Here is a 72,089-nt window from a genome sequence, read left to right on the forward strand (position 1 = left end):
TTCGTCGCTTTACAGCAAATCTAAATGAGTCTTTTGGTCGGGTTGTTGAGATTCCGTGTGTGTTTGTGTGTGTGTGTGTGGGCGCGCACACAAAAACCCGTGCACACCTCCAGAGAGTTAGGAGGAGGAGGAGACATGGGAGTGGCCCAGGTAAACTGGATATTCTCGACGGGTTTGTGGAGGGAGGTGGTGAGGACCAGAATGCTATGGGACGGCATGGCAACGCATAGCTTGTAAAGACGGAGGCACACCCAGCAGAAGACCCGAGATCAGACCACTCCAGACGGCGGCGGCGGCAGCCTCAGCCATGTTGAGCCTCATAAAATTACCGCAGGTCTTCACCATCAATCAAGTTCCCAAAGTAAGTCGAGATTAAGCGTGTCTTCAGCGGACGAGCTGGACCTTTCGGTGTAACTAAGCCTCGCCCAAACAGATCGGACAGACTCCAGGGCGGAGGGTCTTCATCTTCCAGAGTGGACTTTCGGTCGATAATCCTGCTCGTCTTTGCCGCCGGCTTTCACATTTCACCACGTGACGCCGCTCGGGTGAATCGCTCGTGTCTGCGAGCGCCGAACCGAGACCGCAGAAGACTTTGGAAGTGAACTTTGTTCCGGAGATGTTCCCCTCGCGTTACGGAGGTTTCTTTCTGGATTTACCAAGCGGCAAGATCAACCTGCCGAGTGACATTTCCTGATTTGAGTCGGAGGATTCCTCAGGCTCGGAGGCATCAATATATTGAAGTCTCTGTCAAGAACCGGTGTTTCTTCTACTCCGAATGTGCTCGAATGTGAACGGTTCGGTAGATATCGCGCATCTGTGAAAACGCCGCGTACAGATGATTGAGAAAACTCTCTTTTATTGCTTTTCCTACAATTTTTAGGTTTTCCACGAGGACAGCATCATCTCCGGCTACCGCCATCCCCGCAGCTCTGCTACCGACTGCATCCTCAGCCTCTTCCAGCTGACCAACGAGACCCTCAACATCTGGACCCACTTTCTACCAACATGGTAAGACGGGCGAAAAAAAAAACCCGGAGAATTCTCTCCGGTGTGTGATACGTCATGCAGACGCACCAACGGCACGTTTGTTTCTGTCGCTGGCATTCGGCTGCGCTTTTGTTTGAAAACCAGTTTTGCGTGATTAGAACGGCATCAGTCACAGCGTTGATTTAAATCAACAAACCGAGCACAGAAGAGTTAGCAGAGGAAAAGTCGAGAGACGCCATTATCCTTTATCGTCATCCTTCACTCTGATGCATGGGGAGCTCAGGGCACATTTTTAATGACATGTTTATTACTGGTTAAGTTTGGGGTTTTCTTTGTAAAAACCATTAACAACATTCATAGAAAAGAAATGTCAGTAGTTGCTGTGCCGCGGGAGTGGAATGTTTTCGACAAATAACTGCTTTGTTTCAGAACAAACGAAATGAGTTAGAAGATATATCGAGATGGAAACCATTTCGACGGCAATCTCTTGTTATAAGATACATGGGGAAAAAATGAAAATGGGGGGCAACTTTTGTGGTTACTCAGCAAAAAAAAATGTACAAACAAAAGATATAACTTCGACCAAGCACTGAAATTCAGTATACAAGTCCTTTTATGAGGATATCGGGTTTGTAATATCCAGAAATGATATAAAAAAAAAATTATGCTATTGCCCAGGTTTTGTTTGCAGCGAGTCAAAAAAAATGTTTTCAATCAAAATAATGAAAAGCTAAGATTAGCACCAAACTAAACTCCGAATATTATTCCTCAATTGCTCTCTTACTTCGAAATGATTGATAATCCACTTGATAGCAGCTCCGTACAGACGATATCAACTCCGCTTGGTTAGAGATATAAAAACACGCTAAATGCAGCAGTTTTACATTCGAAGTGAAAGAAATAGCGATGGGGAGGCGCAGCAGCTGCTACTTGCCTTCCCAAATGCGCATGATATTATCGGATGCCAAATGCCGGATGTGCGGTTGGACTTTGGGCGTCACTTTCGGAAGATTTTGACAGAAATCACAGCGGCGGCGTGGACGGGGTGCAACTGCATGGGCGAAGGGGTTTGTTTTAAACGTAAGTCCCTGCAGCCGTGAAAGCAAGAGTCTCAGAGAGCCCATCCTGAAATTAGGAGGGAAAAAACTAACAATGTAGTGATTTTGATTTAGTATTGTTCATCATTCATTAGCTATATTACTTATCCTGCGCTCATCCTGGCTGGTGAGGCACCGACTTCATCACAATCATATTTTACAAATATACGAACACTACAGAGTAGCTTATCCACAGAATAAGCCGAGGAGCTGGAAGAGGAATCACCCCTACCATGAGGCAGGAGAGCTGCGTGCCTCACTTGGTGGGAGTTCGCAGCCATTTTATGATCGCTCAGCACAAGAAACTAGTAACACACGTACAGTTGTTGACTGTACATTGGAAATGTAGTTCATATAGCAAAAGTGTTTCAACATTTTAATAGTGACAGCAATGAGGTCTTTGTGCAGAGCATGCCAGCAGTCAGCCGTCATTGCACAATCTACGTTGAGGCTCAACAGTCCGCAGCCTCAGCGCACGTCTCATCTCAGTATTTGATCGGTAAATGTGAAAATCCAGCGATTTTGATCCCAAACTAGTGAAGCGAAATGAGAAATAACCTTTATCGTGCAAATCGTTGCTAAATATTTACTTCTTTATTTGATTTTGCATATTTTTCTTTCTAAGATTGACAAGTGAGGCACGGCCTCTCCTGCCTCCCCTGACTGCATGTCACTGCTGGAGCCTCTCCCAGCTGTCATTAGGCAAGAGGCCTGGTTCATCCCAGATGGGACGCCAATAAATCACAGGGCCACATGCAGAGACATGCAACCAGTCACTCCTTCATTCATGTTACACAGATGTACAACTATTCCCTCTCATTAAAACGCCATATAAGGACATATAACCATTCACCCTCTCATTTACATCATATACAGATTCCATCATTCACCCTCGCACTCGCGGACCATTTAGTGCAGGGATGTCAAAGTCATTTTGGTCCGGGGGTCAAATACGGCCTAATTTGATGTCAAGGGGGCCGGACCAATAAAATCATTACCTAGAAGTAACAGTAAGTCTAAATTTTTCCTTTGTTTTAGTGTTTAAAGAGGTAAACAGGTAAATGATAAAAATATTTATATGTAATGAACTGTTCCTCTAAAAAATACATGATGAATGAAAAGTAAAAATGAATATTAAAAAAGAATTGATCAAATTACACCCTAAAAATATTGTTGACTTAAAAGAGAACATTTTGTCAGGGTGGTAAAATTTGCCACCAGAATTTATTAGAAAATTGATTGGTGGCACAATAAGAGGAGGTATAATGTTTACAAGGCTATTCTGGTTATTAAATCAATCTTTTTAATTGAGCCCATTTTTGTGTTTTTTTATAGAAATAACAAAAGAAAAGATTATTTCAACAATGTCACTAGACGTTTTTTTTTTTTAATCAAAAAATCATTTTGTTTTCAAATTTTGAAGCAAAAAATACATTGCAAAGTTACTTTTTCATTTTTTTCCTTACCTGTTTTTTTTTTTTTTTTTTTTTGAAAACCGCCGTATAAAACCCCCAAATGCATGCTAGAAAAAACACGCGGGCCTCACCAACACAATTTGATTTCAGCCAGGAGGGCACAAAATATTGTTCCAAGGGCCACGAGTCTGAGACCCCTGATTTAGTGAACTTTTCGCATTGTTTTGAACCCGGAAGAAACCAAAACAGAACATGGTGACTCCACAAAGAGAGGTGACCCGGTCGGAATCGAACCGGCAACCTTCTCGCTACGTTGCCGCGTGTCTTCGTAACACGTGACGTAAACATTTGCAAAATAAGTGGCGGCCCAGTTTCAGCACGAGAAGGTTAGTCAGCGCAGAAGATGGACGTGCTCTGAAAATGCTGCTTTCGTGATTCCCGATAAGATAATTAGATCATAAGCGATAGGGTGAAATGTAAAACCTTTGAAAGCTTGCTTGCTATGCGAATGCGTCGCCACCACGTAGACGCACGAATAACGCCGATTCGGCTAATGCGGTGCACTGAGGCGTGGACGCAGTGGCCGCCATACGCGAGGAAAACCCGACCCTCCCGATAAGATTAGGCTTTCTGGAAAGAGCCGTGTTGATGTTTGTTTAGCTTTCAAATGCATGACTTAACAGTCCGGTCAAAATGAACATGTTGGTTAATTATGAACGTCTCGCCACTCCCGGATGTGCAAACCGCCATTTGCATCCCTCTAACGACCTTGCCCTTCGGCGCAAGGTCCAACGGGAAGTTTTTTTAAACGAGTTGTTTGGTGTTTTTTGTCTGTTTTTAACAAACTGAAGCAAAAGAAAGGTGTCCGCTGCTTCGTACCACTGCCAGACGGGCCGAGTTGATATCAAAACCAAGGGTTTAAACATTGATGGACGGTTTTGGCCGGTTGTATGACTGATGGACCAACTGATGGATGGACGTTTACGGTTGGTCCTCACTTAACGACGTCAATGATGACTTTAGCTTTGCGATAATTTTGAAACAAACGCAGAATCCACTGGCAGAGGAGTTGTGAGTTGAGCACCTATTGTAGTGTATTGCTTACAAGTGCTCATAATTGGCCTATATTCATGCAAATATAAACATTAAAATAAAAGAAAAGGACAATAGCAAGGTTCCAAAGGCTGATACGTATGCAAATACTGTACGGTAGAAACGCTGTTTCGCTTAATTACGAGCTCGACCCCTTGGAGCGTAACCCCATTGTTAAGAGAGGACGACCTGCATTTCATAATTACTTATGTACTAAACAATATGTTGAGAATATATAAAAAGCGTAAACGTGCAAAAGTGGCAGCGAAAAACAGCAACACTTGCAGTAGTAGTATCAGTGCACTTCCCCTTTGGCTTAATGTTTTCATAGCCATCAGCGATAAACAACAATATCAAAAGACACTGAAATTATTAACATTATCAATCGAGCGCACTTTAAAATCTCCGTTGGCAGCTGGAACAGGCTGAGGCACCCCGGTGATCCAAAATGCAAAGAAAAAACAGTGCAGATAATGAATGAATGAATAAATACCATATTTTTCCGCACTATAAGGCGCTATAAAAGCCTTTAATTTTCTTAAAAAAACGACAATGCGCCTTATAATCTGAGGAAACAAAGCGAGATGGCCACAGTAAGAGGACAAAGTGGAACTGTGGGTTGTTGAACAGAGAGGAGCAAGTAGAGGCGTCACCACAGTCAATATTCGAATTAAGGCATCAGCACTAGCTAGCGACATGAACGTCAATTAATTTAAAGGCGGTCCTTCTTGGTGCTTTTGTTTTATCAAAAGCTTTGAACTGTGACAAATGGAGTTGGAAAAACATTGTTTTCAAACGAAGGTGGCGCAAATACCGGTAAGAGCTACAGGTACATACGGTACCGTATTGTGAAAGCACTAACTTGTTTTGGGAGTGAACGGAGTTGTCAAAACGTTGGTTTGTATTTTATCAATGAAATTTGACTGACTGACTTATCTGACTATTTTGTTGACATTTCCTTTAGCGCAGCTTCATCTAGTGGATGCATAACACAACCCCAGCCACTACTGTAGTTTCTATTCTTTGCGCCTTATAATGGGGTGCGCCTTTTATGTAAAAAATGTTTTAAAACAAGCCATTCATTGAAGGTGAGCCTTATAATCCAATGCGCCTTATAGTGTGGCAAATACGGTAAAATAAACGGTTGCAGTTGATCTTTTCCAGTGCTTCGTTTGGCATAATCCCAAATTCATGGAGAAGCCTTCCTTTACAATCTTCTGGCTCAGCCAAGGTTTCCGACCCGTCGCGGAAAACGACTTCAGCCACAGCCGTCCGTTTTTCCCATATGTCTTGTCATACCGCGCCAGATTCAGTGTCTCCTCTTCTTGAGATAAAAAAAAAAAAGCCTTGCCTCTTTTCTCCATTGATTAATCACATTTATCAACCGCGTTTGTCACAAAAAACAAGACCATCTCACGTGCTTTTGGCTGATTTAACCCGGCCTGGCCTGTTTATCGTCAGAAATGGGCTTCCACAGGGGTCCGTCGTGGGTCCGACGCAGTTCACATCGATGATTTCGGCCATAACTCTTCCTGATTGGTGCGCTGTAAGTCTAGTTTATAACCTTTATAATTTCCAGTTCGACCAAATGTACGACATTGATCAACCTTATCTTCCACTTCACTATAACTCACTGAACTTCAGGTTGAGGTGTTTTTCCACAACTCACTTGAGACTTTTGTGGTTTCCCGCGGCCTTGCGCTCTGGCGCGTTTGCGTCGTCGCCGCCGAGGGCCGTGAGGGTTTCTCATTCTCGCTATAAATAAAGAAAAATAAATAAAAATCTCCGCGAGATCGCCTGAATGAAATAAAAATTAAATTTTTAGAAATGGAAAGGGGGGGGTGACGGATGGCCTTCATAAAAATTTGAACAGAGAAAAGCAAGGTTCAAAAGAGAGAGCGTGAATTATTCATATTGATTAATGTTGCATTCATACCTGTGAAAAAAAATAGAGCGGCAAATTCTGAATGCATATTCAACATTAGTCGTTTATCTAATATTTAGCTGTCCAGTTTAATGTCGCGCTGAATGTTTCACCGCTTGTGTGATATTACAGCTCGTCCGGCGGTCGCTGACACCGGTCGGGCTCGCTTGAAAGAGGAAGTTTTAAGATTTTTTTAAATGATAACTAAGAGACAAGACAAAACAAAAATCATAACCCATTAAACTGAAACGTGCTGATTTAAGACCTGTGAAATAGCGACTGGGACGCTGGTGTCAACTGATTAACTAGCCACTCGTAAACATGTTTTTTTTTTTTTCTTCTTAAATATTCTTCCAAAAATAATCGTCGAGTTCTAGGAAAAGATTCTAGTAAACAGGAATTTGAATTAACCGCCATATCCGTTCATCTCAAAGAGCCAAGAGGTCCACGTGAAACCGGATCTTCTTCATTTCTGCCGAAGCTGCAGGCTACGCAGACATAACATAGAATTTCATGCCGCTAGGTATTTCCTGTGGAAGCTGGTGATGGTGGTGCTGATGCAGACGGCGTGGCAGGACCCCTTCACTTGGCCCCTGGTGATCTTCCTTGTGTCCTGCTGCGTTTATCCGCTGGCGTCCAGCTGTGCTCACACCTTCAGCAGCATGTCGGAGCGGGCGCGGCACATCTGTTTCTTTTTTGACTATGGCGCTCTCAGTTTCTACAGCCTAGGTAAGCGTTTGTCTGTGTGTGTGTGTGTGATTCTGCCTTGTGCACCCTTTGCGTTTTTTTCATATCATGTCATATCAGTTTTTCTAGGGTTTTGAAATAGCTAAGAATTCATTCAAAAGTTATAATGATGGCATTTTATTTTATTTTATTTTATTTTATTTTATTTTATTTTATTTTATTTTATTTTATCTTATCATATTATATCATATCATATTATATTATATTATATTATATTATACTATATTATATTATATTATATTATATTATATTATATTATATTATATTATATTATTACTACTGTCACTTTAAAAACAAATCAAAATAAAGTTGCACCTTAACCATAACTACCTCAGCATAACTCATTGTTATTTTCTGTGACAAATTATTTATAATTTTTTTGTACTTTTGCATTGTGGGTTTTAGAGTAACACTACTATATTATAGTATTCTATTCTATTCTTGAAAAGTATCATACTAAAATACAATAAAATAAAATAAAATAAAATAAAATAAAATAAAATAAAATAAGATGAAATAAAATAAAATAAAATTTAAAAAAATACCGGTAAGTGGAGTTTATGGAGTTTGCATGTTCTCCCTGCGTCTGGATGGATTTTCTACGGGTTTTCTTCTCACAGTCCAAAAACATGCCGCAGGTTAATTGGAAAAACGCGAGGAAAGATTGCCCCAAATGAGTGAGTGAATGGTTGTCTGTGTGTATATGTGACCAAGCGATTGACTGGCGACTAGTCTCGGGCGTACTCCGCCTTTCGCCAGATGACAGCAAGGATAGACCCCAGCATCCCCCCCCCCCCCCCCCCCCCCGCGACCCTGAAAGCAGGATAAGCGGCAGAAGATGGATGGATAGATAAATATAATATCATATAATCTTGCATCATCTGTCACTGGGATGCGTGGCAGCGCTTCCATCTCACAGCACGACGGACCCTTGTTCAATTCCCTCAGCCTTTCTGTGCAGAGTTTGCATGTTCCCCTTGTGTCTGCATGGGTTTCCATTGGATTCTGTGGTTTCCAAAAAAATTGGAAAAATTTCCCAGATGTGTGTGAATGAGAGGGTGAATTCTTGCAGATGGATGGATGGAATGAAAGGATGGCTTGAGCTGAGCTCAGTTGTGTTTTTCAAGGGTGATCTATGTCGGGGGGGTGGGGTCGCGGGCTCAGCTGAACACAGACCTCAGTACAAAACACACATTGTGAATGTTTTCCATTCGGGATAATCAACACTTGGATGCAACGGGGCTGTTATTCGTTGTCGTGAATTACAACAATCGGTCTCGGCTGTGAAAGGGATCTTTGTTTTTCCTCTAAAGCGTGTTTGGTAAACTGGCGGGCACCCAAAAACACCGATCTGAGTGAAAAATAAAACATCTGTATTGTTGATTTGATGCGTTTCAGGGTCTGCCATTACCTATTCGGCCTACGTTTTCCCCGATAAGTGGACGAACGGCTACTTTCACCGGAGCTACGTGCCCATCGCTGTGCTAAACACGGTCCTGTGCACAGGGCTGGCCTGCTACTCCAGGTAACGCCCGTCCGTCACACACACCCGCCCACCAACGGCGACGTCTCACACGAAAAAGGCGTGTTTTTTCGATCAACGCTATTTACATTCCTTGAAAGGGATCAGGGCATTCGGGCAATGAGGACTTGATTTTCTTTGAGTTGTGTTTTTTCGAACACAAACTTTGAAGGTTGTGTTGCTGCGCAATTTGGGTTGAGTTGGAAAAAAAACCCGCAGCGCACAGAAACCACCCGTGTTTCAATTTACGATGTTTTCATGATAGACGTCCTGGAAAGCGTTCAGACATCACGTCTTCTCAATTTGGTTGTTGACGAAATTGTCGGTTTTTGTAGAAAAAGCACAGAGAGCTCAACAAAGAAGAAAGAAAATTCTGCAAACAACAATTCCCGAAGTGAAGGAGCCTCTGGGTCGAGAGGCGAAACATCTTCAGGGGATCAATTTCAAATCTGTGAAAAGATTAGAGTTTGACGTGAAGTTCCGCACCCCACATCTGAGCAGTTCGGCAAAATAACAATAATAACAAACATTATTTAACCAGATTAGTCTCATTGAGGTTCAAATCTCTTGCAAAGAGACTTGCATGACATTTTAAGTTACAACAAAAACAAGATGAGACACTCATGACATTTAAAATTGCATGTCATCCATAGAGTACAGGTATCTGTTTTGGAAATAACATGAATTTGGATTTGTCTGCATTTAACACCAACTTATGGTAGAACAGTCCAGTTTGAATGACGTCAAATGTAGATTGTGGGTAGTTTGGACCAGCAATGATAATAATCTCGTAAAATCATTGTATCGTCTGCATAGAAATGATCACAATCGAACAAATGATTAATATTAGGTGAGGACAGTAGAGATCCCAATTTGGATCCCAGGGGCAAAAAAAACCTAGCTTGAATCCAGACTGATCGAGTCAATCATTTATGATAGCCCTCCGTTTTTCTTTTGACAAGACTAAATTTATCCCCAGTCGCAGTTGGATTAATAATCTGGTCTGGATACTCGTGCTAGATGGTTTGAATAAAGAATAAAGTCAAAAACCAGCCAGGAATTTTCTTTGACGATGTGGCAGGAACAGGATGCTTTTATATTTTATTATCGACTAAAAGTTTTGTAAGTAATGCTACCAGGCATAACACGGGGTGTTAGCGGTAGCACGGCACGCTAGTAAACCACCACAGTATGTGGGCTTCTTCAAATTAGATTAACCTGATGTCGGATAAATAATCCTGTGAGTCTTTTAGCGACGACTTTTGGTCGCTTTTGGGTTTTTCCTGCAACGAAACCACGTGATCCCGGTCCGTCTTCCTAATTGTCCCTCTCTCGCTGGTCTCTCCCCGAACGCCCGAAAGGCTCGGCTTGCCGTTCCTGCAATACGACCTGGACGTCGCAAAGAGGTAATGACAGCGAGTTCGGCCAAAAACCCAGCGCTTTTCCCCTTCCGCTGCTTTTCCCCTGGTTTTTGCTTATGTGACGGGGTATAAGACACTTTTGCACTCTGTATGAAAGTGTGTGTGTGTGTTTCTATATTGACAAAACAGAATAAATTGGGGTCGGGACTCATAGGTTTGGGTCTTGGTTGTTTTCTTTCTCTCTCTTCTGAATTGACTGTTTTTACATGTTTTCCCCTCTATTTCTGTCTCTCACACACGCACACACACACACACACACCTGCACACATTTTTGTCGTATGTGTTGATTTACGAGGGACACCTTTCAAACACCAGACATTTTTTAATCTCGTTCCCACTTGTAGATTCGTCGATATTTCGCTGTTTGCGCAAACCGAACCACGGAGGCCACGAGTGTGCGTACGTTCTCTCTGTTATTATTTATCCACAACCTTCATCCCACTCATTGCTGCCGGAGAAAAAGAGCCAAACCTTGAACAGTCATTCATTATATTCGGCTGTAGTTTAAGCTGGACAGGCTTGGGGAGCTGACAGACGTGTGCTCGCCATTTAAAATAAAACCCGTCACGCCGCACGACGGCGGAGTTCGTTGAAATTCTGATCCGATGCTCGGAAAGCGGGGAACCTTTTATGAAGACGGCCATATTTGTGCGGGGCGACATTCTTTAAACCATTAACATTAAATACAAAAGATCTATTTCTTGATTTTTTTTTATATTTTTTTTACCATATTCATATTTGAATATGTCATAAAATAAGGAAAACATATCTAGGTTCATGTGAAATGTTATATATTATTCACTGTTAAATGCTCACTATGAACTTCTAAATTCAAAACATGATATTATTCAGAAGTACAAAATATCGAAGGCCATGTGAATCGTTACTTCTTATCGAAAAAATTGAGTTATTTCAATTTTAGAATCAGATCAAAATGCGACATAGAAAAAAACGGGCTGCCCGACTGAATTAGATTTTATTATTGCTATCATGCGGGCCGGTGTAAATTTAACCAGGGGCGCATTTGGCCGGACTTTGAACACACCTGGCGTAAAGTAAAACTGGAATTTGGAGGCTTGTGTATAAATCCCAAATCAACTGAGGTCAACTCCCCCCCCCCCCCCTCCGCCGTCCCGTCACTCAACAAATTCGTGAGCCGAAATACCAAATATCGCCGTTCTGACGTTGCCCTTCTTTCTCCTTTCATTCCAGGTCCACCGAATGGCGGGGTCCAAAGTACAGCAAAGTCCTCCGCGTGATTGCGTTCGCCTACCCGTACCTATTTGACAACATTCCACTCTTTTACAGGGTAGGGACGACTGTAAGTTTATACTAGACGTGGGCAAACTACGGCCCGCGGGCCACATCCGGCCCGTTGGTCTTTTGAATCCGGCCCGCCAAAGATTGGTGCAGAAATGCATACTCGCTGTGAATTTTTGATTTTGGATCAATGAATTTGCGGGAGCTCAAACAGGAGATTATTTCATTTTTGGACCTACTTGAGAATTTTTCTGAGCTGAATGACATAGATTTTTTGGGGATTTAGCCTTTACTGTGAACACACGTGAATGAGCTGGACGTGAAACTACGAGGGTAAAACCGGTTTGTGCATAAAATGCAAACACATGTCAGAGCCTTCAAAACCAAGCTGGTTTTATTTTTAAACCAAATGTCAGACAATGTTCAGACAAATCTCGATCGAGTCTGATATGTACTGTTAGCGAATGCGTTTTTTTTTTTTTTAATATAATTTTAAAAGTCACTGCTGAGCCAAAAAGTTTCCCCACCCCTGGTCTATACCTTTATCATTACAAAAGACACGCCCGATATTCGAGTACATTCAAAACCATTAGCGGTTATCTTAAACACACCAGCGACAAGTATCACGGTTCTTTATGATCGTGATATTGGATGGGAATGCGCACGATAGCCCTCTGACTTGCTGATTTCTTCCTGGCGACCAGCTGTTCTTTTGTGAAGGCGACGGCTGCACGGACAACGATAGCAACGCCCTCCATTGCTACCACATCTTCTTGGCTTTCTTGACCGGGTTCCTCTTTGCCACGCATTTGCCCGAGCGCCTCGCTCCCGGCAGCTTCGACTACATCGGTGAGGCTCACCCCGGGACGGCTTTCTTCGTCGTCATTTACGTTAATCAAATACGTCTTTGGGATTTTCTCAATTTTTCAAACAAATTTTGAATTGACCCACAAACAAGCAACCTTGTGGGCTTTCCGCCGTGGAGCGTTGTAGCATAGCGGGAATCTAGCGTAGTGTTGTTTATTATGGCTCCCATGAAAGAGAAAAGTGCTAGCAGTGCTAAGAAGCCGAGCCTATTACAGTAGATATGAAGATGGAAAGGAAAGCTAAACATACAAGACCAATGTTTTTGTCAGAAATCGCCAAGCACTGCAACAAGTCAATCATTTGTACAATTCTTAGGAACAAAGATGAGCTAAAGGTGGCTGATTAGCTAAAGAAGTCACTATGCTAACAAAGTTTTTAAGAAGTATCATACGTTCCGGACTATTGAGCGTATCTGAATATAAGCTGCCCCGGCTAAAAATAACTAAATAAATATACATGCGTAGGTTGTGACATGAGATAAACAGAAACCTTTCTTTTTTTAACTTTTGATTGAAAACATAACGGCAACATTTTTTTTTTTTCACCGTTTAAACAATTCCTACTATTATTTATTATTGTTATGTTTTACTTGAAACTCTGGCACAAAAATTTCCTTCGGGATAAATAAAGTTATTCTTATTCTTATTCTTATTCTTATTCTTATTCTTATTCTTATTCTTATTCTTATTCTTATTCTTATTCTTATTCTTATTCTTATTCTTATTCTTATTCTTATTCTTATTCTTATTCTTATTCTTATTCTTATTCTTATTCTTATTCTTATTCTTATTCTTATTCTTATTCTTATTCTTATTCTAAACATCCACAAATGCATACTTGCAATGCTTTTTTTTCCGAACAGTGGCTGTTACACAGCTGATTAAAAAGTTTAATAATAGAAAACACAAGGAAAAGCCCATCCATCCGTCTAGTTTCTATCCCCGCCTTGTCTTACTCCACCTATCTTCATCCGCGTCTTCTTCGGTGTCAGAATTTCACGGTAATTTCATTGGTCCGATGTGATGAGGCTAAATGTTTTGGCCTTATGTCGCTCGTTGCTTAAAAAAAAAAAATCCATAAGTTAGCCGCATCATTGTTGAAGCCGCAGTGTCCAAAGCCTATAATCCGGAAATTTGGGTATGTCATAAAAAAAATCAAATTCCTGCTGCATTGTGTTTGTTATTGCATCTATAAACCCATTTAAGTCTTTTTATGTCTCCACGCCACAGAACAAGGTGATGCATAGCAGGTCTAGTTGCGGCTATTGAGTTTACGAGATGTTGGACCAATCGGACAAGGGGACGATCGGCGATTTAAGGACCCTAACTTGTTCCTGTCCGTCTGCTCTGACCCCCTCAGGTCACAGTCACCAGCTCTTCCACGTCTGCGGCGTCCTCGGCACCCACTTCCAGATGAAGGCCATCGAACGGGACATGGCCACGCGGCGGCTCTGGCTCCTCGGAAGCTCCGTGCCCGTCACCTTCGCCAACTCTGCCGGCGCCGCGCTGGTTTGCGTGGCGGTGAACCTGATCATCATCGTCCTCTACTGCCTCCCCCTCCTCTTCGGCCCGCCGGGCCACAAGAAGAGAAACGGACGACCGGCGGCGGCCAGATCGGCCAAATCCCGCCCCCGTCGTTAGGTCTTGACGGCTCGTGGTAAATCTATTAAGGTGGCGCTGCGAAATTGGAGAAAAAAAAAATCGTTTTCCAATAATGTGCAATGACACAGGAATGTTTCTCAGGGAACTTGTCTCAAAAGCTACAAATGTAGCATTTCAGCTAAGCTAAATGAATGATAATAATGACTGGCTTGGATATTATTAAGATCCATCTTATGAAGAGAAAGGAAATATCTTTTTGTTTTTTGAAGTTGCAGAGGTGTAAACGTCAAGTTAGACATCACCAGTGAAGTAGAAAACAGTTTTCTGAGGGTGCGTCAAGTGGTGTCCTCTCTCAGATGATAGCGGGGAAATCAGTTTCTCATGAAAGTATTTATGCAAACATGTATTTATGATTTTTTTTTTCGCCATATGAACTACTGGTCAAACCTGTGTTTTTGTCTGTGTTTCCATTAATCATGTGGTTTCAATGCACTATTTGTCAAAGTCCCGGACCGGCCTCCCATCGCATTCCCCAGAAAATCCACTCCAAGCCGGTATCAGCCAACGGCCCGTTGGTCATTTATCAATTTTTCTGCTTTAAGAATTATAAGCCTTTTCAAAAAAAGGGCGATTCATTGATTCACCCCTGAGAGTAACAACGTCGGGCTGCGGAAGAGGAGTTTCTACGGGGACGGATTGGATCAGTGATGAGACCATCGCAGGGATAGCGCACGTTAGACGTTTTTGGGAAAACGTCAGAGAGGCCAGACTGAGACGTTCGGTTGTGTACAGCGGAGGAATCGTAAACATTTTGGTCAGAGGATGCCGAAGTCGGGCTGTTCTGTCCAGAGCTCCACCGCCTGCTCCTCTTTCTGGACAGTCCATATTGATCGGGACGTCCTCCACCGTTCCCGTTCAGCCGTCCCGCCAACAAATACCGTCTCAGCCGCCAATCCCGCTATGGGGATTGTTTGTCTACAACAGGGGTCGGCAACCCTCAACACCCAAAGAGCCATTTGGACCCGGTTTCCTTGGAAAAGAAAACCACTGGGGGCGATTACTTTTTGACGTCTAAAATAAAGGTACCACTGTATATATTGCTTTTTATTACCTTTACACTTTGCATAGACAACTGTGTAGTGTGTTGCTTCTGAAATTCACAAAGTATTACGGAGAAAATTAAATTTTATTTATTTAATGAGCTCATTTATAGCTTTGGGCTTTTAGAGCGTGTAGCGGAGCCTTGACCTGAATTTTAAAAATAAATCGGGAAAAAAATCACTGTGTCAGTAAAAATAAATATTTGCAAATTATCTTCATAAATATTTATTTTACCTGGTTTATGGGACTTCTGCTCCTGAACTTCTCCGCACAGCATCTGCGAATCGGGACTTTACCAGCTGGCGGGGAAAACCGGCTTCCGCGAGTGTGACGTTACTTTGAGCGGCGAAAAATAATAAATATAATTTTATTTAATATTTCAAGATCACAATAATCTTCCAACTTAGAACTAAAAGTTAAAAAAAAAGAATTAACACAAATGAAATACACTTCAATGAAATATTTACAATTTATTTTCGCAAGCCACTCGGAGCCGCAGTGTAAAGATAAAAGATAGCAGACGCCTGGTCTACTGGGTTTCCAGTTTTGTTAAAGCTCATCTCTTGGTTGTTGATTGTGTTGCGGCACCGTAAAGACTGAAAGACTTGCGATAACATCAGTATATTGATATATTATCGTAAGACCCAAGACTGGGAGAAGACTTGGCTACAACTTCTCTAAGACCGTAAGATTACCACTGTATGAGATGACGGCAGCGACTTTAGTAAGACTGCAGTAGACTCTGCGTTTGACTCTGACAGAAACACGAACACGGCTCGATCCCCGTATCCTGAGACCTCATGAATCTGAGAGTCCCTCCAGTCCGAAGAAACGCGAGCGCTAGCGGCGCCAAGCGCAACTTGTCCCGCAAGAATGAAAGGAGCTGGAGCACGGCACGGGGCAAACAAGAAGAAACAATCTCAAGGACTTCTTTCTAAATATAATCCGGTTTTCAGCAGATTTCTAAGACGCATGTTTTACACCCAGGTACCTCGATCTGACTCCCAACCGACAGCTTTACCCCTCTCCCAGTTCATTTCATCAGAGTTGTTTCTCCGTAACCAGCCGGTACCTTCGAGCGGCGTCATCGTCGAACAAGATTGAAAGCCGACTGAGGTGTTTCCATTTGGAGGAGTTTAACCCTTGTGCGATCTTAACATTGTTTACCTTGTCCTACGGGTCAAAAATGACCCCTACGACAATCTTTGTACCCTAGTGGTGTACAGCCCACATGGAAACATAAACAAAAAAGAAGTATCACTTTTTCTAATTATGGGGTCTCTTTAGGAAAAGTCATAAAATTTTAAGTTGGAAAAAAATAGGTTAAGGTGTTTTTTTCTACAGTTAAACATGGTAGCGGGTCACTTTTGACCCGCAAGACAACACAAGGGTTAATATACTGCTCAAAAAATAAAGGGAACACTTAGACAACACAATGTAACTCCAAGTCAATCACACTTCTGTGAAATCATAGTGTCCACTCAGGAAGCAACACAGATTCATTTTGACTTGTTTTAAGGACATTACATCAAAGTTGGATCAGCCTGGAGTTTGTTTTTACACTTTAATTTTGAGTGTGATTCCCAATCCAGACCTCCATGGGTTGATACAATTGATTTCCATTGATCATTTTTGTGTGATTTTGTTGTCAGCACATTCAACTGTGTAAAGAGCAAAGTATTTCATAAGAATATTTCATTCATTTAGATCTAGGGTGTGTTTTTTAAGTGTTCCCTTTATTTTTTGGAGCAGTGTACTTTAATATGGAAACACCAACAAACAACGATAACCTTGAACATCCGGGATCGCCCAATATACCCGGCTTAACCGCGACACCTGCCCTTACTCCCCTGGGGTGAGAGGCCACACCCCCCCAGAAGGGACCCCGGGAACACAACTAGTCCCTCTCGGAGAGTCCTGATCGGTCTACCGAAATGGCCGCGGCGTAACCGGGTCACGACAGCAGGAGGCACCTGGCACTGGACCTGCAGGGGTGCTGCCAGAGGCCTGGATGGACCGGCGACCCCGACGGTGAACTGAGGAGACACAACTTCCCCCGACACCCTGTGTGCCGGCTTCAACCGATCCCGACACGCTCCGTATACTCCGAACACGAACAACACGCTCTGAGCTCTGAGCAGAACCTGGATCTGAGCTGTGAAACCAAAGCCCGCTGTAGATATTAGTATTCAACCCAGTCATAAGCCTTTTACTGGTTTATTAAAATCACACCGGCGACTGTAGCAAATGAGCCGGAGGCCTTCGGAGTGATAAATGCTGATGAACGTGAAATTGTCACGTCTCCCGCCTCTCGCAGGAAGACTCGATCGGCAGTGGCGGCTCCTGACAAATTTATCTCGGCGAGTCAACTTTTGCAGCGATGACTGAGGCGACCCGTTGAATTGGTGAATTAACTAGACAATTGTCACAATTTACATTTGTCTAGTCATGATTTACATAGCGATACAACTTGTAAGCGACAGGTAGTGAGATAAACACAAAGATGTTGTCCTTTAATTTATCTTTTACTCTCTCAAAGTGCCTGAGCTGACAATTTTTAACTAATTTTTAACTCTTATGAAGAATGCGAAATGACAAATTTTAACTCTAGCTTTTAACATCCTTATATTACACGAAATAACAGTTTTACTTTGTTATCAACTGTCTTAAACAATCTTAGTTTGTTAACTCAGATTACTGTTGTACCAACCTGTAAATAGGAGAAATGAATCAAACTTGGTAACTTTGCATCTGTTTATCAGCCTCACTCAGCAGAAAAAGGGAGACCGTGAAGCAACACGCAATTTTTATTTAAAATTGTAAAATTGTAAAATTGTAAAATTGTAAAATTGTAAAATTGTAAAATTGTAAAATTGTAAAAATGTAAAAATGTAAAAATGTAAAAATGTAAAAATGTAAAATTGTAATTTAATTTAATTTAATTTGATTTAATTTAATTTGATTTAATTTAATATGTGATAACACATTAGTGGCATCACACACACAAACACAACACTGCAGAGAAACACAAAGCGTCAAGATGCTGAAGAATGCCAAGAATGATGCTGAGCCAATCAGAGCCCAGGACACAGACCTTCAGAACGCCATAAAAATAATTGAAATAATAGATATATACAAATACATTTATACCTCTTATGCTCGGTGTTATCTCCGATATAAAATTAATTTGAAAGGTGAATATCACAAGGGACATCTGTCGATGGAAGTGATGCCCTTCCTTAGCTAAAGAAGGAAATGACGGAAGCATTTTTGAAAAAACATGGAAGTCTATAAGTCAATTTCAACCTGATTAAAAGATGCGGTTCTCCACGGAGCGGCCCTGCAGGCTGATTGGACATTACATTCAGAACAGCTGTAACAGTGGTAATATGTGATTTTAAAAATCCCCTCCTTTTTGGTGATCGCCCCCCATGAATAAAACACCCCTGGTGATAGTTGCGTACGCCAGAGGCCGTCATCCCTCTAAATCCGTCCACCGGGACCTTTGACAGCGACCTGTAGTCTGTGCAGAGAAGCAGAACCGTCAAATCCTGCAGGTGCAGCTCAGTGAGACAGATATCCTCCGAAGGATCGCAGCTCAGTAATCACCCTGCCTTCGCAGGAAACAAGCTGACCTTCGCCACGAATGACAGATGTACTCACCTGTGTCACAAATACCCCCATCCACCATGAAATGTTTTCCAGCACCGCCGCTCATCGTGACCGCAGACAGGGCCGTTGCTGCCTCTTAGTGGGAAAAGAGCACCATTGCGCCTGTTTTCGGCGGGGTCGGGGCGACGGATCGCCCGATCAGGCAACCCTGAAGGAGTCAAACGCATACATAACACACTGACGCGTATGTGCGCTAAGATGCAACAGTACATACATCTGAAATGATTTACTGAATATTGGATGAGCGATGTGGTGGCGATTTTGTGACCCGCTCTCTTAGAATCTGTGGTCGGGTTCAAGCCGAACATCTGCAGAGGAGCAGGGAGCAGAGTCAAGAAATATTGATCGAGCACGTGAATTATGTTATTGCCATTAAAATGAATATAATCAACGCAAATACCGTGATTTCCGGCCCATTGAGCGCACCTGAATATAAGCCGCACCGGTTAAAAATGAATAGATAAATATTTATATACATACATAAGCCGCAGATGTCCAAGTTGCAGCATAAAATATTTACAAAAAGTTTTTTTTTTTACTTTTAATTAAATACATACCGGTAACATCCACTAATACATACTGGAAATGCCTTTTTTCTGCATTTTTTTCTCCTGCACACTAAAACAATTTAAGTTGTCTCTTTCAGTGTTGGAATTGAACGGCCTCAGAATTTCACGGTAAGTTCATTGGTCTGATGTGACGTGGCTAAATGTTTCAGCAGCATGAAGCTTGTTAGCCCCCAAAAATCCATAAATCCATATGTTAAGCCGCAGTGTTCAGAATGTGTGAAAAAAGTAACAGTTTATAGTCTGGAAATCACGGTATGTCTCTATTCTTCATGTCTGGGATTTTATTTTGAAATCCATGCAGCGCTATTTTTAAGAGGAAAAATATCCAACTCTATTTTTTTCATTTTTTCATTTTTTTTGTAATATTATAAATAGTCTGGAATACGATATGTAGTCTGGCTTATAGTCTGGCAAATACGATATTTCTCTATTCTTCATGACTGTGATTGTATTTTGAAATCCATGTAGCGTTATTTTAAGAGGGAAAATAGTCAACTTTATTGTTTCATTTTTTTTTTGTAATATTATATATAGTTTGCAATATTATATATAGTCTGGGTTTTAGTCTTGAAATTATAGTATTTCTCTATTCTTCATGACTGTGATTTTATTTTGAAATCGATGTTGCGCTATTTTAAGAGGGAAAATATTCAATTTAATTGTGTTCATTTTTTTGTGATGCTCTACTGTCATCTAATTGTTGTTTTTTTTTTGGAGTTGACAGTATTATAAAGACATGTTTCACTAATTTACCATTTAAAAATCTATTATGATCAAAATGTCATCAGAATTTTATACCCTGTAGCTAAAACCCCGAAAACACGTGGCTGCAAATCACTCGATCGCTAGGCGTTAGCATGAATATTATCACAGCTGTTGAAAACACGTCAGGGAAAATGTCGCGCCGGTGGTTTAATGTCTCTGATAAGTGAGCACCCTAAAAATTTAAAGGGTTTAAGCCCTTTAAGCCACAAACACGGTGTAAATTCATCACTGCGGCTCCGTCTGTGGAATTATCTCACATCTGCTGCTGTTTGTCCATGCTCGTCCTGGCTCATCTGCAGTAACCCGGGTTGCACGGACTGAGTTTGCATTCATGTGTGCATGTTGGCATTCAGTGACTTGCAAAGTGCTTTCTAAATATTACAGTCACTCATCAAACAAACGAACACACAAACTTGTGACGATCAGCCGCTATAAGATCGAACGTCTATGAGGAAGAAAAACAAAATTAGCAAACCCGCTATTAATTGCTAGGTTTTAATCCAAACAACTGTATACAATTGGCCATATTAAAGGAGAATTCATGTTTTTTTGGCAAATTTCAGTGAAAAATACAGGGTTTACAACATGATAACTTTATTTTTTTTCATGGAAACCACATATAGGGAACGGCAGCATGTTTGAGTAATGCAAAACCTTGATGGGAAAACCTAATATGGACCGTTCTCTCTAAAAAACACAGATTTCCCTCTCCAAAAATCCTTTAGATGTTATGCAACTAGCATGACAGAATGGGGAAATATTACATCACAGAGGGAGTTGCTTCAGTTTTTCCACTCCGTTGAATGAATAGTTGATTCAGATCAGTTGAGATCGGCAATTAAATCTCACGATCACGCCATTTGAAGAGCAGCCTGGCGGCGAGGGATTCTCAGAGTTGGAAATGTGAAAAGAAAAATTGCGATTATCATGTATTATCATGTCGCAATATGATACACACTGTGTACATATAACCGAGTGAAAGAAATCACATCATTTCGCATCAGTTAATTTGCATGAACTTATCTGAAGATGAGGTGAAGCAAACGTTAACAACGTTATAACAAACCAAATTTGCTCTAATATAACTTATATCGATAACTCATAATTAACTCAAATGCATTGTATCACTTATAAGCAGACAACTCCATTATTTTTTGCTCTTCAACCTTTTGAATGTTTTGAATGCTATCCAGTCTTGTTTATTTGATCTTAAAATTTGTTTTTAAACACAGATAAACCAAACACATGGTTTTCCCTCATACCAAGATGCTGCCGCAGAACAAATGTCTCTGTTTTTCAGATTCATTCAGCACTGTGATTTGTCAGTGGCTTGTCACTTTATGTTTGATTCCGCCTGATTTGTGTTCTTTGTTGCAGAGAACAAGCAGCCGCTACCCCTTTTGTTATTGTACATTTGTTTTGTCTGTTCCAACGGTAAGACTGGAATTAGGAAAGAGAGATTTCTGCTTTTACTGCCCCTTCAGCGAGGCATTTTTGATGGAGTTTTCCACTCTATCCTAAGGGACAGACAGCAGAAGACATTTGAACCATGCGTGTGTTTTTAAATTCTTTAATTGTTATTTTATTGTTGAGTTACAGCCATTTCCCTGTGAATGTTGTCCTTAAATTGTGCAGCCACCTCTGAAAGAATGTTAGGACATGTATTACTGTCCTGACACTCTTCCTAACATTACTGATGCTACTGTCAATGTTTTTGCCTGGTTAAATAAAGGTTGATAAAAAAATAAAAGGCGGGACTTCCGTCTGCGCGCTGATTGGATGAGAGCTCTGTTAGTTTCCGTAAGAAGGAACTTTGAAATCCTGAACAGTGCGGGGGCGGTTGAACTCTACTCTTCATATGAAGCGTTGAGGAGCCAGCGGGTATAAACAATGATGAGAACAGGGTATGTGTCGCTGGTATCAATTGACTGAATCCTTGGAAAAAAACAAATTCACGCTATTACTCCCAAACTACGACGGGTGGTCCGGGTCTCAGGACAATTAGCTAAAGTGTTCAGCTCCGTGTGTAACGTTCGGTCAAGTTAGCTCGCTAGCTAGCTGCTGTTACAGCTCGGCCATGACTTATCTTTTCCGTCTAATCAGAAAATCATGACATAACTTAAAAAAAAACGTTTTTATAAATTTCGGCAGCTGAACGCATTTGACGAAATCACTTTGTGTTGTTTAGTTGACGGTCATCGCTGAATGCGGTCTGTACAGATCTAATAGGGGGCGAAATCCATTGATTTAAAAAAATGCTATATAAGCTAGGTATGGGAATGAAACTACCACTATTTTCTCAGTCTTACAATTATACTAATATGCTTCAAATGTTTAATCGTCTATTCTGTTCAGTTCTGTACTTAATTAACAAGACAGGGAAGTTGAATGAAAATAGGTGCCGCCGGCAGTTTCGGGCTGGCGGTGCATACCCAATTGTACCCAACGGCGTACTAAATGTATAAAAAAATAGGTTGAAAACAAATACTTTGCTACTTAGTAAGTAAGATCGTAATATTAGAGAATAGAACTGTTTAATTCCAAGCGCATAAAACCCCAGAACACCTTACATCCAGGTGCCATGCACTAATAATTGCATCTGTACTTGATGTCCACTTTAATTATTGTTTTATTTATCTAATTTCCTCATCTTGGCACTACCTCAATGACCACATTACTTTTGCATGTCACATAATATTTGCATGTTACATAATAACTTGACCAGACCTTGTACTTCATATTTTTTACAAGGTTTGGTCATCGTTCAAGTGGAGCTAATTCCTTGTATGCACAAACATACTTTGTCCTTAAAGTTGATCCTAATTCTGCAAAGTTTATAGGTCTTCCCATATACTTTATATCCATTTATTGCACATCACTTCATATCACTGCCTAGTCAACGCGAGTGGCACGTTGGTGTATGAAAGCTGCCTTGTACATGACAATCCACAGGAATATTTTGTCTTCTGTCTCTTTAATTCACTTCCACTTATTGCAACTTGTGAGAGTAGGACTGCATGTTCGGCTGGTGCCACCTTCTTTGTTTTTTTGGGACGAATTGAGTACGCTCACGGTAACTGTCATGACCCGTGACTGCCTATTGTTTCAGTAACACGCGAGTAGTTACAGACGAGGCCGTTGTAATTACTTTCTATGTTATATGTTTTGGGGAAAAAAAAAAATCATATTTTATTTCTCTTGTCTCAAGGAAAGGCAAGACTCCTCGCAGGCCTGGACCCAGGAAGGCCTCCAACACCGAGAAAGATCCAGTTGGGGTGCGTCACCAACTCTTAGCCATGGTCCTGTCCCTGTCTGGTGTTTGTGTGTGCGTTCTGAATAGACGACAATGGGTATGAAGCCCTCAGGAAACATTGCTGTCCAGTTACTCAGGAGTTTGATCTTGCATCCTGGACCGGTGTGTCATGATCCAAACCTCTGCAGAAAGACCTTAGGAAAATGCTGATGATATTTCACAGAATTGTAGATTAGATTTGACCATGACGGATGCAAGAATAGAGCACCGCATTGACAGATTTCTCCCGTTATTTGCTCTGCAGGTGTACTGCCGCATACGCCCACCTGGTGCTGAGGACGAAGAATGTTGCGTGGAGATGATTAGCAGCTCCACCATCCAGCTGCACGCCCCAGAAGGTCTGAAAGCCAACCGCAACGGAGAATACAAAGAAGTAAGGTTCCCGCCGCCCTCGTCTGTGTGCCGAATCACCCTCTCACCGGTCTGTCTGAACAAGATGTTATCTTATTTTCGTGTTGTGAACGAGATAATAGGGCCAAACCATGCTTGTGTGTGTCTCTCTACCTCACTCTTGCTTCAGACGCAGTACACTTTTAAGAAAGTGTTTGGCATTAAGACCACTCAGAGGGAGTTGTATGAGGATATCGCCAGGCCACTGGTGGAGGATCTTATCCATTGTAAAAACGGTGAGTTTCTCACGGCGGAAATTTTTATGAGTTTTGTATTTAATAACAAGTGTTATCATTGTGTCCATCCTAATATTGGATGTTCATTTAGATTTGTGCACTATGTGTGCTTTAAAGTGATATCTGGCGTTTTAGGAAGGCAACAAATGAAAATTAAAAACGTGTTACTCTTGATTCTCTCCATACCAGCGGTTCAATGCGGTTCTTATTTGTGTTACCAGGTCTGTTGTTCACATATGGCGTCACTGGCAGTGGTAAGACCTACACAATGACGGGTTCGCCGGGAGAGGGTGGGCTCCTCCCGCGGGCCCTGGACATGCTCTTCAACAGCATCGGCCCCTACCAGGCCAAGAGATTTGTAAGACTCGAATCCCCGGGACGGGCAAGGGGCTACTTTCAGTATCGCTGAGGGCCTCACCTGAGAATTCTGATTTTTGCATCATTGTCGGGCATCTTGGTTCATTTGTTTTTAAAGCAACGCGAGAGACTTGTTTTCCTCGTCTTTGTCAGAGTTGATAATTGGGACCAGGCTTTACCCAGTGACTGACATGTTGTTTACTCATTTCTAACATCCTCAGATTGTATATTTACACATTTAATTTTGTGTTAATTGACTGCATTATCATTTGTACATCACCATGTGCAGGAGACTTTACCATGTTCGTTTATAGCTGCTTTCTGCTTTCTGAATTGCTGCTAATTACATTCGGACAGCAGAAGGGCTGTCTTGCATCTTGTTCATTTTAAGTTGAGGATAATTGGTTTTCTTTTCCTTCAAAACATTCAGTACATGTATATACACGTGTGTGTATGTACATATATACGAATTAACTTTTATTATTCCCAATTTTACTTCAGGTATTTAAACCGGATGAAAAAAATGGGATTGAAATACAGAATCAGGTGGACGCCCTTCTGGAGAGACAAAAGCGAGACTGTCAGCCCTCTGTGCCCAAAACGCCCTCAGCCAGGTATTAATTCTCCAGTAATGATTGGCTCCTGCTTTCTGCATCAAAAGTGTTTAGTTCACCTAGCCCTCCTTCTCTTTTTTGTCATGTTCAAAAATTCGGTGTGTTTGTTTTCATAGGCAGAAGGCCGACCCCGAGTTTGCAGACATGATCAGTCCAGAGGAGGCGTGCAAATCTGAGGCCGTGGACGACGACTGTTGTTACAGCATTTTTGTATCCTACATTGAGATTTATAACAACTACATATATGACCTGCTGGAGGACACTCCATTTGACCCCATCCGACCGAAGTAAGTGTCCGGATTTCCGTTCATTTTCACCGCCTCGATTTCTTTTTTTCACGCAAACCGGGCTAATCTTCACCACAGATTATTTTATTGAGCAGCCGCGCTCCCCAGTTTTCCTCACTGAAAACCACTGCTGTGTTCAAACTGCTTTTTTTTTTTTTTTTGTAGTTTTTACTCTTCCAGTTCTGTCTTTATTAGGTGGCTCGGTGGAAACACGCCTGTACGGACCGCTGAGTTTGTGTATGTGTCCCGTTGAGGGGGGAAAAAAAAAAACATCCCTGCAATAATATTTTGCTTGTAGTTTTAAGCTGTCTGTAGGAGATAAATAGTGCAGACCATCGGTTGTCTTCTACCCCATTAAACTCCCTTGACATTAGCATCCGCATCGTAGCGTGGCAGCTTTGTGTCGTTCCAGCGGCTGTCATCCCATTGACTCCCTGCTTCTATCCTAACGCTCGGCGCGCTGTGCAGCAGAGCTGTCCCGATTCTGATATTTATTTCCCTGCCGTGGGTCCAGTGCATACAGCGCTGATGCAGCCTTTCCACAGGATTACATGCAAACGCAGCTTCAAATTTCACGTTCGAGTAGAATGAGTAGTTTTTAAAACCCGAAATTGGGAAGAAAATCCGTACCGGGACATCCCTGCCGTACAATCCCTGAATGGCTTAAGCATTTGTTGAAACACAGTGCACGTGCCCGCAGGTTTGGATGGTGAAATGCTGAAAATGCTTTTCAGAGGAATCATGCAAACCGTCTCATACTACATTTTAGCTCTTGATCAGATTTTTTTTTTTTTTTAATTAATCAATTCCCTTAGGGATGATTATTGTTGTTGCTCACATGGCTGCAAACCCCTAAACATTCATTTTGAAAGCAGTCCAGTAGTTTTGGGGAGACCTTGCTTGTGATGCCAATGATCTTGCCCTGGATTATGGCTATGTCTGTTTTTACACACATTCGCCATTTTTAGTGTCTAACCTGTGTGTGCTTGTGTATATATTCCAACATCCTTCATTAGTATGATGTAAATACTAACGTCGGGTAAATCATTCACGGGTCACTGTGTTAATCTGGCTCATTATGTGGCCTCATTTGTATAAACATCTTTCAGGCCTCCTCAATCCAAGATTCTGCGCGAGGATCAGAATCACAACATGTATGTCGCCGGCTGCACCGAGGTTGAGGTCAAATCGACGGAGGAGGCGTTTGAAATCTTTTGGAAGGGTGAGTTTCAAGTCACCATAGGAATTCGTCTTGATTGCACCGCCGCGCTGCCATCGTCCGGGGCTCGTATTCTCTCGGTGCCGGTTTCTGTATCGACGCCGGGACTACTCAGCCAGCCCGTTGACCGGAGTTTGACCGGATAAGGAAAACACGGTCGAGTTGACTGATCGAGCGTCTTGCCTCTCATCTCCTCCGATGCCGCGGAGAGTTTGTTTGTGAACAATCTGACCCCCTCTCCTTTGTCAGTTTGTGTCACAAGGGCTCTGGTGCCGCACATACTTGAAATAACAACCACCGGAGGAGACGTCTGACCGCTTTCAAGGCTTTCTTTGCTCCTCACACTTCAATCAAGGTTTCCGCGGGTCATTAAAAAGCATTAAAAGTCATTAAATAGATTCTGCTAAAAATAACGCCTTAAATAACATTAAAAAGCATTAAATTCAAATCAAATACACTTGATTGGAATACACATTTGTTACTCACAATTTGGCTTGCTTAGGCTTCATACCCGTTTAATAATTTTGATCAGAATCGTGCGATTATCGGTGACTATCGACAAGCGGAACCCTTTATTAGCTATTTTAGTGGCTAACGGTGCACAAAGTTACACAGAGTTGCAGGAAAGGGAAATAAACTAGGAATCTTGCCCTCATATCTATACACAAGTTAAATCTGTGTGATTCTTTAGTTCCATTGCCACTCAGGTCATATGAACATCTGCTCCTGTGCGAAATCTGTTCCAGATGTAAATGATTGACATTATATATAAACGTATCTGCAGTTGGACATGTGCATTAAGTTAGTTTAAAGTTGCATTAGATTAGCCGATAGCTGCGGGAATCCTGTATGTGCATCTGAGGCCTGTCATGATAGTTTGTTATAAAAGGGGACATTTTTTTTCCTTCATTTCATAAGAAAGTAATGGGTTCTACTGCCATCATTGTTCCTTCTAGGACAAAAGAAAAGGAGGATTGCTAACACACAACTCAACCGCGAATCCAGCCGCTCCCACAGTGTCTTCACCTTGAAGCTGGTCCAGGCGCCCCTCGATGCCGACGGGGACCACATCCTGCAGGTGACACACACACACACACACACACTGCTGCAGGAAGGCAATAACATTCCCCTATGTCCCAGTTTCTGCTAATACTCTGGCTGAATTCCGTTTAAGTTTGAGCTGTGGGTTTTGCAAATGCAGGACAAGTATCAGGTGAATGTGAGCCAGCTGTGTTTGGTGGACCTGGCAGGCAGCGAACGCACCAGCAGGACCAGAGCAGAGGGCAGCCGCCTCCGCGAAGCCGGTTGGTTCATTCGTCGCAGCAAACCGAGGTGTTTCCCAAGATTTACATTGTGCATTCTGACACTTAATCTTGTTGAATGACAGGTAACATTAACCAGTCCCTGATGACGTTGCGCACCTGTATGGAAGTCCTGAGAGAGAACCAGATGTGCGGAACTAACAAGGTTTATATTTTGTGCTATCTGTTTCCAACCGAACCTTCTGTTTTTAGCAACCCTTTATCAAATTCATTTCAAGAAGGATGAGATTAAGTTGCCCAAGTCTGTAATACAGTGGAACTTTGACTTGCAAGTGCATTAACTTGGGAATTTTCAGAGATACAAGCCGTCGCTCAGCCGATTATTTTTTTTTTATTTACTTAAAAATAATCAGTATTTTTGTTTTTATGATACGAGGTAAGAACTGAGTTAGAAGCGAGCGGAATGAGCCTTTGACACTGACATGGTGTCCGCTGCCCATAGCATTTAATTCACTTAATTCTGTTTAGCAATACATTGTAGCATTAAATGTGTAGCTGTTAAGTGATGGTGTAAAAAATGAAATTCCAACAACCTCCACTGCCGCCGGCATCTTCAAGGAGTACACCTAACAAAGCCAATTTATTTCTCAATATTATCTTCTCTTATGTATTATTATTTATTTATAAAGTATGTTTTCCTTATTTATAAACATGTAAAAAATAAAAACCAAGAAGGGTCTCGAAGGGACTCCCAGCATTTCAATTTAAGGGGGATATTAAATTTGATAGACGAGCAAATTGATTCACGAACTCGGACGCGGAATGAATTTAACTCGTAAGTCATTGTATCAGTGCATTCCTGCATCTTCCAGAATGCAAGGGTTTAACAGAGCGCCCTGTCTTGCAGATGGTGCCATACAGGGACTCCAAAGTCACACATCTGTTTAAAAACTACTTCGACGGGGAGGGAAAAGTCCGGATGATCGTCTGCGTCAATCCCAAGGCCGACGATTATGAAGAAACGATGGTATTACGTGACATCTCAAATCTATTCCTATCGCTGCATTTCAAACGGTGTCGCCACTGGTCCCGTCAGATACGAGGGAGGTACTCAGTGGCGTTTTTCTTTGCGCGACAGCTGGTGATGCGCTTTGCCGAGATGACGCAGGAGGTGGAGGTGGCGCGGCCGGTCGACAGGCCGATATTCCTGGGCGCAGGACGCAGGCACAGAAACCAGGCGTTCAGGGATGAGCTGTCGCGTCGCCTGGAGGACCGAGGAGGCCCCATCAATGCCGGTAACCTCTGCAGCTGGTGTACCCGGCTCCGCACTTTTTAATGGCTTTTGAAGCTCGAGGACAAAAGTCCCCGACCGCAAACATTGTCGGTATCGCCGCAGTCAAAGACGCCTCCAAGGCCCAGCAGATGTATTGCCAACAAGTCCCAGATATCTGGCGGGGTAAATATTTGGGTCGGTCGGCGATGGGATTTAGCCGTGAAAATGAAGCGTGTCGTAACATTCTGGAGGATTGTCACTCACGAAGATAATCTTTGTCTTTGTGTCATAAAACACAAATTAGCTGCAACCCATCCTGACCCGTACTCCTGTTTTTTTGTATTTTGGAAGGAAATACATCTCTGTTGTGAGAAAGTCAAGTTAAAAAAAAAAACAGACAAAAAAAATCGCAGACCGCTTCCTCCCGTCGGTTTTTCACATGTTTCCCCGATCTCTGAATGACTGGCTCTGATTCCCGCCGCAGACGATCCCGCCCTCCTGGGACAGCTGATCGAAAGCCTCCCACCGCTGCCCCCCAGCGAGCTGGTGGACCCGGCGGACGACCAGACGCTGGCGCGCCTCATCGAGGTTCTGCAGAGGAGGCACCACATCCGCCAGACGATGACCGAGCATTTCGACCAAACCGGTACGTGACCATTTTCAAGTCCGATGATGACCTCCAACGCTGATTTTCTCGTCTTGGCCGCGAACAACCTTTTTTATTCAAAGTGGGAGGATCACAGATTCATCGCTTGTTTGGAATATTCTATATTTCCTCCAGTATATTTCAAGAAAATATTACTATTGAACGATAAACCTTGTACTCTATTTTAGACCATTTTTAAACCCTATTTGACAAAAATTGTTGTTGTTTTTTTCTGCATTTTTCAAGGTTAATGATACAGTATTATGATGTGATACCGTGTAAAAATTTAATACAGCTTTTTCTACCATCTGCAAGATTCGGCCTTGAAATGAAATCAAAAGTTTGAATGGTTGAATTAGGGGGAGCATCAGATTTCAATTTTCGCCCAAAAGCCAACAGGCAATAACAAGATGCTAAAACTAACCTGATGATACATCATGTTGGATACAAGTAGTCTAAAACAACCAGGCATTTTTAAGAATTTTTGCAGGGCAAAGTTCCAAAAATGTATTTTAATATCTAGTCACGGTTTCCGAAAAACAGTTGATGTCCTGTTTGTCTTGAAGCCAATGCGCTGAAGTCCATGCTCCAGCAGTTCGACGGTCAGCTGGACTCCAAGGACACCCTCATCCACAGTCAGCAGGGCAGGCTGGGCGAAAAGGACAAAGTCATCAACGGCCAGAAGACCGAGATCGAACGATTAGAGAAGAAGTCCAAAACTCTGGAATACAAGGTGCCGTGCCCTTCCTTGTGGAACACCATCCACAAAAATCCAAAACAACCAACCAACCCTCCTCCCCTCCATCCAGGTCGATATCCTGCAGAAGACGACCGACATGTACGAGCAGGACAAACGCAGCCTCGAGCAGGAGCTGGAGAGCCGGGCTCAGAGGCTGCAGAAGGAGCTGTCGGAGAGGAGGCGCATGGAGCAGCGCATGCAGGGCGTGGTGACCGACACCCGCCTCAAATGGGAGAAGGAGTGTGTGAGTGTTCAACCGGGGGAAATATCTACGCCCATGATATTCCGCTTTGCCGATAACGCGATACAGCATACCCTTGTTTTTCGCGGGGGGTTACGTTTCCAAAAAGAACCCGTGATAGGCAAAATCCGTGAAGTAGAAACCTTTATTTATTTTTTTACAAGTATTATACAATTAAATACTCTATTATACATTGAAAAGAAAGAACAAACCATTTTACAGGCTCAATCATTTGTTTCACAAATAAAAGTACTGTACTTTAGAAATGTTTTTTTCAACTAATAACTTCTGTACTGTACTATCAAATAATAATTTTAACCATCAATGTGAACAGAAGGCTTTAAATTGCGGAGATTAGCACCGCCCACCACGACCTCATTGCCGCTGCGAAACTTATTGCTGCTGTCGTCCTTATGTTTTTTTTCTTCCTTCTTTATGGAACGAACGGAAGATTCATTCATTCCGTAATGCCGACTTACAGCCGCATAGCTTTTACCTTCCCTTAGCGTGTCCAGAAGTTTAACTTTATCTGCGATATATAGCATCTTCCGCTGCCTTTTGGGCCCTGCCGCAGGTGCTTTAGTCGGTCCAGAGCGTTTTGTCAACATTATGGATTTTAGAGAAACTCAAAATTGCAAGAGAATTTGCACGTACGTTGTGTAAATTTGGCAAGCTGTCTTACGTATGTATACATATTAAACTGCAACGTTATTGACGCACAGGTGGAGAGGAAGCGGAGCGACTTTTTAGCCAATCAGAATGCAGAACACAATGCACGATGCAAATCCGTGAGGTAGCGAAACCGTGAAAAGTAAACCGCGTTATAGCGAGGGATCACTTTACATCCTATTGTCAATTATTACAATATTGCTAGGCTAGCAGTAGGACAATAGGGCAGCCTCTGCATTATACGGTACAGAGATAATGCCCACTGTAGCCACGGAAAACAACGCTGGCGGATTTGTCGGCCAACAGCTCCTCATTTGTGTGAGGCGTCGGGGCTGAATCTGGTGCTCCCATTCAGGAGAGGCGTGTGAACGCCAAGCAGCTGGAGCTGCAGAACAAGTTGTGGGTGAAGGACGAGAAGCTGAAGCAGCTCAAGGCCATCGTCACCGAGAGCAGCGGCAGCGGCAGCGGCAGCGGCAGCGGCGCGGAGCGGCCGCAGAAGCCCGAAAGACCGGCCCGGGAGAAGGATCGCAAACTTTGCCGTTCACGGTCTTCCTCCCGATCGCCACCTCCTGTGAGTATTCGCCAGAACAACCATCCCGCTTCGTCACATTTGAATAAAAAGAGACTAATTACTGTAATTTCCAGAAATATCAAGCGCACCTGAATATAAGCCGCACCAGCTAAAAATAAACCCACCCATCTATCTCTCCGTTTTCTATTCCCACTTGGTCCTACGCCAGCTGAGCACTATCTTAGTTGTTCTCCTGCGCACTAAAACCATTAAAGTCGTCTCAGAATGTCAGAATGTCACCGTAATTTCATTGGTCCGATGTTACGAGGCTAAATGTTTTGGCGGCGTGAAGCTCGTCAGCGCCCCCCCAAAAATCCGTAAATTAGCCGCATCATTGTTTAGGCCGCAGTGCTCAGAGTGCGTGGAAAAAGTAGCGGCTTATCGTCTGGAAATTACGGTATTGGATAAGCCTCCACAGAAATTTCGTACAGTTTACAAAAAGCCCGACTTATTTTACGTTTACTGTGTATTGATGACAACGCTCCGCTCCCACTCCACTCCCTCGTCACCCTCCAGACCTTTCACCCGTCTCAACCCCACCAATTCAAAGTTAGGCCATGTCAGGAACCTCAGCAGCCGTCACACCCGTCGGTGGCCTCCTGCATCTACAAGTGGGAGCAGAGACTCCCCATCGGTGAGAGCTGCCCAAGCAGGGCCTTAGAGACACCCCGGCACAGGGGCCGGACTCCCAGAGTGGACCCCAGCAGTGCGGGGCAGCAGAGAGGCCTGCGCCGGGGCCTCCATACCGCTACTTTGGCTGGACTAGATCTAGAGGCAGGCACAAGGGTTAGTGTGTGTGTGTGTGTGTGTTTTGGAGGACCGGCTCGCCTAGGAACGCATCCAGTAGATTAGCGGTTTGCAGACTCAATGCTTTGTGTGGTGTTGAAGGCTGTTTCTCCTCTGCTTTCCGGACCTGCAACCACCTCCCCCTTTCTGTGCGGCTCCACGACCGAGTCGTTGCCGCACCGCTCGAGCAGATATCGCTGTTTTTAATAAAAGCCCAGCGGGCCGCGGTCACTGGCTCGCACTCGGGGAAATACTTTCGTCTCGAATCTTGGTTCTCGTAACGATTTGGACGCTAAACCCGCGAGTTCGGATCCAACGGTCTCGCGTGTGACTGGACCACAAAAAGCGTGTGTGGGGGGGGGGAATAGTTGAGTTTGTTGTTTTCTTACATCATTTCATCGCAGAACAATGATTTGGAGGATGATTATCTCTCAAAAAAATCAAATTTAGCACTGAAATTACCGCTGATTTTTTTCAGTGATGCATTTCAACCCTCAATACTGAAAATGTCATCCCTGGTGGTGTTTAATTTTTTTTTTTTCATCATCTTCACACTAAATCTGTTTTAAATGTTACCGTAACAGCCAGCTGTTCTCTATAATCCCGCTTTCCTATGTAAACACTTGGGTTTCATTTTTGCATGCGCTTTAACATCCCCCCCCCCCCCCGCATGGCATTTCTAGTATTTTGATAAACCTTTTTTATGCAACGCACTCCTTGTAGCGGATGCCCTTCAGGCGCGGCGCCGGAAAAACAAACATCGGGAAACTGGACGTCGTTTATCGCTAGCAAGGAAACGACGCCTGCGGTTTTCTCGATTCCAAATTTAACGGCAACTCGGGTCCGGAATTCGTCAGACTAAATCTCGATCCCGCCCTCCCGGCGCGTCTTTCCGGCACCCCCGCCTCACCGCTACTAACCCCGGACGTCGTTTTAACGCCCCCTCCGCTGGCCGCCGCTGGAGAATAACCCTGGGTTGTTTTGTTTTTTTTTTGTTTGTTTTGTTTTTCCCCCCCTCCACTGCTCCGGGACTCACCAGGCGGCAGCGGTTCCCACTCCGGTTCACAGGCGCTCACACTCGGCGGGTGGGGAGAAATGGGTAGACCACAAGCCAACCTCTAATCTGGACCTAGACACTGTCATGCAGCCAATCATACCCAACGCTATCCAGGTGTCGGCCCCCAGCGAGAGGGCTCTGTCTAAGTGCCACAAGTATGTGCTTAGACATCAGGAGCTCGCCTCCGACGGGGAAATTGAGACCAAGTTGATCAAGGTAAAATGACACAATAGTGTGACCTAGCTGTTTATTTTTCTTTCCAATATGCATGATTTGTATCCAATCAATCAATCAATCAATCGACGCGACTCCGCTTGATCACCTCGCGTTCCCCCTTCCTCCACCGCCGGGGGTCCCGTCCAACCAAGCGATGAGAGTTCTGCCCCGTTTTGTTTCCACCTCCCCCAGGGCGACGTCTTCAAAACCAGAGGGGGCGGACAGGCCGTGCACTTTACCGACATCGAGACGCTGAAACAGGAGTGTCCAGCCGGACCCAGGTACGGACGCGGCCGCTCTTCCAGGGTTCAAAATGTTTATTGTCATATGTACGGCGTGGAAGCGGGTTTCCCTGTAAAATGAGATGCTGACCGCCGTGCATTTGGATTTGTATTGACAATTAATGGGTATTGGAAGCATTATTATGAAAATGAACAGTGTTGGCAAGTAAAGCTTTGAGTGCAGCTTGGCGTGCAACTCTCAAAGTGCAGGTGCAACGATGATTGCCGATCACGTGATCCGTTCTTTACACTCTGGCAAACAGCGTGGGAGACGTAAACACGGGAAGAAGTCTGTTCAATGACGCCAGGCCGAGATTCAGCGCCGCACGGGAAGCAAGGGCAGAAAGGATGCGTGTCAGAAGTCTCGGATTCATTTTGAATCCACCTTTTGAATCCGAGCGATAAGAATCGCAGTCATTCAGTCGTGACTCCGCTTCTCTGTTTCTCCTCACTGACGCAGTGTATCAGTCACCATGGTTACCCAGGGTGACAGAGCATCCCAGAAAGTAGAAGGATTCCAGGACGTCCTGTCATAATGTTGTGATTGCGAAGCCCAATCAAAAATTAACACACATACACACACACATGTTGGTACAGAACTCTTAATTTTGTTTATATGAAACTTAGAAGTACATTTTAAGGTTTTTTGACCAGATTTTTCCCCCCCCCTCTCTCTCCTCCCCACAGTCGCAAAAGGAGGTCGGGGTCTACAGGTTCGCCAGATCTGATGGACAACATCGAAAACGTGGTAAAAAAAAATGTCCCGTTTTTATTTGTTTTTCCCCTTTAACTAACAGAGGACATGTTGTCAGATGTTAATTATATATTTCTGATCAATTCAAATCACACTCTCTCCCAAAAGGCTCCGGTTCCAAGCACGAGTTCTGGCCCCGGATATCAAAAGTCAGTATGATTTTTGTGTGTGTGTTTGTGTGTCACTAGTTGTGTTTGATCTGTGTTACATGTCTTGTGTTTTAAAAATGTGTGTGTGTGTGTCTTCCAGGCGCAGGAAGCCTTGAGGCTGCTCCTCGGACTGAATTGTTTTCTGAAGTTTATCCAATCAGTGGAAGGAACGTGAAAACTATGCATCTTTTTTATGATCAGATCTTTTTTTTTTTTTAAATGTTCATAAAAAAGATGGACTAAAGATCATCAAACTTAAGTCGACCTATATTTTTTTTTTTTAAATGCGGGCCCCCCCCCCTCCTCCTGCAAGACATTGGTTTTGTAATAATAATCCTGTTCAATGCAAATATTTTAATACTCTTCTGACTGCTTTACACAGATTTTATATTGTTTTGAGTTTCTGTACAACCGGATTGCAGGATCGGTCCGAAGGCACACATTTGGAAAATTAGAAGAAACAGAGCAACGATCTTTCAAACAATGTTGTTACGGAAGATAAGGATTAACTGTAAATATTGCACTATCTGTAGTTTTTGTGGCTTTTTGTCGAAATCAAGCTGTAAATGTTTTCTTTTCTTTTTTTTTCCCCCGTCCTGTCTGTCCAAACACCTTTGATTTGTAGCACTATTCCTCTTGGGGGCATTAAACTCATTTCCGCTCTGGGAAAAAAAAGAATACTGTCGTCACTTTTTTATTTGTTTACCTGATTCATGATGGCGAGACAAAGTTTAACCTATATCTTTGGATTTTTTTTTTTTTTTTTTAATGAGCTTTTAGTATCTCACTTTGCAGAATCATTCCATGACAGGATTAAATGATTAATTTCTCACATACACACAATTTGTAGGCTGAAACTAAAACATGTAAATTACTATCATAACAACAGGGGGCGCCAATGTTCACATCCCATATCAGACGCTTCAAATGCCGGGACTTATAAAATAAATGGCCGTTTTCTTAATCTTAAAAAAAAAAAAAAAAAATGTTCAACAAGTTACTGTAAATAGAAACCAACGTCCTGTTGACGCAGATCCTTTTGTTGTTTGTTGCCGCTAACTTCCCGTGATGGTCTGCTGAGTTTCTCTGCCCCGGATGACAAAGCAGGTCATTAATCCTTTCCTATGAAAAACCGAAACTGCAGAGTTTTCATTTCACGGGAAGCGAAGCTTTAGGCGGCGCCCGGAAATGGTCTGAAATGTGCAAATTGGTTGAACTGGTCGATGGTTAGAACGGCGATACTGAAATTGAATTCACGCTTACCGCCGACTCGTGCCTAGTTTTATCTTTAAAGGTCGAAGCCACCTCTTGACGTCCATGTCGAATTTGGAGTTCGGGTTCTGCGTGTTCTCCGCCCGCCTGCCTGCCTGCCTGGGTTCTCAGTCTCCCTCCGGCACTCCCAAAACAATAAGTAGGTTCAGTGAAGATGTTTTCCGTAGCTTCAAATGAAGCAGCGAATGGATCAGGTGTCTCTTTGTGACTGCGATCGACAGGTCAAGGGTAAAGTCTGGATTCAACCCTGGTGTTCTGGGAGGTCGAAAAACTGTTCTCCTGATGCGTCGTCCGCCATCTGCATCCTACGGATACGTCGCCGCTTCCCACGGTCAGCAGCTCTCGTACCAAGCGTTCAAGTCTCATTTACAAGCTAATTGTTTGAATTTTTGTGCGTCTCTTTCAAAACCATCAAATAGCTAGTGTCGCTAGTGTAGTTTAGGCTTCACTCTTGATAAAAACAAGAGAAATAACACCGGCATTGCCCCTTAAAAGACAAATCTTTAGTCGTTTCCTGCCCGCTGCACTGCTCAGGGGGTAATAAATTCTCTTAAGACAGGGTCAAACGGGAAATACCTTGTTATCAGCCTCAGTCAACATATTTCACATTATGGCAGTACAAGAAAATTTCTTGGAAACCGTACCAAACTCGCTAATCGCTCTTCTGCGTCAATCGTAGGATTCTCGACGGGATTTCGATCCCGTGGCCGCGGCGGAGCTCTTGCCTTCGGGGCTGCCTGTTAAAAAAATATTGGCCCTTTCTTCCCTTTCTTCATGCCTGTTCAAGGAGTCGGTCTCTCTTTACGTGGGAGCAAACACCGCCTGACGACGCCGCTTTTTTTATTCAACTCAAACATGCTAATGGATTTTTCAAACATACCTCAGCTCAACCCGCAACGGCCCTGTTTGCTTTTGAACATTGTTTGGGATGGGTCACCTTCTTCAAGGTGAGACATCTTGAAAATATATTTTCTATAATAAATCCCGCTTGTTTGAGGGCACACATTGCACGTTTTTTTTTTTTTTGTGCACGCACACACGCGGATGTCAACAATAAAGCATTCGGTCGCAGGTTCGAGAGAAAAGCTGACTATCCCACAAATGATGGAAAATAATAAATATAACATCAGACAGAGATGAAAAGGTCTGGTTCATTGTTTACTTCACATATTGAACCTGAAACTCACAAAGCTGATAAGTTATTGCCTATATAACCTCATAATCATTAAATAAATAGTCAGTTTCATTTATTTCTGTTTATGAATCAAAAGTTGAAGAGGCCACAATATTATGGCGCGTGGCTCCTTGATTGACAGGCGACAGGGTCATATTAAACCCCGCCTCCTGGCTGGGATTGGCCGGATGAATGAGCTTCCCTGATTGGATCACATCGCCAAGCATTTTAATGCCGCTCCTTCTTAATATCGCGTTCCAGACGCCTCCGTCTTGCTTAAACAAACTTCTCCGAGTGTTTGGGCCTCCGGAGACGAGGGTGGGAGAAGAAAATCAGTTTCAGGCAACTGTTGATCTGTTCGATAGATGATTAACTGAGGGATCCAAATGTAAAAAACAATCTTTTTTTAGTTTTTAAATCCCACTTGTTGTGTTTAACTGTCAGTAGTGTGTCAGAGGACGTGTGTCAAGGATTATTTTAGCGTAGCGATGACTTCCCTCAGCCTTTGTCCTCAGAACCCCTTGCCCTGAAGTCAATAAACACATTGTATAAGTGTGCGCACACACACACACACACACACACACACACACACACTCCAGTGTAAACAGTGTGGCTCTCTCAGTCTCAGCTTACACCTTCCAGTCTCGTGTTAAAATCAACACATTTTGAATCTCATTTGTGATTTTTAAATCAATATTTAACACACACTTCTCCCCCCCGGAACGTTGTTGACACGAGTTTCCATCACGGCGGGGCGGCGGCCGTCACGACCGGCAAACTTTAGGGTCAAATCTGATCTCGCCAGCTGTTAAGATATGACGCGTATCTTTACCGAAACAGCCCCGAACGCCATTTTGAAATGAAACCGACTCATGGAAAAACACACACACACACACACACCGTCTGAACTTACTGTGTTAAACCGCGAAAGCTGTATTTCCATAAAAGTTACCCGCCGGCAAACGTTACGTCGAAATAGCGCCGACCTGCGTTCTTGTAATCTGCAGGTGTTGTCGATGATGTAAGGCTTTACGTGACCTGCAGGGCTGCGACTCGCCCTCCCAAGGTGGCGGCCGCCGCCTCTCATCCTGTTCACCTGCTCTCACACCCGCTTAATACACAAACACACATCAGCACTCTCTCTGGCAAACGCACACAAAACATGTGTGTGTGTGTGTGTTTACTCAGTTTAAACACACACATTAATAACAACTGTAATGTCTTTCTTTGCTAAGTGCTAACGGGTTCGACGTTGACCTTGTCGTGTTTAATCTTCCTCCACAAAGGGCCATCACTCGATGGGCAAACAAATCTTTTCTCACTGTCGGTCAACTCCCGTGTTCCTTTCTCAGAGAGGGCGAGCGCAAGGACGCCGTCACGTGACCCGCGGCGGCTCATTGGCGAGATTTTATTTTTTTCAACACAACACTGTGAGTTGTGGATTTTATTCCGTTTTTTTTTTTTTTTTTTCCCCAACTCCCATGTCGATGATGCGGCCTTCGGAAAAAGGCGAGGGATTCGGCGGCTGATGAAAAACTAGCGAATAACGAGGAGCCGAGAGGGACTTTTCGCAATCTCCTCCTCGCAGTTTCCGAGTTCGAGCCGAGATCTCGAGTTTACGGTGACATATTTCACACCTCGTTTTGAATCTTCTTATCCGGTTCAGGAGACGGGTAAGGGGGTTGATTTCCCCCTTGACGCCCGGGCAGAAAAACTCACGCAGAACCGGAGTTTAAATCGATCCAATCGATGTCGGCCGCTGTCCTCGGGGCCCTTTCCTGCAGTACCGCGGGTCGCCACCGGGGGTCAGTGTCGTCCACCGATTCTCCCGCACGCTGCTCCTCACAACTACCTTTCCAACCACACACAGATGGGGGCCGTTTGCTGTGGGCCGCCGCCAAATGGAGCAAATTCTCATTAAAACGTCTGCGAGGTCTCTTTATTCTCTCAGAGCTTCCCAGACCCTCCCTCCCTCCCACCCCTCGCCTTCTGATTGGTGGAACCTGCCGCTGAGAACCGCATGGACTTCTGGCACGCCTTTACTTTGCCAAAAGTGGGATTCGATTAGCCGGTCAGACAATGTTGTCGTCTTCCTTTTTTTTTTTTTTTTCATAATAACACCTTAAATAGTCCTTTGTGGAATTAGGAGCCAATTAAACCCGTCGTCGTGAACCATAATGTTCGCTTAACTCAACGTGCAGGTTCTTCACCAGCTGGGAGGTTCGTTGCAAGGATTCTGGAGATGGTTTTTCCAAAAGTGATTTAGTTCCTGACCGTGTGGAAACAGGAACTTCCTCTTTGATCGGGCGGATCGAGGCGACGAGACGCCGGCAAAAATCAAAACGTAAGGACCCGTCGCTGTTGGAGACGGCCGAACCCGAACTCTACGAAGTAGTTCTGCAACAGCACTTTGAGACGGGAGGTAATCCCCGCTCTCTGTCAAAGAGAGCACTGTCCAGAGCAGCCGACGAACTGTAACCACGGAAACTGCGTCGAACCAGCCCTCCTGAGGTACGGTACCCTTTGACTTTTCGACTTTTTGAATTCAGCTGCAATGACACGAAGATAGTTGGCGGACGACGCTGTTTAATTGCGGCGGGAGTTGAACGGCGATTTAAGGCCTGGATGTCGAAGTCCGTTGGTTTGAATCCAAGGCTGACCTCCGGAGGCCAAGAAAACTTGACCTTGAAATTTGGTTACTTAACAACCCCGACAGCCAATAAAGCTTCCGTGACCGCCGGTCACATGACATCATCCAAACATCCTTACCCAGGTGGACCGGCGTTAGCGACGAAATGCGTTAGCGTGTTTTTAAGCCACTGCCAAATGAGGCGCTCGGGGGGGATCGGACCAGATCTACGGGGGGATGTTTTCTTTGTGCGGGCCAAAAAAAAAAACAAAAAAACCCAGATTTACGAGGTGACGGCGGGACGGCGAGGCGGATAATGACCGAATTTCTCGGCTGAGCTGTTCCCTGGTTATTCTCTCGGTTGACATCTGACGATGCTAACGCTCCGACACAAAGAGCCAGACGCTCTTTGTGCTGTAACTTTTTTTTTTTTTTATCCTCATTCAGAGCCTCGGTACTCAATAATTTTTTTTTTTTTCTTCTTCTCCCCCATTACACTCACTCCCCCTCCCGTCAGACAAATCCCCAGCTCTTTTGAGTCTCCCCCGTCTAAGAAGCTAGCACCCGGAATGGAATATAAATGACATCATTATGTAATATTCAATCTGTTGCTGCAGCAATATCCTATTCTACAGATGCCCCCACCCCCACATGGTCTGGACTGATTTTTCTTTTTTTTTTTTATTCTGTGGAGAATATTAAAGAGTTATTAAATTAATCTGCGCTCGTTGGCGCATGTTATTGCGGCGCTGAGATTTGTGGAGCGAATGAAGCCATTAGGCCGCGCCCTAAGCTGATTTATTAAAGGGCGGGCAGGGAATCACCAAATAGACCAGATAACCTGTTTTATTTTGCATAAGTGAACACTTTCTGTCAAATCCGCTTACGTTCCCTCCCCCTTCACTCCCACCCCTCTTTTTTTTTTTTATATATTCAAGTTTACTTGTTTTTTTTTTTTTTTCTCAGTGTTTTTCCGCAAGCACGAAGCCAACGCGCCGGTCTACGCGCTTTTGCAGAAGCGGATCGCGCTTTCACGCTCGTGGAAAGCAAACACTGACTTTTAAAGACAGAAAATAAACATCTATCGCACAAAGAGAGCGTTTGAGTCAGACTCGTAAGAATTCCACGCGGGTGTTTTTTTTTTTTTTTTGTACACCTCGACTTTTTAAGGAGCAGGTCAGAGGAGCTTGGTCACTTTTCACAAGAGGGTGTGTAGGATGAAGCTGTCCAACAAGTGTGTGTGTGTGTGTGTGTTCGGCCAGGAATCAGTGTGTTCCCTCGCTCCGAGAGAATCGGCAGATTTAACACCCATTGATTCCACCTCGGGATCCTAACCTCATTTATCAGAGTGTATGCCAGCAGTGTAAACATTTAATCCAGTGTGGGATTTTTTGCGCTCCTAGGGGTCAACAGTTTAGCTGTTGCTTTTTTTTTTTTTTTTTTTTTTTTCCCTCTCTCTCCCCAAGCCCGGAGACAAAGTCTGCTTTCAATTATTCCTGCAAAATTGCTTTATAGGGTCCATGCATGATTAAATATTCATTATGTTAAACTAGGCACTTTCTTTGTATATAAATCCATATTAGATTTGGCTGGCAGGCTGCCTGAAGCCACATGAGAAGGATTTCTCCTGCAAAAAAAAAAAAAAAAAAAAAAGTAAAACCCTCGGACCGCCTCCTCTTCCTCGGCGGCTCCTTTCTCCTGGTTTGTTTTTGTTCTGATGTAAATGCTGACTTGTTGATATTATCGCTACCTTTTTTTTTTTTTTTTTTTTTTTTTTTGTCAGACCTGGCGCAACACAGGCCTTTTCAGTCGGGGCGAGAGGCTGGAATTTAAAGTGGGCATGGGAAAAACAAACAAGCGTGTCGGTGGGTTCTGGCAGCCGAGTTGAGGGTGGGGATGGAGAGAAGGGGTCGGGGGGGCGGGGGGGGCGATCAGTCCGGGAGGTTAAAAAGAAAAGACACGTATCTGTGTGTGCATGTGTGTGTGTGTGTGTGTGTGTGGAAAGCAAAAAAAAGGACACCGGGGCGAAGGAGAGCGCCGCTCCTCTTCAAATACGACCGGCTTCCCTGAAAATATTTACTCAATAACTTTTCCCTCTCCGAGCCGAGCGGACCTCTTCTTGATTGCGCGGATTTCTTCCGAGGGACCTCACGGGAAGCGAATTCGAGAGTATTTGAAATTCCTGAGCGGATTCGCCGGGGCTGCCTTCGCGTAAGCCCGTGTTTATTTGTTTTCCGACTACACGGGGGGAGGGGAGGGGAGGGGGGGGGGGGGGGATCAGGGTTGTATTGACTCAGAAGGTATTTGGTTTGTCTTGTGTTTCAGACATCATGAAGGGGCTCCGGCTGCAGATGGTCAAAAATAGGACAAACCTCGAGCAGCTGCGTGCTCTTGTTTTTTTCTCGCGGCGAAAAAGAGAGAGAGAGAAAACTCCCCGTCTGGCGGCCAAGTAATATGTTTTATAATTTGCTACTGTGGTATTGCGTCTTATGGATTTTTTTCGAGATCTTTTTTATCGCCCAAACCTGTGTCCAATAAACGCGCCGCTTCCCGCCAGCATTCTTGCGCTTGGCAGGGCGACCCGGCCGGCCTCGGCTCGGGCCCGGAAAGCGAGGAGCGGAGGAAGGAGGAGGGTTGCTTATCATTCTTGAATGAATCGGACAAGCGCTGACCGCGGAAAAGAGAGCCTGGTGTTCTGTAAAATAACATCTGAGGAAAATTTAATAGCGGCAGCGTCGGTCCAAAACCTCGGCAGGAGGGCCGGGTGCCAAGCCCCGGAGAGGCGGCGGTGTCGGGGGGGGGAGGGTGTCGGGCTGGAAAGCCGTAACGCGAGGGGATCCTGGGTGGCCTCCGACGTGCGCCGACCTTCCCGCTTCTTCGGCGTGACTTCCCCGACGGCCCCGTTCCGAAACTACACGAAACATCTCGCCGGGGGACGGAACCGGCCTGACGGTCGGCGCTAATTTCAGCAAGATGGTGACCTTCCGCAGACGCCGGCCGCCAATTTAATACAGCTGGAAACCCAAGGCACAAGTCGAAAGAGCCATTAATTCCGACTCTCGATGAGCCACATGGTTTTGATCGGAGCGCCGCTTTAGCTGTCGTTCACAAACCCCGCCGGCTCTCGACTTCACAGGCCTTTTAAAGCAGAAGATCCGGTCCTGATCTAGGGTTCCGTTCTCGGTCGTGTAAGCGACAACGTTTTCCAAAACTGCCGTTCCGTCTGCGCGGCGTTTGCGACGATGGAAAAGTACGGAAACAAGGGAAGATTTGAAAACGCAACTCTGTAAAAAAAACGGGCATGCGCAATCTTGGTCGAACATAACAATAACAGCTAACTCCAGAGTACCTCCGCTAGCGTGACTCCCTCTCGCTCTACGTTCTCTTTGAGTTTACCAACCATTGTACTTTTGGGTCACTTCATTGTCGGCCCGCACAATACTTCATTTCTCGCCATCGCTGATGTTTACACTCGTTGTTGTAGCCACGTTTTGTTGTTGTGCCAAGACAGGAAGTGCCTTTTCCTGCTTGTTTTAATTGGTCATAAAATCCCAGCATAGCTCCTGGCCTGCAGTGTGTATTACAGTGCATCAGGTATCTCCCACGGCCTCCACGGGCATGGAGATGATTTTTATAACGTTTGAAAATGGGATGTTGTCCTGTAAACAAAGCCGAAATGTTGTCCTGAATTATTTTACTATCATTATCATTCGATGTTCATCTCATTTGCAAGACTTCAGTCATTGACTGAGCTTTCTGTCATCCCGTCAAGTCGCAGAACCAGAGACGCCTCAAGCGGATTGACTTTCAAAACCTTGAACAGCCTGGGCGTTCACAACTTGGCATGACTACGAAGGGTATCAGTCGTCCAGGTCAGGGTCGACTGTTGTCAAATCTTGTTGCAAGAAGATGTAGTGGAGTTTTCACAGACCGTTGGTAGCTTCCAGTCTGTAACGCCTTGGTTTGGGGTTGGGTGTTAGTCCAAGTTCAGTTGGTTCATGCTAGTAAGAGGTGTAAGCTGTTTGGTAGTAAACAGGTTTAATGGAGTTGTTCTGTTTGTTGAACAAAGGTACCGGTTGCAGCGACTCACCTGAATCTGAACAGCTAATTTTAAGACTAATACGTAGATTGTGTAAAACAGCGGAAAACTGTTTGCTCACTTGGGCTGTGCTATGGTGGCAGTGCTATAGCGACCGACACCTGGTTTGGGTTGTAGATCTCTCCTGTTGGTTTGCAGGGTGCAGACGGATCTGGTACATCTAAGAATATCAGGCAGAATTAAAGGAAAGGTGTACAAGACAGTGGTGAGACCAGCAATGCTGCATGGTTTGGAGATCGTGGCATTGAGGAAAAGACATACAGCAGAGCTGGAGGCAACATAGCACAGATAAAGGTGTCGAGGTCCTGGGGAGTCTGGGAGTGACCAGGATGGATAGGATCTGAAATAAGTGGACCAGAGGGACAGCACATGTTAGATGTTTTGGAGAGAAGGTCAGAGAAGCTAAACTGAGATGGTTGGGTCTTGGACAGAGGAGGGTGAATATATTGGTAGAAGGATGCTGGGGTAGAAACTGCCAGGCAGGAGAGGAAGCCCAAAGAGAGCCAAGATTTATGGATGTTGTGAAATGGGACATGAAGTTAGTTGGTGTGAGAAAAGAGGATAGGGTTAGAAGAAGAAGAAGAAGAAGAAGAAGAAGAAGAATCGGGTATGCCTGCGGTGATTCTCTTTACATCCTGTTGCATGTAGGTGAAAGGTTGTGTCTAGGACCTCTCCTCCTCAAGTTTGACAAAGATGACTTTGACTCATCTATCAAACCATCTTTGTCCAGAAAGCAGACCCTCCTTTGCTGTTTCCAAAGGAGTGGCCCTTGTCCTGAAGGTCTAAGTGGACTGTGGAGTTCTGACCTGAAGAGGTGGCCTCTCCGGTGTTGGGCAATCCAGTGGTTGTCAGGCATACAGGTCATGGGGAATTCTTGTCGTGGCAACCGGACTTGAATGTCTTCACTTGAGGACGTTTCACCTCTCATCCGAGAAGCTTCTTGAGTTCAGAACTGTGTCCGGTTGCCAAGACAAGAAGATTTTGACAACAATCTAGAGGTTGTTGTGTCTGTCCAAAGTCCAGGTCCACCTCCGTGTTGGTCCTTGTCAGCACAAGTTGACATGTCCTCCATACAAGTGCACCTTTGTTGTGTTTCCGGTGACGGCAGCGATCTGCCGGCAGAAAATTCCACCCGCCTCTGAAACAAATTCCAGCTGCGAATGACGCTTGAAGCAGATCTGAGGCGATAACATTTCAGGCTTTTGCTTTTCCTCGAAAACATATCTGGGTCACCCGAAGCCGCAGGTGGCTGATGGTCGTTCCCCGCCGAAACTAGACGTCAGCCATTAAAACGCCTGAGAAAAAAAAGAAGCCTTTTTACAAAAAGGAAAAGGCTGGGCTCTTCCGCCGAACAGAGACTTGGCGTCGGCGAAAAGTGCCTGTAATGGCGCCGCTTGGAAGCGGGACGTGCCTTGGCAGCCGTCAGGGAGCATCAATCCACGTATGTGTGTCTGTTTGTTTCGGGAATCGCCCGGAAATCGCCGAGGCCTATGCGTTCGCGTCAACTCTCCTTATTGGCGGCGATCGGTGCGCGTCCCTGCCGCAGGTATTGAATTTGTCCTTTGTCCTTGGCTCTCAGCATCCCATAAAACGGTCCGGCGCGCTGTCCTACATGAAACCCCACTCAGAAAAGATGACTGGCACTCGGAACGGGAAGGGGCGGAGGTGGGTGCGATGAAAATGGCAGCCGGAGAACAATGGAGAGGAACGAGGGCTTTCTCCATTATGGGAATGAATCTAATCATCGCTCGGGGCTGCGGGCGGGTTCGTTAATGGGGCTCGTACAGTCAATTATCTTAATTGTTCCATTTACAGGACCTGCCGCCTGCTTCGGGAGCAGAGGTTGGAGCTTCGGCGATGAGGTGAATCACTCTCCGTAATTGTAACCGTCCCCCGGATTCACTTATTAACGCGAGGGCGGCGGCGGGGGTTCAAGGAGGGGTGAGGTTTACAACGATAATAATGAGGAAGGGATGGTTGGCTTTTGCTCGCTGCAGATGAGCCCAGGATGACCGGGGAGGGTATGGCTGAGAAATAAATACATTTCACCTCACCGAGACAAACCGGATTCATTCATTGATCGGTTTTAGTTCAAGGACGATCGGCGGGTCACTTTGAACCCCTGTGGAAATCATCATAAAACCGGAAACCGTTCATTCATTCATTCATTTAATACGGTAGGGGACTGGAGCCTATCTCAGCTGTGATTGGGCGAGAGGCGGCGTTCATCCCGGACCGGGCGCCGGTCGATCGCCAGGCCGCAAATAGAGGCATACGGCCTGTTGATAGACAAACGCCTTTCCCAAATTTCCCAAATAAGAGCGGTTGTCTTTGGAACCGAACAGTCCTGGTTCGATTCCCGTGCTCCTCCAAGCCAGTTGAAGTTTTTTTGAGCAACTCAAGAGCCGCCTTCTGCTCATGGTTCGTCCATGACGGGTTAAAAAAGTGCTTTATGTATGTGACAAAGGTTTTTCTTCATTATTAACCCTTACGTTCACACAACTGGACAATCTAGAGGGCCTCCCTCGTGTTGTTGGAAGTCAGAATCGAACCAGGACCTTCTCGTCGCCTCCTCGCTTTCGGTTCTCGCCGCAAAAAAACAATCCGACGGGCTTATTCGACACACAGAGTCGTGTTGGCTTACTGAAAAGCCTCTGAAACGATTCCACGTTGCTGTTTTTTACTTCCACCTCGTCAACCGTCCGACGAACCCGAGCTCGGGTCCTTCGGAGCGCTCGCGTGGTTTCCAGGATGCGACGTCAACTCGTAAAAAGCCCGGGTGTGTGTGGTCTCGCCGCGGCCGACGGAACCTTTGGACGCGGTCCTTCCGCGAGCAAACGCCGTGAAACGATCTGCGGCTTGTTTCGCGTCTTTTCCCCGCTCTTCTCTCTCTCCTCTCCGTGCACGCTCAGTTGTAACCGCCGCTCCGCTACAATCTGAAAACCGCCGGAGAGTGACTAACACGGAGTTCCCTTTCGAGAAGGTCAAGCGGCTGGTGGCCGTTAAAGTCGCTTGTCTGGGATGTCAAGAGCACTGCTTTTTGATCATGTAGGAGTTTGATGAGCCGTAGCGTTAACATTAGCACTTGTGCCGTGCACGGCGGTGGCTCGTCTGAGCCGCGCTTAGCCGTGTCAGAGGTGCCCATCATCGAGAAATAGAGCCCCTTTCAACGAGGTGTCGATGAAGAGGATGAGTGGGCTGTTCACGGCTAATTTTCAAACGAGCTCTCGGAAAAATTAGCCCGAGGCTTTTTGCATCGGCGGTCTTGTTGGTGCATATCTGGCTGGTTTAAATCAAAAGGAAAAAAATAAATCCTAACCTTTGGTGAATTACAAAAGCCGCTGGCGTTAAGTTACCAGCTGTAGCTAGCAGCAGCTGCATTGATTGCGTCTTAAGTCTTGAAACTTTCAAAGATTCACAAAACATTTTTAAAAATCTGCAGCCGACAGTGCGCGGTTGCACCGGAGCGGAGTTAGCGTGTTAAAGCTAAACCCTAAACAGGGAGCGCAGCACTGTGTTTACCGATAGCTAAATGTTTGCTAGTTTTACATTTACTTGTTGTAGGTTTACTATTTTTACTTTCTTTTACTAGCTATGCGTTTCGTAGCTTTTCCTTTACTGTTTTTGTAGCGGTATGTTTATTGGGGTTATTTCACTAGCTGTATTTGTACTATATTGATGTTTACTATATCTACCAGCAATAATGCTACTAGCTGTATGTTTACTATGTTTACATTTGCAAAGTTTGTTTACAATGTAAATAGCTGTCATTTTACTCGCTGTGTGCTTCCCAAGTTTACATTTGCTAGCTGTATATTAACTGCATTTACTCGCCATATGTTTACTAGCTATATGCTTACTATGCTAAGGAGTGCGTGCTAGCTGTATTTTTACTGTATTTTACAAGTTCTATGTTTCGCTAACTGTTACTATTTAGTGTTTATTAGCTGTATATTTACCACATTTACGAGCTGAATGTTTACAAGCTGTATGCTTGCTGTTTATTAGATGTATTTTTGCTAGCCGTAAGTTTATTAGATGTATGTTTACTGTGTTTTCATGTTACCGTGTTGACTAGCTGTATGTTTATGAGCTGTATGTTTACTATGTTTCCATGTTTATTCGCCGTGTGTAGCCGTTCTGAGACGATGTCCGTTTTCAGCGGCCGTTTTTTGTAACCCGATAGAGAGCTTAAACTCTCCCGTAACCGGCTGCTGTTTTGGTCCGACCCGTTAATCACGTCCCCCCGGGAGCCGTGACCGAAGGCCCCCTTTCTAAATAAGCAACCAGCGCGGCGGCAAATTTAATTCGATGATTCATAATTAACCGAGGGAGGAAAAGTCATTTAAGTCTATTAAATCATCAAATGAGCTCAGGTAAAGCTAAACTTGATTATGCTACACGGGGAAACAAAAAAAAGCCTGTTACAGCCTTTGAGGTGAGGAAATACTGTGATTTACGGGAGCGGCTCTCCATACCAGCCGTTAAATTGCGGCTCACACATCAACGCAATTAAAGTCATCGGAGGAATACTGACTTTCTGCTTGGATTCACAATGTTAATTAGCCGGTTGGGATTTTTCTTTTTTTGAAATAAGTTATTGCTTTGCTTTATCTTGCGCTCTGGGTGAGTGAATCCCATAAAGACTGCGGCCGCCCTCCGTGCCTTCCTATCGCGGGCGACACGTGGGTTTGAACTAGCGAAATAATTGCGGGGAAGTATGTAACTAATGATTTCCACAAAGCTGCGGCGCATAATGTGTTGCTGTTTTTCTTTTTTGTTTTTTTCTTTAAATGCAAATGCGTGCTTGTTTATTCAGATCATTAGAATCCAGCCTGCAGACCCAGTTCTGTTTCTCCACTTAGATTCACTCGGGTTTCCCGTCTTTAAATCTATAAGCGTCCAGAGTCATATTCTCCGCGTGCACGCGGCCAACGGGGACAATTAGACGCTATCGGTGTGTCGTGCACGCCCCGTGTGGATTATCATGTCTGGAGCCCTCCAGGAGTGCTGGGTTATCTGGTAAACAGCATGCAGTAGGTACAAAGTTCCTCCCAGGTATCCTGTATATCAACCTTCTTTATTTATTTGAATTAAAAATTCACACTGCATGTATGAAAAGTGAGATATCTCAATTCTTAAAATGCGCCTTTAAACCGGAGTCTTAAATTCCTGGCTTTCGTCTGTGACCTTTGACCTTCATCTCCTGGCACCCCTTCCCAAACTGATATATGTATTTATAGATATATATACACATGGTTTAAATAAGAATGTGAAATTACTTAATATGAAGTAACATTTTTAAAATAAATTGAAAAAGAAAAAAATTGACATTCCAGTGCGATATGATTTCTCGAAGTACTTCACACGTATTGTTCTCATATTCATTGTTTCATTGTATGTATATTAAAAACATTTGTAAATATTTCCACATCGTTAAAAATATCTTACATATATTTATACACTAAAAGCTATTTTTAATTGAAAAAAAATCATAATATATATTAGAATCATTAGCACATTTCTTCTTAAAAATAAAATTAAAACCATTCACAAGTTGAATATATAAATGAATTAATTTAAGAGATGAGAGGAGATGAGAACAACTTTATTAATCCCGAAGGAAATTGTTGTGCCAGAGTTTCAAGTAAAAAACATAACAGTAATAGATAATAGTAGAAAGGAGGAAGAATAAGAAATACAATGAAATATGAATTGTCTTAACTGTTAGCTGTAACTACAAATATTGAAGATTGCCTGCGGCTGAGGGAAGAATAAATGAATAAATAAAATATTATTTTATAAATAAATAAAAATATCAAATAAATAAAATAAAAGGCACCCAAAATATTTTTGTAAATAGAATATATGTTGAACAATGAATATATATACTCTTAAAATAAGGAACTATATATGGTTAACTTGTGAATATAAATGGCTTTTATTTTATTGTTAAGAAGAAATGTGCTAATAATGAAAACCATGAACAGTTTCTTAAAAACGAAACTGTTGTAGTGACTATTTGTTTTTAGTTTTTATATGTCTGTATAAATGGAATATTACAAACATATACCTGACAGTGTTTAAAAAATATGAATAATGAAACATTTAAAAATTGAGTGCTGTGTTATATTGTTTGTTGAAAGTAATAAATATATACATAAACATGAAGAAATTATAAAATGTGTGTATATGTGTGCTTTTTTTGATAACAATTTTTTGTGATCAACTCCAATCATTTACTTATTAAAAAACGGCTTAATTTTTTGCACTTTCTGAAAAACCTTTAAAAATGACCCGGGTGATTATTTTAATATTATTCTATCTGTCAAATCTGTCAAAAATGACTTTTATTATATACTAATATCATATAAAATATTATATCTTGTAAATATATAATATTTATATTTTCATATTTTAACACATATAAATTACAACATACTTAATAATTATATATCATTATATATTATTATTTTATTCTTTCATAAATACGAACATATTTCAAATAAGTCAAATACATAAACAATGCATTTATAACATTTTGTACTTACGTGTACAAATAAATACAAATATAAGATATGTATAATTAAAGTAAATATGCGAATACATCTTTAATTGATAAATTATATAGATTCATATATATATGTATATATATATATATACACACACCCATACAAACACACATACACACATATATACGTATACATATATAAGGTGTATATGTGTCTATGTGTGAACATATATATGGATATATATCCAAAATATTTGGATAAAAAAAATCTAAACACACATAATAAATGTATTCACACAGTTATCAGATCTAAAAAGATATTCTTCATTTATTTCAATATATCTAAACTTACACATTACCTTTTCAAAGAATAAATTTATAAGTATGAAATCTTTACTTTATTATCTATATAAACAAAATGGAATAAACTTATCTTTTTGTACATGTACATTAAAAGTGTTCCAGTGCTGCGACACCTTCCCTCCTGTCTTTTTATGTTTCTCTGATGGGTTGAAAACTGAAATTAATCTTCGTTCCTCTGTAAATGTGACATGTGCACTGTAGTAAGTTCTACTATACATACATATACTTTTTTTGGGATACCTTCCTGTATATATGTGTATATAATGTATATTGTTAAACTGAACATGTACTGCATATATCATAAGTTATTCATTGATAAGAATAAATACATCTGAAAAAAATCACTGTCATATTATATAACTATATACATTTTCAAAATAAAATACATGTAACAGTCAGCATAGATATATCTTTGCACGATATCAATTTTATTGATTTTACATATTTTTTGGCAAGTATTTCTTTCTGAATTATTACTTATATGTACATTATATATAAATGTTTAAATAAAACATTTTTAGACATACATAATTGCTTTTCAAATCATGTACATGTGTAAATATTAGCTTTATTATCTCTATAACTTAAAATGAAGTTACATTAAATAAAAAAATATATGTACATCAACATGTAGTGTTCATTAATTAATATGAATATTTGGTATATGATATTATTATTTTATATATTATTATTTTTTTAATACATATCTTTTTTAATAAATTTTTATTTATTACATTTATATCATTTTAATGTAGTAATTTTATTTTAAGGTATTCCCCAAAAATTGAAACAAATCCATTTTCACACGTATGCATATTTATCTGAATATATATCGTATAGATATCATCATTTAAAATATAGAACACAAATGGTTTTATCACAAACAAATGCAATCACTATGGATGTTTAATCCGTATAAATGACATACTAATAATTTTTTTTTTTTTTTTTTAAAAAAGCACCCATACATTAACAGATTTTTTTTTTTGCATAAGGAATGCAATGAGCCCTAATTTCCCATTGGCATCCACCCAGCGAGCCGGCCCACTGTTTACACGGAACGGGGACTAGAAAACATCAAATTTTGGCACCTCCCCGTCCATAACTTTGAAATCGACAGTGGGGGATCACATCGAGGAAAACGCTGCGACCCAACATGGCGCCACCATCTGCCGCCAATCGAGTACAAACAATACTATAAATAGATGACGGGACGCCTCATCCTCTGTCCACACAATAGAAATGTGCTAATCTGGCTTTGTTTCACTTGGAGGCCTCATTTGTCATCCGGCGGTTCTGTCATTGGGTAATGACTCGCTGGCTCCGCCTCACACCAACTGTTACGGAGCTAATTGTAATGCAATGGGTCACCTGGCCGCTCGCCCGTTTCCAGCCACATTAAAACACAAACAGATAAGAGCCGAAAGTAAAATTAACTCACACTCCGGGTTCGGCCTTGGCAACCGAACGGCGGCAATCACCGGCTATGAGAGATAAATACATTTGCGAGTGATTGCCATAAAGCCCGCTCCTCGTCAACACCAACCAGAACATGGGAGTCCCTGCCAAGAACAACGAACGTGCTGGGTTTTTGCATCCACACACACACGCACACACACACACACAAAAATATTGGAAAGCATTGTTGAGGGATAAACACTCGCAATGAAAGAGGGTTGGATATTTTCCTCCTATTCCTGGCACGGCCCCCGGTTCCTGCAGCTGTCGGCGGTGTGGTGTTGCAAAGACTGCGCGAATCCCAGGCCGACTTTTCTGCTGGCGGCGTTTGTGTTTGCGATGACGGCGTCGAGACCGTCTCGATCCACCCACGCTCAGCCAGGACCGACGTGCACGCCTTCATCTCCTCCGTTTTTAATCTTTATACTGACAGCTGACGGGGTCCCCCCTCACCCTTCCCACGGTAAAATCAGAAATCAACCCCTCCCCCACGTTTTGCATCGAACAAGCGAAAATTAGCCGCCTATCTCCGCGCGCGGCGTTGCGTCGATGTTATATTTCCCCCCCCCCCAAAAAAAAATAAAAGAAGGATTAAGAGACTTAACGGCACAAAAGTTATCCTCTCCATGGAAACAATACAGTGAGATTATGACACATGTATCTGCTGTTACCTGATATTGAGAAAAAGAGGCTTTGCGGTCACTGTTCCAAAGCAGGAAACTGGATTTTACAGCCAGACTGGCGGGAAGCCACTAGCTTTTATGAGCCAGAGTCGACAAGAGCGGTTGTTAGATTCTTTTTTTTTTTTTTTTACCGTGTTGATAAGGTTGTGATCAATTATACCATTTATGGAAATATAAGAGCTAGGAACCGTTGTCACGTCTGACACGCGTCGCCCCTCCACGACAAGACCTGTCAAGATTACTCGATCGCTTGAGAAGCCGCCCGGGTAAAACCTTTTATTTGACGCTAATGCTGCAGCCTGATTAGCCTAGCAAGCTAAGTCGACACCAGAGTAGAAATCCTTGCACTAACACAGCCACTTAGCCCTGATATTAGCATTAGCAATAGTGCAGCTAGCTAACTGGCTAAAGATACCAGCTTCTTTTTTTTTGGTCAAACAAACAACGGAAAACGCAGAATGAAAGATAGTCGTTGGATTACTCCACCGGTCACATGGGTGGCTCTGGGATGCGTTAAAATCCAAAAGCTAGTGTCTGTGTTGCTGCTAGCATAAAACACTTGAAATGATAAAGAAAACAAAAAGTGGAAAGGTTGATGCAGAACATTTAATGGTTGTGAGTCAGATCCTTTTTTTTTTATCAGTAATTGCAGGAAAAAAGAAGGATTTTATTGAAGTGATGACGCGAGGTGACGCTAACTGAAGCTAGCAAAGATTTAGCTCGATCTGTATAATTACAAAACTGCCAATACACCAATTGCGGACACAAATGTTTCCAAAACGCATTAGTAATATGCTAACTTTAAAAATAAATGGGGCATTTAGCCTTGAAATACGAACGTGTCGCCGCTTCGACCAAAATGCAAGATCCAAGTTAAAACCTATTTGGGTGATAAAATATGTGGAAAACGAACAAGTGCGGTTTGAAGCCTGTTGTTTTTAATGAATCACACACATTACTTGGAGTTTATTACGGTTAGCGTCATTGCTCAGTTCTGCTGAGTCACCGCTTCCATAAAATCCTTATTTTTCTCTTACTTACTGATAAAAAAAAAAAATCTGACTCACAGCCATTAAATGTTCTGCCTCAATCCTTCCACGTTTTTGTTTTCTTTATCAATTTCAGCGTTTTATGCGAGCAGCGAGCGAAAAACATGGAGTTAGCTTTTGGATTTCATGTTTTTACGCATCGCAGCATCACCCGTTTGGCTGATTGGACCGGCACGGGGGATTTTCCGGTGAGCCGGTGGAATAATCCAACGATTATCTTTCATTCTGCATTTTCCATCGTTTTGTTTGACAAAAAAAGAAAATCCGTAGCTTGTAACTTCAAGGTCAGACGCGCCCGGAGGGCTCAGAGCGTTGAACCGCAACAAGAAAGGCTTCACCTTGATTTCGTTTTTTTAAACCTGTACGAAGAAGCCTTGAAAAAATACATTTTTTCTCCAGGTGGCAAGGACGGGTAGAAAATTCATTTTTTTTTAGCCGTGACATTTCAGATGTCGCCAGAAAGTCAAGTGCAGAACTTCGTGGGATTCCTCACAATCCTCGCCCACTGCAGCTCAGGTCACACGCGCTAAACATCGGGGGAATCTGACTGCGCAACAATGTACCGACAGTCACATCGGCGCTCTTTGTGGCGGATCCACTCCCTTCCGCCGCTTCCTCTTCATCCATACACGCCGTTTGGCCTTTCGGAAATTGTTGCAAATGTAGCACCATCTTCTGTGACCCCTCTTCCGAACCGCTACAAGCTACTAACAAGCTATTAGTTTGCCTTCATATGCTAATTTATGCTAACTCTGTTCATTTTCTGGAAAAGTAGCGGCGGATGTCTTCAAGGGGCAGTGTTGCGGTATGCTCGAGTGCGACCGGCAAAAGGAACAGAGAAGGAGACACCACGGCGTCAGGATAACCACAACGCCATTTGTGTGACGCCATTTGTTTAATGGCGGCACGGACCGGCGGCGTCTACTGACCCGCCTCTCTACTGCCCCCTAGTGGATGTATTACTAGAGTGAACCACGCCCACTTTAAAGTCCTCCTTCGTGCTGCGAGGCCATGAGCACGTGCTTGTGAGGCATCGCTTTTTTTTTTTTCTCTCTTCAGAAGTAAGCAGGACAGAGGAAATTTCCCCCCGCAGGTAAATGTTTATCTGCTTAAGTCTCGCCGTCCAACATCTCGGCGCCTTCGCTAACAGCGCAGTCTCCCGGCGCTTTGCACAAACAAACGGATTAATGATCGCGTCGTTTCGACTGAATTTACACAGGATTCTCAACCCGCACGCACGCACAACAAACGTCAGTATTTGTATACAACAGCCACTTCGTAGTTATTAACTATGAACGCAGATTCATACGAATAGGTGGGATTATTAGCCGTCAAAAGTCACATGGTGTGGAGATTCATTCATTCAGTATTATAATAATAAACTAATAATTTATAACAATTTTATAACTTTAATAAAATATTGAAATGAATAAATATGATTTCAATAAAAATAATAATTACATTATAATGAATAATATTGTAAGTCTATTGTAAGTCGCTTTGGTCTATTGTAAGTTGCTTTGGATAAAAGCGTCTGCCAAATGCAATGTGATGTAATGTAATGTAATGTAAATACATACAGGACTGTCTCAGAAAATTTAAATATAGTGATAAAGATCGTTATCTTCTGTAATGCAATTAAAATAACAAAAAATACTTTTTCAAGATATCCTAATATTTTGGGAAAGGATTTTTGACTTTTCTTAAGATGTAAGCCATAATCAGCAATATTAGTATAATAAAAGGCTTGCAATATTTCAGTTGATTTGTAATGAATCCAGAATGTATGACATTTTTGTTTTTGTAATTGCATTACAGAAGATAAAGAACTTTAACACAATATTCTAAATTTCTGAGACAGTCCTGTATTATAATTATAAATATAATAACTAACACATTATTTTATATTTGTTATCATTTCAATATTTAATCTGAATATAGTGATTACACTTAAAATTAGGCAACTACAATATTAGGTGCAACACTAAGGCAAAGGCGGAAACAGTTGTTTTTCAAAATAAGATCCGGGCATTCTAATGAAAAATCTAACATTTGGACCAACAAAGATTTTCTTTGTGATTTTCTTCCGTCTTCAGGCAAACGAACAATCACTCTCATATATATATATGTATATATATATATATGCATCATATGTGAATGAAAGGGTGAATGGTTGCATGTGTCCATATCTTATAGAAACATTCACTCATCATATAAACACACAACCATTCACACACCTTATAGAGGTAAACAAACATTCACTCTTTCATTCACACGTCACAAAGTGACATGCAAGCATTAACCCTCTCATTCACACATCATATAGAGGCAAATAAAAATTCACTTTTTCATTGGTCACATAGAGACATGCAAGCATTCACCCTCTCGTTCAAACATCACATGGACACAGACTCATTCACATATTATAAACATTCATCCATTCACACGTCATGAAAACATAAATACACCAACAACCATTCACCCCCTCAGTCGCATGTTGTAAACATTCATCCATTCACCCTCTCATTCACACATCATAAATACAAAAATGCATCGACAACCATTCACCCTCTCATGTAACGTCATGAATACACGACTACTGCTACCTCGGATCTTTGGCGACTGAATTTCACTTCTTGTAAGTCGCTTTGGTTAGAAGCGTCTGCCAACTGTATTCCAATGTAATGTAATGTACATAATTACACCAACAACCATTCACCTTCTCATTCACACATCATAAATACACGACTACTGGTGACTGAATTTCACTTCTTGTACTTCTTGCATCTGCCAACTGTATTGTAATGTAATGTAATGTAATGTACATAAATACACCAACAACCATCCACTCTGTTTCACACACCTGGATAATTTAATTTCAAAATCAACCTTCTGCCTGAGGAACCCGGGGAACCCGTGACGAACCCGGAAGGGCAGCGTTGTCGGAATTGAACCAGAAACCCGACGAGAATTTTCCTCCAGAAATTCGGATTTTAAACGTAACGGGACCAATTAACGCGAAGACTTGCCGCCCGGAGATGCGCGCTCTCGCCGCGATTATTTGATTTCTTTTTTTTTTATTTTATCCGCCCGAAAACGCATTAGACCTTTCCAACGCGGCGGGTTCTAAAAAGGCAGTTATCAGGGGTCGGGGGTCGACCTCAGATGGAGAAGATAAGTGCCTGGGTATAATTGTGCCGCGGGCCGGCGGGGGAGCAGCCGAGTGTGGAGCATTTTCAGCGTCTGGATGAGAATAAGTAGAAATGAGTCATGTATGAGTGGGGCTACTCACCGGCTTCCACGAGAGCCGCCCGAGTGGCTTCTCAAAAGAGACGTAATTGCTTTCTTTTTCAGAGCCGGAGCTCACAGCGGCTACTGGAAAAAAAAAAAAAAAAAGGGTTAAAAAAAAAAAAAAAAAGAGCAGCGGGATTTTTTTTTTTTTTTCCTCCTTTCCTTTCTTTCGTGCAGCTTTTCTTCCAGAGGCCGACATTGTCTCCAGACGTGATTAGCGCGGATGACGGAACACACACCGTTATTAGTCGCTGACAATGACACCGTGTGTGTGTGTGTGTGTGTGTTTTTTTTTTTTCTTTTTACCACAGAACACACATCTCCGGGGGTGATGATAGTGTTTAGCCCAGCTGACGGCGACTGGAAATAACCGTGTTTCCAGAGAGCCGAGACAAAAACCAGGGTCTCAGATGCCCAAAATGAAATGTCCGTCTTTTGTAGCGTCGTGTTGTAGCGAGTCGCGAATGCTGGGGTTTTGTTGATGCTTGTTTCTGTGTGATTTTGGGGGTTAATGGGGATTTTGTGGGTGCGAGGAATTGTGGGGTTTGACCTGGATTTGGGCGGAAACGGGATTGTTGCACGCTTGTGTGGCGTGGCTGAAATACGGACGTTTTTTTCCGTCTTTCCTGACTAAAACGCAAAAACGTGTTCTGGGCGCTGATTATAGATCAATTTTATAGAATCAATCTATATATGAATTTTTTTTAAGAAGCGCAATTTGAGCAAATTTTATCCTGTAAATACGAAAAGAAAATGTCAGAATATGAACACAAGAGCGAGAAAATCCAAATTCCAAATTCCCACAACTTGACTTGGCTAGTGAAGAGAACTAAAATACTAAAGTAAAATTTAAGTTATGTTGATTTAATAATCATCGTAGGTTTATTGTAATGTTAATTTCATTGTAAGTGTGTGACGATGTTTGTAGCAGTGTATCTGCAGTGAGGTAAAGATTTATATTACAACACTATAACTTAACAATAACCACAATTTTCCTTACATTGTTAATATCCTCTGTTTTCGTGCTGTTGCTGTTGTTTCTTTTTCATTCTGTGGTCTATTTTTATCCATGTTATTGTTCATTTCGCCTTATATTTTCTGTGGATGTCTTTTGATATCTTTTAATTGTCTCTTTTATTTATATTTATACTCGTATTTATTGATATTGGCATTGCAGCGCCGCGGTGAGAGACATTTCCCTGTGGGGGATCATTATAGTATGTTATCTTTTTCAGGGTTTTTCTATATTAATATCCTTATTTTCTGAGTTTTGGGTGGGGTTGGAATTAATTTGTTTTGTTATTTTAAATGGGGAAAATTCATATAAGATACAAAAAAAAAATGAACCCACTTCTGGAACCAATTAAATTCGTATCTTCAGGGACCAAACTGTGTTGAGGGCAGCGCAGTGGTTAGCGCTTCTTTCTTTTTTATTTTATATTATCCCTTTTCATAAACCATCTGCACCGCCACTGACAGTTGGACAAAATCCGTCCTCGTCTTTCTGTTATTTGTTGAAGCGCAGAGACAAAAAAGGCTCGATTCCCCAAGAACTCGGAACTACAAATCTGGAAAATCCGCGTTTGGAAGCGAAAACCGCTAAAAGAATCGGAGAGACGACTGAAAGCAAAAATTCAGACGATTGCATAACCAGAGAATAACAAGGGAACGGATGAGACGTGACCTCAGCGATAGAACGAAAAAAAAGGAGGTTGGACGCGGGAGTACGAGGAAGTAAAAAAGGGGTAATAAACCGACGATGGTAGCCGACAGGAATAACCAAGAACAACCGCAAACACAGCAGAATCAATAATATCGACCGAGTTACGTATTCCGCGGAATCCCATCACGCTGAACGACAGCCATTAAATCTCCGCTATTGTGCTTTGACGCCGGCGAAGATGAATGCGTTGCTGGCGATGACAAATTCGCCGTTCGAAATCCACGGCTACCGATCAATCACGTTGAAAAAAAGACATTAAAAAAAAACAGAAAAGAATGTTTGCTAAAGTCACTTCACCGGAGTCAATGTTTAACCCGCGTCGCCTTTGTTTACCGACACTTTTAATGGAACCCGACAATGGAGGCGAAAGCTCCGCCCCTTCCTGGGCTTTTGTTCGTCCCTTTTTTTTTTTTTTTTTTTTTTTTTAACCCCCACTTCGGCGACGCAATCTATAAACCGTTTAATACGGCCGATGACTTTCACTGATCCGACCGACTGCCGCGTCCTGCCAAGGCAAACATTTGCTCGACAATTTTATTGGTATTGTTGAGTCGAGAAAAAAAAAAAAAAAAAACAGCAAAAGTGGCGCGGTGACATTGTCAACAATAAAATATTAACTGCGGCGCCGGGTGCCAAACTGGAAGAGCTGGCCGGGTAATTATATGAAGCAGCGACTAGAGAGGGCTTGTAATAACACGATTATTACAGTTTCACAAGCTGTTCGGCGACCTTTCCTCCTGCGTCCGTCTGCTAGCAAACAACCGTCACCTTCCGACATCGCGAGTTACTAGTTACATCATCGAAGCTGCCGATGAACCGGATTAGCTCGGCGCGGCTATGACGTTAGCTTCGTTTTCAGGGGCCGTCGCGTTAGCGGGGATGGACGATAAATCGGAGAAAGGCTATTTTCTAGCGGGCGAGAAAACGGACCCGCCGTTCTCAAGTCTTCGTCCGCAAGACGTTGCGCTACTTCTCCGTCACGAAACCCGCCGTGAATGCGATGTTCATGCAGACAGATTCTCAGAACGTGGCCGCCGGGTTAAAAAAAAAAAAAAAAAAAAAAAAAAATCGGGGTCGGGGGGCACAAGTGTTGTTCAAATACGAGAGAGAGTCACCTGCCAAGTAGATCCAAGGTGACCGTCGGCGCCGGGGCCAACTTGGCGAAAGGGTAAAACAACGTAGGCGCAGTTCGCAGCGCAGGTTGCATCGGCTCGGGGGGGTTTACTGACCCCCGCCTGGAATCTGCACGGTTTAATACCCGCGCAGGAAAAATGTAATATCGTAACACCTCGGTGGATCGAACGGAAAATGATTTTATGGCCCGGAATGATCGTAAAAACACGGGTAGTTTAACAGCTACCATAAAGTCAGAAACTAAAAGAGGGGAGGCTAGCGGCGGCCGAGGGGGGGATTTGATTCCCATTGTTGTTTGCCTCTGTATGACACGTGGATTTGGGGCGACGGGTGGATTGAGCGAACCCCTCTGATTGGCTCCCACCCGTGACCATGAATGCACGACAAGCGTTTTATGTAATGAAGGAATGAATTGAAAAGGCAGATTTGTTTGCTTTGTACGCTATTTCCTCCAGGTGTCTTATTTTGAACCCCCTAAGCTAGAGGTCCCCAGGGCGTTGCCATGGTGAAGGTCATCCTAAAGCCCTCAAGAGTTTGCGTTCATCACAGATCTCAGTTTGAAATACACATCAGTAAGTAAAAAAGACTAAATGCGTTTTGCATTAGACACACTGAGTACTTGATATTTATCGCCAGGAGAGGGCAGTACTAGCCACGGTAGATATTCTCCTAGCCCCCCCCACCCCGCTTCTCCTGCTTCTTCTGCATCGAAGTCACTCCTTCGACGCAGCTTTGAAACACCTCGGCTCCTCTCCATCTCCATCGTCCGAGTGGCCTTCGGTTCCAAGACACTGATTAACCGGCTCGTAGGCTTTTATGGCCTCCGTTAGTGCCTACAATAATGACGGACCTATGGACGGTGAACTCTGCCTGCCGCCCGTCAAAGACGGCAAACACTTAGCCCGGGCTAAGCGCAAACTCGGGCTAATGTTTCACAAAGTCAAAACAATTCCCCTCAGTGGAGACATCAAACATCCGAGTTCCGGCCGACTCATCGACCCGCCGCGAATCTCCGTCGATCGAACCCGTCCGATTGGACGGTCGGTGGAGTTCACGGTAGCCGGGTACTCCAAACCTGATACTCCAAACTACGGTTTTCGAGTAAAGACAACATCAACGACACGGCGCAAAACAAGACCGGTGTTTAACTAGCGTAGAAAGCTAAGCGTCAGTGTCGCCCTCTTCTCTCAGGGCTACGTTCTGAAGGGCGCGGGCCTTATTGCCCCGACAGTGTTCCCTCACTGTTGTTCTAATGCTAGTCAAACATTATTTTGAATGGCCAAACTCAATAGTGGCCTGTGTTCAGCCTGGCAGTGTAAATATTAGCAGAGCACACAAAAAAGCAGGAGTTGCTATGTGTGTATCTGCGTGCTAAATGTCATTCCCCCGTCAGCTCCTTCCGCACGGTACACACCGGCAACAATGCAGCCGGCGCTGGCGGAAAGAAAAGGGGAGAAAAAGCACAAAGGGAAAGGAATTCGGGCTCGTTCTGGCCACGGACGGCTCCTTGTTTAACCAGGACAGGCTGTTTTGCTATTATTAGCGGTTACAGTTGTAGCCGCGCATTCTGGCCGTTATCTCGCGTGTCGGTTTTGCTCAGCTGCGGTATTTTAATCTTCCCGGACGATGCTAATGAGATTTCGGAAAAAGAAAAAAAAAAGGCTGACATCGCCGCTTCGTTGATAAGAGTCAATTTATTCTGTCAACAGTCTGGTTCCTGGAAGTCACCTGGTCGCCTACGCAAACACGACCGGGGCGACGGCTCTGTAAACATCCAGATCCCCGGTGGATCTCGACCGTTTTTCGGAGCGCCCGCCCGTCCGCCGAAAAACCAGACGCTCGCCGATCACCGATCCCCGATATGTGCCGTGCGCGGCCCGCTTATCTCCGTCGAGACGTCAATATGGAAATGCACGGTTTACTCACTCACGGAGAACGTTTGCCTAAGTGACATGTTCAAACATCAGGCGTTGAAGCTTCTGTCCGGCTGCCGCTCGGATGGGTCGGGCGCGTCGGGCGCAGCTTCTGGTCCCGCGGGGGGGAAAAACTATTCAAATATTAGATGAAATGGCTCAGAAAAATACAGAGGATGTGAAAATGCAAAGTAAAAGACAACTGTAAGTCTTTCTTTCAAAGAAGAAACGAGGATGCTAGCGACGTAAGCATATTCTGCTTTGTCCGGTCAAGTTAGCCCGTGTTGAGCTCGGATCTGATTTATCCACCGGTCGATCGCGGAGCCCTGCCTTTCAAAATAAACTCTACAGCGAGCCAATACTCTACGGTACGGGTGGATTGCATGTCATTAAAAATAGCTGTTAGCTTATCATCCATCCCCACTGCAGCCTTGACGCTTGATTGACATACCGCGCAGCCAATCCGAGATCTCGATCCGAATACCGTTCCGGTATTGATGAATATTCGGAGTGTTATTGTGTCCATTCAGTGCAAGACATCATCGGAATAAGGCAATGGCCAAAAATGTACGCTATTGTTTTATGGCATACATGTTCATGCTGTTAAGCAAGGGTGTCAAACTTGTTGTCTAAGGTTTTATAAGGTTTTCCCTCAAAGGGTCACATGTATCTAAATGTAGCCAAATGTTATGTAAAATAAAATAAAAACAATCAACTTTTCTCTTCCTGAACATTCAGGGATTTGTAGTTCTGCTTGTTGAACACAATCGGTAACACGATCGGCATGAATCGTGGGAAATTTATGGTCAACGCACGTGTTTGACTTATTTATTTTAAGACATTCTTTTAAGACGATCTCGCCGGCCACATAAAACGATGTGGCAGCCACATTTGGCGTGTGACGTGCTGCAATTGCAAGGGAAACAATACATATTTTTAATGGTAAGTAAGTTTTATTAGAGGAGTTGCTCACAAGCCAAAAAAGTGTGAGCACCCGTGATCTGAACCATCTCCCGATCGACACCCGGAATAAGCTTAAAACCTTTCTTTCTGAAATAGCTTGGAGTTAGCATTATGCTAGCTCCTAGCAATGCTGCTATAGGCTTACCCTGTTTGCTTTTTCTCTTTCTACCGCAACCGGTCGAGGCAGAAGGGCGCCCACGTCGAGCTGGGACGAGTCCGAGGTAAAAAGCAGCGTTTCCTTCCCGCTCATGAGCGTTGAGGAATTAAGAGCGTTTGCACTTTGACTTTAAGTTTACCTTTTTTGCTCTTAAAATCCCAAATTTCTGTGCCCTCAGATCATGCGTGGATTTTAACAGCGCGAGGACATTTAGAACAACACCCGCCTGCGCTCGTCTCCAGCCAGTCACCTTGATATTCCACACCTGCTCTCATCTATATTTCAGGCCACGTCTCCCCCCCCCCCTCCACCTCCACCTCCCCGCCAGCCGACCTGATTCTTCGGACCGAAACGGGAAGAGCAGCTGTGAAAACGCGCAACCGCTCCATCTTGGGGGGATTCGGGCGGAGAGAACAAGCGTCTACAGCTGTCCGAGAAGGGATTCTCTTAAAGCGGTGTTTGTTCTGGGCGCCCGTGTAAGCGATTGGCTCGGTGCGCAAACAAACCGACGGTCCAATATTGACGGCGGTTTGGCGCCTGACGCTCACGCCGAAACCAAAGGAGAGTCATCTCGCTCTTTGCGTACAGACACACTCAAAGTGTCTGACATAAGTGTTGTCGCTTTTTCACAGGTGTTTGGATCGCTGACGTTTACTGTAGCTTGCTTTTGCTAATTATATTATTATTCTGTAGCCGAGTAGTGAGATGGATCCCTTGGATCACCAGTGCCCCCTACCATGAGGCACCGTTACTGCGTGCCTCACTTAATGTCTCTTTGCTTTATGATTACAAGATGAAAAATATTATACAGATCAACTATGGAAATTTAGTTCATATATTATTTTTTTTTTTCTAATAGTGACACACATAGAAACAGCAATACAGTCTCGGTGCATAGCATGCTCGGCTGGTTGCCGTGCCACCGCATGTCTCTTCTTCATATTTGAACGGTAAATGTGATTTTATTTTCAGCGAAAAAAAAAAAAAAAAAAAGAAAAAAAAATGGTGGCGGTAAGTGGAAAATAACTTTATGGTACAAATCACTGAATAAGAATAAGAATTATTTATTATTTATTCCAAAGGAAATTGTTGTGCCAGAGTTTCAAGAAAAACATAACAATAATAAATAACAGTAGGAAATTGTATAAACAGTAAAAAAAAAAAATGAAAAAAAAAAGGAGGGGAGACTCAGAAATACAAATATAAAGTGTAAAAGTCAAGGCTATAAATTGTTTTAAGGTCTTGAGTACAAAGATTTACAAAAAACATAACCATTGAATTCTTTCCATGATGACAGGTGAGGACCGACCTCCCCTGCCTCTACTGACTTCCCGTCACTGGTGTGACGGTTCATATATGCTGAACGTTAAAAGAGAATACAGATTCTATCTGCGCGCATTTCCTTCGAAATCCTGTATGCCGCGGTGAGCTGGCGTAGCCGAAAACAGCGAAGAAGCAGTACCGCCGGAAAAGGAAAACAACATGGCTTCAGTGTAACCCGGGAAAAACAATTCTCGTCCCGCGTATCGCTGAGTATTTAACGGCAAAAGCTTCGTCTGAGACGGGACACAGAGTGAACTCAGCACGCATTGATTCATGTCCGTTGCAATGGGAGGTAATTGGGCGGTGACATTTGACAACCTTCGAAACTGACCTACCTGTTTATGTACGCAAAAATTGCCTTGACGGTTAACCCACTTATGTCGCGCATTCACGCTGCTAGCGTTAGCATTCACCCAGAGCGGCCACGCTAGGTGCTAACCGTGTCTTAGGGACTCGCCCAAATTTGGGAAGCGTTAGCATTCACCCAGAGCGGCCACGCTAGGTGCTAACCGTGTCTTAGGGACTCGCCCCAACTTGGGCAGCGTTAGCATTCACCCAGAGCGGCCACGCTCGGTGCTAACCTGGTTGTAGGGACTCGCCCCAACTTGGGCAGCGTTAGCATTCACCCAGAGCGGCCATGCTGGGTGCTAACCTGGTTGTAGGGACTCGCCCCAACTTGGGCAGCGTTAGCATTCACCCAGAGCGGCCATGCTAGGTGCTAACCGTGTCTTAGGGACTTGCCCCATCTCGGGCAGCGTTAGCATTCACCCAGAGCGGCCATGCTGGGTGCTAACCTGGTCGTAGGGACTCGCCCCAACTTGGGCTCCAGTGTCTCGCGCCCAAGTGGCCTTGCAAGAATACCGGAGGGGGGCGGAAAATTGAACCATCAACCTCCACCACTGGAGGGACGCCCGTTCTACCACCTGAGCTGCATCCGCCCCCTTGTGTGTCCAGAGGGGGAAACATCCGGCGGGATCTTTCTTATGCAGATCTGAGCTGAGGTTGCAAGATAATGCAGCTGTGAGGAGGGAACGACTTGGGCGCTTTTCTCTTACCGCCGCCAACCGCCACTCTGCCCATCGGAGGGGACTCGGGGGTCTGAGGCGGTGCGCGCTGCGGTGTGTGTGTGTGTGTGTGTGTGCAGTCAACGCACAAATATACAGAATGAGCCTGGACGCACCTCGCCTGCATTGGAAGGAAGACACAGACAGATGCCGTCAACACTATCCCGGTGTGTGTGTCCCCCCACCCCCCCAAGCTTCTGTACTCATTATCATCCCACCCCCACCCGCACACACACACCTCCACCCCCCCACCCGCCTCTTCCTGTGCTTTCTAATCTCACTTCACACCTGCTGTCTCTGACATACATGTTTCCCCTGAGAGAAGAGCGTGAAGCTTGAGTGAAGGGCTAAGGCTTAGTGTGGGAGGTGGTGGGGGGGTGAGTGGAGTGGACTCGGGTGGGGTGGTGGGTCGGGGGGGGGGGGGGTCTGCTGATTGAGCCTTTTTTTATAGCAGACCCCCCTGTGGCTCCGTTGAGGCTTCAAACACGGGGTGTATCCACCCACAGGGCAACACTGGTGGAGGATAACGCAAAAATAGAGGTGGTGGTGGTGGGGGGGGGGTCGATCATGAAAGTGTCCGTCCCACTCTGCGATTCTCTCGCAATCCCTTTAAACGTATTGACGTTCTGTAGGGGACGGACGTGGGGAGGCAGCTGGAACGACCATTACTGCTTTATTGTCACATTACCTTCGTAAGATCCGGCTAAAAACTCGCCGCCGCCTCTCAGCTGAAGCCTCCAGGGAAACGCTAAGCTAGCACGCTCCTTAAAGCTAACGTGCTAACTCAGAGCACAGTTTGCGCGACGGTTTATGCAACAAAAAAAAAAAAGCTTCCTGAAATTTGGGGTTTTCAGACTTGCAGCTTCTTTGTTCGGTATTTAGGAAGGATTGACCAAAACACTTCCATCCTTGAAAACTTCCTTGACCTGACTGGCAGGACAGTGCATGTGTGTGTGTGTGTGTGTGTGTGTGTGTAAATGGTCCCTGCACACTGATGAGTGAATTTGTGCTTGCGAAGCACGGACAGATTTATTAGGTGACTCTGCGGCGGTAAATCTGAGGGCTCTACGGGGAGAACGTGTCACGTGGAGGAGGAGAACCCGCCCCGAGTGGCTCTTCTGGGATGTCAAGCGCAAATGAGCTCTTTATCAGATCCTATTTACCATCATCCAATCCCCATCCGAGGGGGCCGGACACCTTCTCTTCCTTTGAGAACAGGCTTGAAACCTCTCTTTTTGAGAAAGCTTATAGTTAGCACAAGGCTAGCCCCTTGTTATGTCTGCACTAATGTTCCTTTGTCAATGCCCGACAGTAACCTCGTATCTTCTCCTGAGTCGTCGGGCTCTCCGAGGTTTCCAGGGGGGCGTGGCTTGATCTGTGGTTTCTTTTTGAATATTAAAGAGATTATGTTATAATTTCGGCTATTACCATGTAACAGTTAGCACTACTGTTGAGTACGAGACAACGCCCCCCCCCCGTCTCTATCACACTCTTTCTTTCTATGTGTCGCTCTTTGTACCCCAATCAGTCGAGGCAGAAGGCCGGCGACATCGAGATTGGGATCTGTCTGGGTTTTCTACCCAATAAAAGGCAGAGTGCGGTAGTGACCTGCTCTGCATGCAGGTCGGGACCAGACTTGTACACCCGCACGTGTCAGGGATTAAATCTGACTTGAATAGAGTAGATCGGAAGGAAATGACATCTAAATAAGGGGGTGATGCCTGAGTGGGTCTTCTCTGGGGTTCCAGATGCTTCTGTCAGGGTTGAGGTCCCTTCACTAGTGCTCATGGAGCAAACTCCACCTCAGGCGGTATGTCTGTGAAGAGGACACCCTGAAAACTGGGTCCCGTGGAGAGCAGGTGGTGCAGATATGTTTAAAACGCAGCACTTCGGCGTCATTAAGGTTGGACAAAAACTCGTCGTATTCCTCCTTTGAGCCCAAACTGCTGCCTTAAGCTGCCGGGAAGCGGCTCAGAAGAAGACGACACATCGAAGCGGAGGTAAGACAAGGGAAGATGACTGAAGCTAATTGGAGGAAAAACAAATCATATCCACATGCAGAGGGTTTCAACAGGGTTGTAAAAGTTAATCTACCACCGCCCCAAACAACCCCCCCCCCCCGCCGGAATCCATCTCCGACTACAATGTGACACATGAAAAGACATTTCCTGGGACCGCAGATTATCCATGTGGTGGGTTGCTTGGTAACGGAAAACACGGACGCCGTAATAAATGTGAGTGAAGTCAATTACTGTTAAGCAGTACCATGTGTTTAGTACCGGTTGTTGACAAGATCTCTCACTGCGGGCTCTGGACTGTGATCAGGATTCAGGAAAACGGTGACAGACGCACATTGCGGTACCAATTATCGCCGAAAACGCCTGTCGTCAAAATGTTTCGGACATTTTCTGGCTCGTGAGCCGCGCGGCATCCGACCGAGGGAGTCTTTTGGGTAGTACTCCAAAACGCGACAGCCTCTTCCATCGGCCTTAAAAACGATACCGTCTGCGCCTTCGTTGTCAAGGATTGCGAGTTGACGAACGCATAAAGAGGGGGGGGGACTCTTCAATGGCTAGCTTTTTTTCACCCGACAAGCTCAGGCACCACCACCTCCACGCTTTCCTTTGGGAAATGGAATGACCTCCACCACAAAGAGACAGACACTTGTATACAGATCCATACATACGGAACTTGAGGAAGACACAATGGAACAAAATGAAGGACGATTTATTGTAGCTGCATGTAGCTTGCTCTCTACAACCGCAGCCACAGAACACAGTAAATACTTCCACTGGTTCTACCAAGAAGAACTATAGATCCTTCCTGCTGTTAGCAACAATTGAACACAGGAAGGATATATGCAGATGGTTGTGTCAGGAGGGGTCAAGGTCCCATCAAGGACCGCCATTGGTGCTGGTAACCTACAGGGCACCGGTGGTAATTGCACTGCTGTGGGTTCATGTAGCGAAAGAGGACATGAGGTTAGATGGTGCCAGAGAAGGGGACGCAGAGAAATAGGGTTGGATGGAGGAAGACGGTTCACTGTGGGGACCCCCGATGGGAACAACAGAAAGGAAAAGAAGAAGAAGTTATCTTGCGGTCGCAGTTTAACCCGCGGTATCACAGTTGACCAATCGTACCCCTCCAATTAGCTTGTGTCATCAGTTTTTGGATCACCTTCACCCAGATGCACCAACAACTTCCTCATTGCACAGCGTGGGCTTTCACTTGCTTTCACTTCTTCCCATCTTCCAGCCCTATCCTCTGTATCCTCTTCTCTCACACCAACTAGTTTATGTCCTCTTTCGCTACCAATATATTCCGCATAGAGACCTGGCCATCACCATCGACAACATTGTGGTAAGGCCAACCACAACTGTGAGACACCTGGGTGTGGTCCTAGACAACCAACTGTCGTTCTCAGCAGACGTCGCAGCAGTCGCACGTTCCTGCAGATTCCTCCTTCACAACATAAGGGAGATTTGCAGATTCCTCACAGAGACGACTGCAACTCCTTCCTTGCCGGTGCCTCGGCGGTGACCGCCAGGCCTCTGGAGCTTATTCAGAAAGCGGCAGCCCGCCTGGTGGACAACCGTCCCAAATCCTCCTTCACAACTCCCCTTCTTATGTCCCTTCAGTGGCTCCCGGTAGCCGCCAGCATCAAGTTCAAGACCCTGGCGCTCGCCTACCTGGCGGTGAATGGAAAAACCCCGTCATACCTCCAGGATACGGTCGAGCCAAATGTCCTTACCCGTCCCCTCCGATCTGCCACCTCTCGGCGACCGTCCACCCCATCACCGGTCTCGGCACCTCAGTGGTGGAACATCTTCCGCCGTGAGCTGAAAACGTACTTCTTCACCAAGCACTACCCCGCTAATCGCACTTAGCCCCCGAAAAAAATGAATGTATGTATGCATATGGTTTTGAGATGGCTATTTGGTGACTCCTGAATAACGACTACTGGTTATTTGGATCTTCGGTTATTGAATTGCAATTGTTGTAAGTCGCTTTGGATAAAAGCGTCCGCTACGTCTGTGCACGAGCGAACCATCTCAGTCCGGCCTTTCTGACCAAAGTACCCAAAGTATCGAACATACGCCGTCCCTCTGATAGACTCGTTCCTGATCCTATCCCACCTCATCACACCCAAAGAGAACCTCAACATCTTCATCTCTGCTGCCTCCAGCTCTGCTTCCTGTCTTTTCCGCAAAAATCCTTCCACTGCCTTGAACACCTAAGCGTGGGCTTTCACACCCCGCGATAAACCGGGGTCTCGGCTCGGATCCGAGGAGGTCCGTGACGTTCGGGTTCCGGGGGGCGCCGACGCCTCGAACGCCTGCGCCAGATCAGACGATCCCGTCAAACCGAGCGGGGGGGAAGCTCCCGCGACGGAGCGAAATTTGTATTCCTCTCTGCAGCCAGGACAAAGCTATTAAAGAGCACTCCGGCTGTCAACTGAATGAAGTTTTCCCTCCCTGGCTTTTTTTTTTTATTTTTTTTTTCAGTGACAGGTGAAGATTTGTTCTCTTCGCCCAGAGAACGGCTGGGGTCTTACAGTTCTATTATCCCGGAGATGACAGTTCTCCTGGCGGGTCTGTTTTAGCCGCCATCCTGAGCACCCGCTGTCATCAAAAGCCCCGGCGCCGGAGGGGGCAAAGAGCAGCTCGCCACGAGCGTGACACATTGTCGTCTCCTCTAAATCACTAAATCAAGTCGGGCCACGTGGCGCGGGCGTCGCGGAGGGAGGCCCTGTGTTTACACTACAAGGCGGATGTAGGCGCAGCTGATAGGATTAGTATCTACTAAAATTAAGCAGAAAAAAAAAAGGGATCCTTTTCACGGCGCCCCGCCACCCTCAGCGCGCCGAGTGACGCCACGCCGACGGGCCGGGGAGGGGATGAGCGTGCGATTTCCGGAGTCAAGCGAGACGTTCAAGCGCGGACGTCATCTACATGCTAATTAAATCAGATTCAGGTAGCTTAGCCGTACGCCGAACCCCGAACTTCACATCCGTCAGAACGTCTCGGGAACACGAGAAGTTGGAGGAGCGGGTGGAAGATAGCGGACGTCCAGATCTCCGTGGATTACAGGTAATCCCTCTTATAAAATCGCCGCCTGTTTGGAGCAGGAAGCTGACAGGGCGCGGGGAGAAAAATTGATTTGTCACTGTAAAATGATCCCTTTCCCGGGCGGAGACGCGCACGTCGCTGTCAGACGAGGCCAAGCCGGGTTAATGTGGGGGACCGGAGTGCACCTGAGGATTAATTTGAGTGTGCGAAACTATTATTGGAGATATACCGACTTGAGAGAGAGAATACACTGGGTGTGGATGAAGGAAGTAATTAATATGTGCGCAGAGACTTCGAGGTACATCCTTGTAAATCCTCCCGTTGGGCGCACATGATTAGCGATGATGCTACGGAGCTCAAATTTCGGGATTCTTACCTCGCCGCCCTCAACGGCGCCCTCGATGACGCACCGAGTTTGCCGGTCCTCCGGAGTCTTCTGATAACTCGAGGTCTTCTTCGTCTTCAGAGCGAATCAACCTCTTCCATCTAACCCTTTCCTCTGGACCTCCTGCCTGGCAGCTCCAACCTCACCGTCCTTCTTCCAATAAATTCCCTATCCCTCCTGTGTACCTTTCTCAATTTGGCTTCTCTGACCCTATCTCTGAAACATCTAACATGTGCTGTCCCTCTGATGGATTCATTTCTCATCCTATCCATCCTCTTCACTCACCTCAACATCTTCATCTCTGCTACCTCCGGCTCTGCCTGTCGTTCCTCAATGCCAATGTCTTGTACACCTGTCCTTTCATTCTCTGGTGACCCCCTGATGTAGCCCCATCTCCACTTTGAACATCCCTGTAACACCTTCAGCCAACCTCACCACTGTCTTTCAGCATGCATACATGTCCTGCACCTCTCTAACATACTTCTCTGACACTCCAGACTTCCTCATACAGCACCAAGGTCTTCTTCATACTACTTTCTGCACATGACGACAAGACGGACAAGCTATGTCACCTTTGACCCCCTTTTGGCTAAGTAGGAATCTTTTGTTTCTAGACCCTGAGTTCCAAGAACTTTTCAGGAACTAGACCATTTCTTTGTGGACTCAAAAACCATAGGAACCAGGGACCTCAGTTCCTAGAACCAACTTAGCTCAGAGGGCTTCTTTACG

At 44.1% G+C, this 72,089-nt stretch overlaps 2 protein-coding genes across 8 annotated transcripts; both read left to right on the forward strand.

Moving 5' to 3' along the window:
* The first annotated feature begins 202 nt into the window (after positions 1-202).
* On the forward strand, positions 203-15,258 carry paqr5b (progestin and adipoQ receptor family member Vb). The gene is made up of 8 exons (XM_086144163.1): positions 203-361; positions 881-1,008; positions 7,039-7,244; positions 8,661-8,787; positions 10,146-10,190; positions 11,418-11,514; positions 12,170-12,314; positions 13,692-15,258. The coding sequence occupies exons 1-8, from the start codon at positions 308-310 to the stop codon at positions 13,970-13,972; spliced, it is 1,083 nt and encodes a 360-aa protein (XP_086000289.1). The 5' UTR covers positions 203-307; the 3' UTR covers positions 13,973-15,258.
* A 6,598-nt stretch (positions 15,259-21,856) lies between these two features.
* On the forward strand, positions 21,857-36,134 carry LOC147235851 (kinesin-like protein KIF23). 7 transcript variants are annotated; one of them, XM_086144165.1, is made up of 24 exons: positions 21,857-21,944; positions 23,249-23,390; positions 23,598-23,726; positions 23,874-23,979; positions 24,201-24,337; positions 24,838-24,950; positions 25,067-25,237; positions 25,433-25,474; positions 26,347-26,459; positions 27,413-27,534; positions 27,658-27,760; positions 27,844-27,923; positions 28,626-28,745; positions 28,857-29,013; positions 29,476-29,637; positions 30,204-30,370; positions 30,447-30,620; positions 31,642-31,857; positions 32,374-32,643; positions 33,683-33,916; positions 34,109-34,197; positions 34,885-34,942; positions 35,060-35,100; positions 35,201-36,134. In XM_086144165.1, the coding sequence occupies exons 1-24, from the start codon at positions 21,931-21,933 to the stop codon at positions 35,214-35,216; spliced, it is 2,976 nt and encodes a 991-aa protein (XP_086000291.1). In that variant the 5' UTR covers positions 21,857-21,930; the 3' UTR covers positions 35,217-36,134. The 7 variants fall into 7 exon arrangements, with proteins under 7 accessions (XP_086000291.1, XP_086000293.1, XP_086000295.1 ...); XM_086144167.1 differs by having other exon boundaries at positions 23,249-23,315; positions 34,885-34,945; positions 35,201-36,132; XM_086144164.1 differs by having other exon boundaries at positions 21,859-21,944; positions 34,885-34,945; positions 35,201-36,133.
* Positions 36,135-72,089: the final 35,955 nt, after the last annotated feature.

Source organism: Fistularia commersonii, chromosome 3 (genome assembly GCF_037954325.1).
Source record: "Fistularia commersonii isolate RoL2024-O1a breed Wild chromosome 3, RoL_Fcom_v1.0, whole genome shotgun sequence".
Lineage (NCBI taxonomy): Eukaryota > Metazoa > Chordata > Actinopteri > Syngnathiformes > Fistulariidae > Fistularia > Fistularia commersonii.

What these genes read in the sequence shown, in the direction of transcription:
- paqr5b (XM_086144163.1), top strand. Translation starts at nt 308, where the DNA reads ATGTTGAGCCTCATAAAATTACCGCAGGTCTTCACCATCAATCAAGTT. An exon ending in ACCCACTTTCTACCAACATG is followed by an intron (nt 1,009 to 7,038) that starts GTAAGACGGGCG and finishes TCATGCCGCTAG; the next exon opens with GTATTTCCTGTGGAAGCTGG. An exon ending in ACATTCCACTCTTTTACAGG is followed by an intron (nt 11,515 to 12,169) that starts GTAGGGACGACT and finishes CCTGGCGACCAG; the next exon opens with CTGTTCTTTTGTGAAGGCGA.
- LOC147235851 (XM_086144164.1), top strand. An exon ending in TTCTGAATAGACGACAATGG is followed by an intron (nt 23,391 to 23,597) that starts GTATGAAGCCCT and finishes TTTGCTCTGCAG; the next exon opens with GTGTACTGCCGCATACGCCC. An exon ending in CAGCCGCCTCCGCGAAGCCG is followed by an intron (nt 27,761 to 27,843) that starts GTTGGTTCATTC and finishes GTTGAATGACAG; the next exon opens with GTAACATTAACCAGTCCCTG.